Source organism: Melopsittacus undulatus, chromosome 11 (genome assembly GCF_012275295.1).
Source record: "Melopsittacus undulatus isolate bMelUnd1 chromosome 11, bMelUnd1.mat.Z, whole genome shotgun sequence".
Classification (NCBI taxonomy): domain Eukaryota; kingdom Metazoa; phylum Chordata; class Aves; order Psittaciformes; family Psittaculidae; genus Melopsittacus; species Melopsittacus undulatus.
The window spans coordinates 14,530,338-14,598,162 of record NC_047537.1 but is presented as its reverse complement, the minus strand read 5'-3'; the positions used below and the strand labels follow the sequence as shown (position 1 = coordinate 14,598,162).

Here is a 67,825-nt window from a genome sequence, read left to right as displayed (position 1 = left end):
TTTTGTGGCTAAATAGAGCCAAAAATACATCTCCCCCCCCCGCAACCCTTCCACTTCCCCCAGACACGAGACAGCGCTGAATGTCGAAAGCGACTCTTCCCTGCCACAAATGGACCAAATAAACCCAGCACGAGACTGCTGTTTAGGAGAAACAGATGTGCCTCTGATGCTGTCATCTACAGCAAGCTGCGTCTGCAGACTCATCTTTATGGAGGTATTTATAGAGATGGGGAAGCTGCCGAGGGGGTGCAGAGCCCAGCGCCAGGGGTCACCCCATGCCTGCAGGCTGCTTTATGGCTCTTGAAGGGCTTCACTGTGGGGCTGATGATTCCCCCCAGGGCTCAGCCTTCAAACCAGGCCGACTCCTCTTCTGCATCAGTGCTTAACCCAGTGCCAGGTCCTCCCTGAGCTGTGGAGGGGAGATAGGAGGTGTTGGCATGGGTTGTTTCACCAGGTGTGGGCCAAGGCTGGGATGTGGCAGGTGCAGGGGAGCTGCAGGAGGAGAAGGAGTCATGGTTAATTCTTTGTGGAAAGGATTCTTCCCTGTGAGGGTGCTGAGGCGCTGGCACAAGGTGCCCAGAGAAGCTGTGGCTGCCCCATCCCTGGCAGTGCTCAAGGCCAGGTTGGACACAGGGGCTTGGAGCAGCTGCTCCAGTGGAAGTTGTCCCTGCCTGTGGCAGGGGTTGGAGCTGGAGGAGCTTTGAGGTCCCTTCCAACCCAAACCAGGCTGGCATTGTAGGAGGATTCTATGATTAATTGTTTGCAGAGAGCAGGACCAACAAGATTTATGATCCTTGGAGGATCTTCAGAAGGGAAGGAAGAACAAGGTGAGTCCCTGAGCTGCCCATAGGCATTCAGCAGTTCCTTGTAGGCTGGAGGGGATGAGGAAAGACAGCCTCAGTTCCCCCCAAATCCCACACACGTGTCCCAGCCCAGGCCAGTGTCCCCTTGACTCCAAAGCTGTGAGTTGCCCTACCTGTGCTGGGAGCCACAGCTGGACAGACAGGAGCTGGCCCTTCCTCCCTGGAGTCACTGTGCAGGACACAAGGCCACATCAGTGCCACATCCCCATGTCACACACCCCATCCCCACCCTGGCTGGACCACCACCGGCTCTGCTGCCTTTTCTGTCCCTACGAGATGCTCCTGGCATCCAGGCAGCCACAGAGGAAGGGCTGGATGTACCCTCACTTGGTACCTGAGCTGCTACTGAAAGTGATGGAAGAATGGGCTTTTCCCTTCCAGTCTGAGTTCCAGGCTCTAATTCCTTCCCCCAGAGTGAGCCAGTTTTCCAGAGCCTTCACAGCCTCCCTGGTAGGCAGAGACCTATAAATCCTGGATGAAACAGGAATGAACCATCATTAAAATGCCTGAGGCGTCTGTGAACAGGGCAGAAAGGCAAAGATCAGGCTTTGTACCCCAGGCTAGCACAATTCCCCCAGAGCTGCCTCTATCCCAGGTAACTGCTACATCCCACCTGGCTTTGACTCCGGAGCAGTGTTATGTGGCGCGAGGGTCGGAGCCAGAGTCTCTCCTGGTCTCTTCTTCTCCCTCGGGATACCTGGGGACAGAGGAGATGGGTGAGCTGTGGGCAGCGGTGCCAATTGCAGCTCTTTCTCAGTGCAAGTGGTGACTTGCTGCAAGAAAAGGCAGCTTTGAATCGAAGAAGTAATGACAAAAACCTACTTTTCCCTATGTCCCCCTGGCTCTGCAAAGCAGCCTGGAGCTGCAGGGAGACCAAGAACCTCAGCTCAAACCCCACAAGGAATTGCTGCAGCACATTTTATCCTGGAATATGCTGATTTTATCCAACAATAATTCTTTTTTGTTGTTGTTGTTCTTTTTGCTGGGAAATAAATAAATCATGCAAGTGTTCCATCACCCTCTCTCCAACCAGCTGTCCCTTTATCACAGCCCAGCCTTCCCCTGGGCTTTGGAACTGGGTCAGTGAGCGACATCCAGCAGCAGTTGCTCCCCACTGAAATTCATAGAAAGCAGAGATGGCTCCTGGATGCTTTGGAGTGGCTCAGCTTTGCTCTGCAGCACCAAGCTCAGCCAGGCCTAGTGGGGTGGCTGGAGAAGAGGGCGATGCATCACTTCCCTGCATCCCTCTGCCACGTCAGCGCTCATGGCTTTGCATCTTTGCTACCAGGTAGGGACTGGATGTCTTTGAACCTCTATCCCCAGCCAAAACGAGCCATCAGGCTCAAAAGCCATCTTTGGGGAGCAGCCATATGTGTGTGTGCAGGGACACACGCAGAGCATAACTGCCCAGCACTTGCTGCGAAAGAGGGAGCAGCTTCACCCTGCGGTTCTTGCCCTTGCTCTGTTTTCAGTACTGTTCTCTGCCTGGTTACACCTGATGGTAAAAGGGAATTGTGCTGCCCTGGCTGGGGACCAGGTCTTGGGACAGAGCTCGTCTCATCCGAAGGAATGTGGCTGAAACAAGTCCGGGAACCTCCTTAGGCTGCCAAAGGAGCCCTGCAGGGACCAGAGAGGTGGTAAAAGCCATCCCCACCTTCAGATACCCAGCTGGCTTTCCCACTGCGGAAGCACAGCTCCTCTTCAGTGCTCGAATTCGGGGTCACTCTCAATAACTTGCTCAGAAATCAGAAGAAGAAGCCAGAGACACTCTGAGTCACTGGCATGTTGTTACCAAGGACACTAAGGTTCCTCATTTTGAAGAAGAGATTAATTACATGCTACAAATAGACATTTTCCCTGCACTGAAGAGCAGCAAGAGCCGGTTCTTTTCGCGCAGCTCATTATGTATCAGCAGGTAGTATTGTGACAGATGTAGGAATCCAGGCGTATTGTCACTTGGGTTTAATCATCAGAAAGCTTTCTTCCCCAGGTCAGCTCCTAGTGAGGATTTGTAATATTTACATCACACTTGGGGCTGGCTTCTGTATTGCTGGAGTCTGGATTCGCTCGTCAGTCTCTCATTATGCATGTGCCAGTATTAATTGCATTTAGAAATGAAATTCCAAAGGCAAAGTGAGAGCTATTTAGATCTCCATTCAGCTTGAAAGACAGCAGCTTTCTGTGTGACAGCTCTCGAGATGTTCTTGTGCTCGGCTTTCTCTTCAGCTGAAAAGCAGGTGTTGGAGCGGGTTGGTGCCGGAGCCACTGTATCAGCACTGCCTTTTGTGCATGCCCAGACATTTATATAACCGACAGGATAATGACTCCGCAGAAGTGGCACAGAATTGACCCTTCTGGTACTGGATTCAAGCACAGCAAGGTAAAGAGTGGATCTGCTCAGCTGCTATACGGATAGAAGGGGGAAAGTGATGCTAAGCCTGGAAAGAGGGATGTATTTCACTTGTCAGTGACTTTGGGGGTTATTTATCAGCTCAGCTGTGCCTGCAGCACTTTGGTGCTGTGTCTGTGGCCTTGCTGATGTATTTAAGTTGCACAGGAATTCAGCTGGCACTTGTCTGTGCATGCCTGCTGCGCACTGATTGCTCCAGCAGCACCGGAGATGCAGAGCCCTTCCTGGGCGGTGGAAATGAGGAGGCCACGTCCTGTGTCCCAAAGGGAATGAAGCTGGAAGGTTGAATCCTGAGGATGCCAAGCTACCGGCTCTGTTTTCTCCAGCCTGAGGTGCAGAGGGTCTGTAGAGTCTGTTCTTGCCTTGCAGCACAGTGTGCGGGGTGCGACGAAGGAGGATTGATCAGCACAGGCATCACACTCTCCCTTCTCTCCATGGCCCTGCCTCCCAGTCCTAGGAAAATAACCCATCTGAGGCCTAGGGATTCATGTCCAGCCTGCTTGTGAGGGGGCTGAGAAAGCAGCAGTAGAGGCAATTCCATGTTTCACTTCCCCAGAGCGCTTCCTTTGGTTTGCCATAGTCCAGCCCTGCCCCAGCAAGCCCCTGCCCCGATCCCTCTCCAAGAGCACTCCATGGAGAACACGTTCCCTCGCAGACCTGGCTCTCCCAGCAGTCTCCTTTGGGTGCTCAATGGCCCTGCATCCCCTGTGCTGGACCAACAGCAAGACCAAACACTGGGCTCTGGGTCAGCAGCATCTCTACCTCCCAAACCCACACACAGATCCAGGGCAGGCAGTGAGCTGCTCCTGCCGGGAAGGGCCTGGAGGGGAAGAGCATGAGAAAAGCAAACAGAGCAGACACCCATAACCAGCCCTGGCCCCTGGCCAGCACCTTCTCATTAAATAACACAGAAACCAAAGGATAAATCACTGCTTGCTGAGGAAACCCAAGCACCGAAGCCCAAGGAGTCCCCCTTGACCTTCCTGTCCCTTGATGGGAGGTTGGCCCAGGGTTGTGTTTCAGTTTGCTTTCCAGCTCTAGTGAGATGGGGATAGCAGACCCCATGGTCAGGTTAGGAGGAAACCTTCAAACCTCCCTTTCTGAAGGGTGTCAGTCAGCTCCAGGGGCCACAGACCCACAGCTGAGCCCTCCAGCCCTGTGAGTGTGGGCCAAGGACAGCCCTCACTGTCCCTGGCAGCCTCAAGGCATATAAATAGAAGATGAGACGTGAAGGAGGTCAAATGGGCAGAGGATTTCACATAATCTGATCTTGCCTGGGCTGTTCATTTGTGTCCTTTGCCCAGGACACACACTCTGCTTCACACACGGGGACGTCAGAGCCAGAAGGACGTTCCTGCACCGAGGCAGCTTTATCCCATGGAACATGTGGGCTCCTCCTGTCTTTTTCTTCACTGTGTGCTGCTTTTCAGGGATGTCTTTAACCCAGGGGTCATCCAGACCAGTGCACATGGTGAAAACCCTGGTCTTTGTTGCTGTATTGGGTCCTGGTGCCAACCCAGCTTGAGCCTCATCAAACTTCAGTTTGATCAAAACCAGGTTGGGGCTCTGGTGCCTGGGTCTGTTGGTGGTGTGGAGGATGCTTCCTGCCCTCCACCATGCCCATCTGAAGCCTCGGTCTGTTCTGCCTTGGTCCACTCTACCACCTCCCCCTGACCCTGGCCAGCAGCACTGGCTTTTCTGGCTTCTGCTACTTCTGTTTTCTGAAATCTGAAAGGCTGGAGACAAATCCTCTCCTGTTATAAAGCTGTCAGTGGAACTGCTCTGATTTATGCCAGAGCAGAGCACGGTAAAGAAATGAACATCTCAAATAGAGCACATAGAAAACCTCTTCATAGCTACTGGTGTTTAATGGTGAGGGCAATTAATCACCTGAAGAACTAATCTAGCAGCGTACGGCTTCTCTGTGCGCTGCTGCCTTTGCACCAGTGCCTGTCTGAGAGCTGCAGTGGGACTTGGAGGGAGCCTCCCCAGCCCATCCAGCTGTGAGTGTCCTCGTGCTCCCCACGTCCATGCCAGGAAACCCTCTTGCCCAGTCCAGGCCTGAGCTGCTGGTGCGGATACCGGCAAGCTCCATCCCTCTTCTGCATTGCTGTCTCACCAGGCACACAGTGATGATGCTGGTGATGGTGAAGGCAGTCGGGTGCGGGGTCTGACCGGGCTGTGGGACACTGGTTTAGATGTGGTGAAGTTGTGCTTCTGCATGAGTGGAGAAGGCCCAGGCAGCCCCAGTGTCTCTCCCAACCCCAGCTCTTTCGGCTCCGAGGTTTTGTGCTTTCCCAATGCTTGCTCCTAGCAGCAAGGACAGCGGTGACTGAGCCATAAACCGGCAGCCCTGACACCTCCCACACCTGCACACTTGGCTTGCAGTGACAGGGTGCTGAGCCAGCCCGAGAGATGTCCCTGCACCCTTGTCCCTAGCACCCTGAATGCAGCTCGTGCCTGCTCCTAAGGCTGGTTCTGCCACCACAGGGCTGCCAGCACCAGCGGCATCACTGCTGTTCCCCAGCCTGTGTGCAAGCCCTGCAGCTTCCCAAGGGATGGACCTGCAGGAAGCCAGCTCTGCCAGCCTCCCCATGCATCTCTGCTCGGAGGGAGCCTCAGCCTCTGCAGTGGGCTCATGTTTGCTCAGGCACTTGATGAGTCTTTAGTTCAGGCAGTGCTGCAGGTAGCACAGGGAGAGCCAGTGACACACAGGCCCTGAGATACTTTCCCTGCCTTGAGTCTTATTCCTCCCTCCCCTCACTCATTGTCTCACCTAGGTGCCAGTTCGACCTCCCCATGCTCACAGCTCCCGTCTCTGGTAAATGGATTTGCACATCTCCAGAAGAAACCTTGCTCCGAGGCTGGCACTGGAGCAGGCAGCCCCCATGGCAAGTGTGGAGCCAAGTGGGTGCTGAGCAGGAGTAAACCCCCTCCTGAAAGGCACCGGGAGCTGCAGGCAGCGGAAGGCGCAGCCACCGGCAGCGTGCCCATGGTACAGCAGGGATGCTCGGAGCAGGAGTCACCCTGCGCGCCTGGGGTGTCTTTGTCACTGCCGCGATGCGGGACTGCAGCAAGTCCCTTCCCATCTGCTGCCTGCCACTGCCTCGGAGCCAGGACGTGTGTGTGGGCACAGAGCACAGCGCAACAGGGCCACGGCTGCAGTGGGGTTGCTGCTGGCTCCTCTGAGAGCCAACGGGTCGCTGATGCTCTCAAGCATCCTCTGCACCCAGATGCTCATCCAACCCCTCCAGCATCCCAGGGAACTCCCCGGGGCTGTTCCACACCAGGTGAGGGTTTGGCTGCTGGGTGTCATTGGCAGCCTGGTGATGTCCCCACCCTGAGAGCACTGCTCAGTCTCCTTGGCAGCTCAGGCATGAGGACACACAGGCAGCCAGGCTGCTTGGCTGGATGGGCAGCAGGATGCTGGACCACTCCATTTGGGAAACACCTTGATTGGTGTGGGTGAAAGCATCCCAAGAGTTCAACCCAGGCCCTTCACATCAGAGAGACAGGGGAGCAATCCTGCATTTCCTCCTTGCTCGTGCTGATACAGCATGGAGGAGGTGACTCCTTTGTGCCCAGCACAAGGAAGTGGTGAATGCTCCAACCCTGGATAGGGTGGATGGGGCTTGGAGCAAGCTGCTCCAGTGGAAGGTGTCCCTGACCGTGGCAGGGGTTGGAGCTGGAGGAGCTTTAAGGTCCTTTCCAACCCAAACCATTCTGTGATTCTATGATTCTGTGTCCCCTGCTGTCACCCAGAGGATTGAAACTACAAGAAAACTAAATACCTCCAAAGACATCTCTTAGGCTGAATATCGAGATCCTCCACCCCAGGGCCTCCCCTCACCCACTTATCCCAGCCCCAGGGAGCCAAGGGGACAGGAAAGGGGTGGGAAGAGGATGGGAAAGGGACGGGAAGAGAATGGGAAGGAGATGACAGAGCACGTACGGTTCGACTCTGTTGGAGAAGCGGCGCCGCAGGATCATGACCAGCGTGCCGAGGAGCAGGGCTGTGGTGCACATGGCGCTGCCTCCATCCCCACGCTCCCACAGGCTGTCACCGTGGCCCCTGGCCCGGCACCCCCGAGGCTCTCCCTGGCACCCAGCTGAAGGCTCCCAGGGCTGGCTTTAAGAGGGATTAGGGCAGGATCCGATGGAATTAGGAGGTGACACACAAGGACGCTCTCCTCTGACCCGTGGGCGGGAGGGAGCCGAGTGGCTGCTCCGTGACCCCTTGAGCACTTAATAGGTTTTGGCACGTGGTGCTCCTGCCCCAGCTGGTCCCCAGGTGACTTGTGATGGACCAAGCCCATTCCCACCCCAACCACGCCACCCCTGCCCCAGGGCTGGGTGCTCCCCTCTGCTCCCCCCTTTCCCATGTGCCTCCCTTTCCCCTCTTTGACCCCATTCCTCCTTCTCCCTTTCCCTCCAGCTCCTGTGTTCCTCCTCCTGCCAGACCTGCCTCAACCCGCTCCCTGGCTCTGCTGATCTGACAGGCTCAGACCTGCCTGCAATTCCCCATGGACGCCTCTCAGGCAGCTGATCCAAGACCTTGTCTGCATCCTCCCCTCGTCCAGGCTGGGTTTGCATCCTCCTCCCCACTCTCCCATCACTCAGCAGCCCCTGTCACACATCTCCCTCCAGGACACAGTCTCCTTCAGGACCTCTGTGCCCATTGTGTTCCCAGGGAAGATTTTCCCTTCCCTACAAGCTCCTTAGATATCCCTGCCCACGGGCAGTGAAGTGTCTTCACACACCTTGTCCCAGGTCAGTCCTTTGTGATGCAAAATGCATCTGGAATGAAGTGACTTTGTGGGTTTAGATTGAAGAGAACTGGGAAAACAGCCACTGTAAGAGAGGGGGCGAGGGGAAGACACATGCCCATGAACACAGAGGGGTTTAATGGCACATGGAGGTCCTGACTTGGAGAAGAGGCCAGGAGCAGGCAGGAAGACCTGGGCAGTGGCTTCCCCGGCATCCATGGGTCAGATAGGGGCTGACATGGGACTAATGCTGGCTGCAGCAAGCTGGGCATTCCCATAACTCAGCTGCAAAACAGCTTCTTCCTGCAAAAGGATTTTGAAACGAGAACTGAATCCAGGCAACCTACATCAGTCCAGGTTCAGTGATCGGTTGGGTCCGAAAGAGAGAGCAAAGCCAAGCTTCCCAGAAAGCCTGGCTTTCCATCCCCATCCAGCCAGGGCCAGAGATGCCCCAGATCCAGCCATGTGGTCACGTCCTCTCCAAGTGCTCCAAACCCTAAAACCAAGGCACGAGCAGCACTTGAAATCTCAGTAAAGCCAAATCCCTCTAAGTAAACAGTCCCCATCCCTGAACGTGGGGGTCAGCCAGGGGCAGAGGGGATGGATCAGCCTGGCTGCTGGCTCCAATGGGATGGGAAGCCTTGGGGAGAGCAGTGCAAGAAGCAGCCCAAGTGTGTCCTGCGGCCAGCTGGAAGCGGGAGTGAGCGATCCCTTCCCGAGTGGAAGTCAGGCTGGAGGGCACCGGGAAGCACGGGGTGGCCGAGCCCTGTATCCTGGCTGGAGCACATGTGAGTGTGCTCTGAAGTCATTGAAGCCCCATAAACAGCGGCTGCTGCCAAGCTGGAGCCCCGGGGGCTGCAAGGACCTCCTGTTCCCTGGCAATAGTACCGTGGCTTTCGCAATCCCTGTGAGGACATCGCTGCTCACCGAGCCCCAGCCGTGCCGACACCAGCAAGGCTCTGTTTATAACCATATGGTCCTCCATGGCCAAACAGAGGACCATAACTTGGGCTGCTCCACCATAGGCACAGGGCCTGGGTGCTCCCTGGGTGTGCAAGGGGCCATCAATGCTGCTCAGTTGACATTGGGTGACCTCGGCAGCCCCGGCTCGCCCCGCATGGATGCGGATCGCTTCCAAACACTCTTGATTGACGCCGAGAGCTGCTCGGTTCAAAGGCAAGGTAATGTGAGCAGATTAGTTAATGCTTCTTGCCCTAGCCCCTGAGAGCAGGGCTGGAATGGCAAGGCAGCCTTAATGGGTTTTGAAGGCTTTTCTTTTTAAGATATGAATCAATGAAGCTGTACAGGGAGCATGGATAATGTGATTGGAATAAGAAACAGGGCTTGTCTTTGAACCGGAGCGAGGTCCCTGACGGTGTTTACTTCATGTCCTGGCACCAAATGCAAGATGACATGAATATATTAGCTTCCTGGCTTTCCTGAGCAACCCCTGCCATGCTCACACCAGCTTCAGGAAGGAAAAGAGCAGCAAAGAGAATCTGTTCGGAAGCGCTGACTCGTTTCCCAAGGACCCTGTCATCCTTGCTTACCACTGATGGGTCCGGCTGTGACAGGGGCCATGCTCCCAGGGGGTGGCTGGTTCCTGCCATGGGGAGAGCTCGGCATGGGGGGGACATGAAGGGGAAGGTGGTGACACCACCAGGGTCCAAGGAAGTGCAGCAGCCGGCTGGGGCCTTGCCATGGAGCTGGCACCTGAGCCTCTTGCTTCATCCCTCCTGGCTGCATCAGGAGGTCTTGGTTTCCTCAGATCCCAGTGTGGGACTGGGGGGGTTTGAGCAGTTCCCAGCCCAGGACCAGGTTGGTCTGGGTGGGAAGAGCTCTCCAGGGCTGCCTTGGCAGCTCCTTACCCTGCCGTGCCCTGCCTGCGAGCACCGGGCAGCACCCAGCCCTGCTCCCAGGGCCCCTCTGTTTCCTCCTGTTCGCCAGTATTGCCCAGTCCTCGGGATTCTTTGGCTGTGTGGGCTGGGAGGGCTGCTGCTGGGGAGGGAAGCAGGAAGCTGACACCAGGTTTGGGAAGGTCACGGGGAGGCTGCTCTGTCCCGGCTCACCCACCCCTGCCTGCTGCTGCCGAGGGTCCTGCCCGTGTGTCCCCATCTTGTGCTCCCTTCCCGGGCATCATCCCAGTGCTGCTGCTGTCCCAGTCCCCAGAGCATCTTCCCCATCCTGTTCCCATATGTGGGTGGTGAGCTCGAGGTCAAGGTGGCCCCAGGGCTTGAGGTCCCCTCTGAGAGCTGGATGCTCAGGGCAGGGTCCCACTGTGGGATTTGCTTTGTGCCACCTCGGTCTTTGCACATTGGTTGTACTTCAGCGCCAGAGCAGACGAACCCTATTTTCATGCAGGAAGGAGGGAAGGCTGGCTTGGTTTAAACACATTCCCCACCAGCTCCAGTCGGCAGCACGGCCTGAGGTCTGGTTTCAATCAGAGGAGGAATGTCTGCTCCAGCTTTGTCCCATTCTGCTTCCAGGGGCTGCTCATGGCTGGGACAGGACAGCAGCTCTCGCACTGTCCCTTCCCTGGCCCTGCTCTTCCCAGAGTGGAGGACATGGAGCCGGGGGATCCCAGTCTTTCAATACTACTGCTCTTTACAATGAGCGACCAAGCACGCCAGCAATGTTGACAACAGCTGTGTGGTTACCCTGGAATCCCACAGCATCCCGTGTGATGCCATCCCGGCACTGATGCCATCTCAGCTGGCTTGGGGGGGGGGGTCCTGTTGGCTGTACCCCCTTTTACCTCCTGGACCTGTCCTCCAGCCCATTCCTGCAGCAATGGCTCAGAGGCCGCAGGCACTGCCAGCACAGAGCTGGAGCATCAGGATTGCGCACAGGTCTCCTGGGATCAGAGAAGCCGGGGAAGGAAACCTGCAATAAGTGCAGAGCATTTATCCAGGCTTTAGGCTAAATCCTTCCCTCCCAGGTAGCAGACACTGCAAAGCCATTTCCTAAAGTCTTGTTATTCCTGTTCTGGCCAGGACTTTGCAGTTAGCAGCAGGGATGGATTAGGGGGAGGGAATCATTGCTGGGGCAATGCTGGGTGAGCTGGGTGGCAATCCAGGGCTTCCTTCCAGCAACGGTCAGGGTGACAATGATAATGCAGCAGCCTGGGGCGGCTCTGAGAGCAGGATGAAGGAGGAGCAGCCAAGGACATGAAATATCCCATGGTCACATCGGTCAAAGCAAAAGTGGCAGGTCCCTACCATCATCTTCCACCTCCCTGTCCAGCTCTGCTGGAGGAGGAGCAGAGTCAGAGCTGCTCTTCTGGATGCCTTGGCTTTACCACACTGGCCTCCTATTTCACTCAAAACACCAGGACTGCTCTGGATCTGGCCACGTTGGTGTCTTGAGGGTCTGGGGAAGGGTCCCAGCATCACACCAGCATCAAGGGCCTGCGGCAGCTCCTGCGGCTCCTTCCCAAAGCACTCCCAGAGGGAGCTCCTGGGGTCTCTTCCAGGAGCCACCCCAGCAAATGGTGTTGTGAGAAGGCCGCAGGGAGCTGACTGCAGGGGACACGTGAAGTCCCCATGTACAAGGGAAGGTGGGCTCAGACCCGAGGGTCTGGATGTGGGGTGTCCACCTGTGCCCTGGAGGCAGTGGAGGAGTCAAGGGGGGCTCTGCCATCATCCACATCCCACGCTCCGGGGAGCTGGAGGCTCGGGATTTTGTGCCTTCACCTCCCACTCGAGGATCGGGAGCCAAGTACATTTCTCATTGCACCCAGCGCAAGGGAGGAGGAGAGGCAATGTGGGAGGGCATGGCGGGAGCGGGAAAAGCCGTCGGCAGGCGGGAGCAGATCCCGCAGGAACACCGCACATCCCGAGGGCTCATCCTCACCCCTGTGGCTGTGCAAGCAGAGAACGCTTGAGCAGGAGCTTCGCCTCTTCCTATCATGCAGGAGCTAAGGGAGGAGCAGCTCAGGCTCCACAGTGTCCCGTGTTGTAGGGATAGGTCTGTGGGAAGGAGGTGGAAAGTAGAAGGGATGTGATGCTCCAGTGGAGAGGGGTGAGGGATCAGTGTGTTGAGCTGGGATCTGAGAGAGAAGCACTGATTTCTTCCATATGGGTTACCCAGGCTCAGCCTTCCCACTGACTCTGGGGACCACGTCCTCTGTCCCCACACCCTCTGGGACAGGGACCAAGGGCAGCTTGGGCTGGGCAGAGCGAGCAAATGCAATCCCAGCTATGATGGCTGCCACTTCCTTGGCACAGCTCCTTGCACCAAAGGGTCACCAGATTCTCCATGGGGCTGTACAGGGCCTGCCAGTGCAACTCCCAGGATTTCCCAGCAATGGTGTCAATGCAGCATCTTTCTCCTTCTGGAACAAATCGCCTCTGAGCCCTGGAGAGCCATAGTCATGGGAAACCATGGAAACGGGTGGCTGGCATATGACAGCATGTGCCTGCACCCTGGGCCCTGATTTATGTCCCATGTCTGTGGTAAGATGCTGAAGTTCAGGGCTGTTGGGGTTCGTTTGGGATTTTGGGGCAGTGGAGCATTGCTGCCACTTCACTCACATCCCCTGTTTGCGGTACATGGGGATGGGGATGGGCTCCTGCCATCACAGAGCCCGACGTGGAGTCCCCAAAGAGGGGACACCCGAGAGGGAGGCAGAACCTGGAAAAGGCTGAGGGATCTCTTGCTTTTCCAATGTTTCCTGATATTCTCAGATTTCTAAACAGGGACTCTTGGGCCAAGACCCTTCCACTGCCAGCGCTGAGGAGCAAGGCGAAGGTACCGGAATTGACTGAAACACCAAGTGCAGAAGCTTCAAAGAGTCCTTTTCGTTCCACAGCAAGTAATAACTTAACCGATGCTCCACCTGTGTTAGCCCCTGAGCCTTCAGATTTTCTATAGTTTGAGGATTTTCCCTTTTGGAAGCACCAGCACTGCACTGCAGTGTTGCTCTGGTTTTAAGCTGGGTCTAACTAAGCGCAGCTGCTCTTCCTCTGCATTTTAAGGGGAGGTGATAAGCTTGGCCATGCCACCCTGTGTCCAGAGCGTGGTGGCCACCTGAGGACATGGTAGCTAATGCTTGAGCTCAGGCTTACGGCCAATGGACAGAAGACAAAGCCAAACTTCAAGCTGGCCACTGCAAATCTGATGATCTGGAAGCTGGTGGTGCTGTCACTGAGGACCTGAATGATGCCCAACCTCCAGCCAGGCAGGGGTGGCTGCTGTGCTTTCACACCATGGGTTTGGCAGCTCCCAGGTGAGCTGAGCTTTGTATCCCTGAGCCGAGGACTCCCAGTCTGCCCCTGTATGAATCCAGTGGGATCCACAGTGAGGGACCTGTGGGCAGCGTCTCCTCCACCTCTCTCCAGATCTGCAGGAGCAGATGTGCTGACACTGCTGATCCGGCTGCTTTGGAGGAGAAACACAGCAGAAAGCAGTGACAGATCTGCAATGACAAAGCTCCAGCCCCAGATGGGCTCAAACCCCCAGCCCCTGCCTGCCCCTCAGCCGGTCTGTCCTTGTGATGCTGAGCGCACCCGGCCGCTTCCCTTGTGTCTGATCCCCCTCTGGGGGATTGTTGGTTATTACAGGTCCCTGTGGCGTTCCCGCTGTGCTGCGGGTGTTACATCCGGCTCGTCAGGGAGCTGGGAATGGCATTTGGGTAAAGAGCAGCCCCAAAAGGACGCACAGGAAAGCAGAGGGGAGCCTGGTGTGGAGGTATTCCCGCACTCCCCATCCCTGCCCAGGCACTCCAGAGCAAGAATCTGCTCCTTTCCCAAGTGCCTTAACTCTGGATCCCTTCACAGCTGGGTCCTGCCACGGGAAGGGGAGCAAATTCTTGTCAATGAATAGGACAGACCTTGATCTCTTTGGGGTGGCAGAGAGATGCTGGGTGAGGGGGGTGCTTTGGGGTCTCTTCGTGCAGCCCAAGAATCAGAGGCAAGTGAGGCTCTGTCCTTCAAAACACAGAACACGGGAGCACGGGGGGAGCTGAGCACAGGCAGCGCTTGGGATAACTTCAGCTCACACTTTGGGCTCTGAATTTCCTCAGAGCTGTTTACAAGGGCTGAATAAAAACCTCCCACCCACCCCCCCAGCACGGAGCTGATGTTGCCCAGAACATCCCCCTCATCCCTCCCTTTTGGGAAGGGAAAAAAAAACAGGGAAGGAGGGAGGAGTGGGAGAGAGGAGGAGAGAGGGAGAAAGTGAGCTCACGTTCACACGTTGGTAAAGAGGCTGGTCTTGCGATGCCTTTGAATATTTCACTTTTAGGCAGTTCCCCATCAGTCAGGCTCACGCATCCGAGCCGAGCTGAAGCCAACTCCAGCCATGGGCAGCACCAGGAGGGCTGAGATCTGATCGCACGCAGCAAACCCCGGGATCTTCGGCTCAATTCCACCTCCAAACCCGGCGGCAGCAGCCGCGCTCGCACACACACACACACGCATTTACACATCCCCGCGTCGGCAGAGCCGCTGAGCAAACACCTTGTCTCTCCTCCCCAGGATATACCCGCTCGCACACAGCCTCCTTGATCTCCTCCTGGCTTCCCGGAGGATCCTGCCGGCTGCTTTCCATGGAGAAAGTCCAGGGAGAAATGGAGATTGAGAGATGGGAAAGAAGTGAAGAGATTTCAGACGCAGAGAAAAAGGTGATTCAAGAGACATGGAGCAGAGTCTATGCAAACTGCGAGGACGTGGGGGTCTCCATACTCATCAGGTATTTAAAATCCAAGCAAACAAGGCAAAAAAGGGAAGCAGCAAATCCAACTGCAGCTCTTTATAGCTCAGGAAGAGGCAGAACAATATATAGAACCGGACTGGAATGAATGACAGCGAGTGGGGAGCTGGCTGGGTGTATTTGCTGCCTGGGAGCAGGGAGGGTTTCACAGCACTCCTCTGATTTCCACACCTTCGAGCCGGGTGGTGGCGGCGGGGGGAGCCTTGGTGGGGACTTTGGGGGAAGCTGCTGCCATCACAAAGGTCACCTTAGCCCGAGGATGGAGCTGGGGGGGTGTGGAGGAGCGGGGTGGGGAGGAGAGCGGTGCTGGGGTGTGCTGGGGGTCGGTGGCGGTGTCCCCCCCCCGTTAGCTGCGTGCGGATGGATGGCATCGGTTCGTAGCAGGCTGGCGGGTGAAATAATGCGAGTTGGGAGCCAAGATCAAACCCAAAGCAGGTGTGACTCCCAGGGCACCATCTGTGCCTCCGGCGGCAGCGTCGGTGGGAAGGAGAGCGCTGGAGTTGGCGGTGGAAGGGGGAATGTGGGGGGCACAGGTGGGAGAGGGGGGCACAGGACCCCCGGAGCTGGATGCTGAGCATCACCCGATGGTGTGGGGCTGGGGCAGCTCATGAAACCAAGCAGGGGAGATGCTCTGGAGGTGGGGAGCAGGGGCAGGTTCCCTGTGTTGTCTGGGGGTGCAACCCTTGTCCAGGTATCCCAGGAAAGGGCCGAGTGGGAATCCCATGGGTTGCTGCAGATACCGGGAGTTTGGGGAGTCAGTGGGTGCAGCACCCAGAGGCCATTTCCCTTATTTAAGTGGGGAGAGGAGGATGGTCAGGGTGAGGAGAGGGGCAGGCAGGATGCCCACACTGACCTGTTGGCAAACAGCAAAGATGCTCTGCAGAGACACAGAGCTCCCACCACCCATCCTGGGGACCAGCAAAGCAGGAATCCTGCCTGGACCTGGATCCAGGAGCCTGGGTTGTGTCCTTCCCATTCCGCTCCTGCAGCACAGGCTGAGGGCGCTGGGAGAACCCCTCGGATGGATGCGCTGTTTGTTAATCATCATCCAAAAGTTTTCCAGGAGGCTGAGAGCAAATGGGATCCCTGAGCCCACGGGATCTGCAGAGAGCAAGGGCTGCTTCCCTTGCAGGCTCACTGCCAGCACTGGGCAAGACCCTTCTGCAGAGAATCCAAAATGACATTGAGTCCCCTCTCTGCTTCTCCTCGGGCATTCCTTGTCTCAGAGACGATTGTCAGTGGTCCCCATGGCTCCTGATCCATGTATCCAACCGGACCTGTCAGGAGCTGCGACACCAAACCCACCTGGGCTGGGTTTGAAGCTCCAGTTGGCAGAGGCCTGGGGGACAATAAATTCCTCTATTCCCCATCATAGAGCCACAGACGGGCTTGGGTTGGAAGGGACCTTAAAGCTCCTCCAGCTTCAGCCTCTGCCACAGGCAGGGACACCTTCCACTGGAGCAGCTGCTCCAAGCCCCTGTGTCCAACCTGGCCTTGAACACTGCCAGGGATGGGGCAGCCACAGCTTCTCCATGAGCTTCAGTACGGGCCTGGCCAGCAGCTCCTGCCCAGCAGTCCGGTGGAGCCATGGCCCCATGGGGACCACGTGGCCAAGCTGTGGTCCCGACTCAAACTTTACCCATAGAAGTTTCTCCTCTGAGTTTTCCCCCCTGGGTGGGATGCAGCACTGTGCTGAGGGGTTCCCCCATTGCTGTGCCACCAGGACACGACTGAACTGGCTCCTAGGGTGAACCTCGGCTCCTTGGGAACCTTCCCATGCTTGTCCATGGTATGTGCCCTGGCACATCCCAGCTAAACCCACCACCCGCTCCCTCAGCCAGAGCTTCCCTGGGATGCTTCAAGTAAGGTCTGGACTTCCAGTGCACATCCCCAGGGATGGTGGTGGAGTGTGGGAGAGCTCCCATCCCCTCCAGCATCCCCAGCTGGAGCAGCACATCTGCCTGCATCCCTGTGCCGTGGCTCCCTCTGGCAGCAAACCCCATTCCCAAAGAGAGCCTCATGCTGCTGCCTGAGCCCCCTCCCCGGCAGCTCCGACAGCTCAACCTGCGCTCCCCTGGGAAGCCTGTGCCCGGATAAAGCCGCCGTGGCCGGGGCTGGGAGCACCATCGGCTGCGTTTCCCAGCTGGCATCAGCCGCCGGGAGAAGTGGGTCATGCGTGGAGGCCGCCGGGAGCCCAGGCGGTGCGGGAGGGATGCAGCCGCTTCCCAAGACATGATTCAGCAGCTCCAGAGGTCGGGGCTGGGGAGGGGGTGGTGGGAGGCTGCTGGTGCCGTGCGATGGATGTGATGGGTGTGATGGACGTGGAGGGTGTGAGGGATGCGATGGATGTGATGGGTGTGATGGATGTGATTTATGTGATGGGTGTGAGCTGACCCAGCACCCTTTTGGGTGCACCTTCACAAGGTGCCAGGGGCTCAGAGCCACCCCAGCAGTCTCCATGCTTTACAGGCACAGGGCTGGAGTTGCTCAACACCTTGCTGGGGAAACTGAGGCAGGAAGGGGTGTGCACATGGGTGGGCAAGGAGAGGGAAGGGGGTGCACAGTGGTGGGACCTGTTTGGTGCTACCCCCCTCTGCAGAGTGATAAAAGGAGGCAAATCCATTAGCACTCATTTCTGTTGTTGGGGTTGTGACTGGGGAGTTGCCTGTGCCTGGTGGCAGAGGGTCCCTCTGTGCTTTCCTGCTCCATCCCCTCCCCATCCATCCAGAGCTGCTGGGGGCAGGGAATGACTTTTTCTCATGTGGTTAAGGCAACACCTCTGAATTTAAAGGGTCACAATGAACCTGGGGCCTGATCCATTGCCTGAGGGTGGAGGCAGCAATGCCCACCCGAAGGCAGCAATGGGGAGGGCTGCAGTGCCCCTCTGCTCCTCCTCCAGCCCCAGCCCAGCAGCTTCTCCTCCATCCCAGCCTTTCCACGCTTTGCAGATGTGGAAACTGAGGCACAGATTTGGGCGTTGTGTTCTCAGCCCCCATGGCAGTGCCTGGAGCCACAGCAAACCCCTGCGGTCCTGCATCAGCACAGTGGGGTCCTGCTCTCACAGAGCCTTGGGGGCCCAGGGGATATAAACACCAGTCATGGGCACTGCTGGCTGAGCAGCCACCGGATCCTGGGAATCTGCTGCGTGCTTCCAACTGCCTCTAATTGACAATTTCCTCGGTGGGGGAGCTTCACGGTGGAGGAAGCACAGGCTCCTCTCAGTGCTCATCCTCCTCCGGGGCTATGGGGCCTCTGCAGGCTCCATCTCACAGCCACTGCCTTAACCCTTGTGGGGCTGGAGCAGGAGCTGGAGCTGCGCATCTGGACCTGCGTGCCTGGGCTGGGTGGCTCCCCACACACGTCCCCATGCCCCTGGCTCGTTGCTGTGCCTCAGTTTCACCGGTTGGAATATAGGGGTCAGTCCTTTTTATAGGACCCCTCAGAGCAGGGGAGCCCAGCGGTGTGAGAGGAGCTCTCAGCACCTCTGGCACCTGCATTAGTGCTCGTTGTGCAGCACAGGAGCCCTTCATCACTCCCCAAGCATCCCCCTTGATTTAACATGATTTATTGCATGGGTCAGCGGTGGCCTTGGCAGTGCTGGGGTCAGGGCTGGATTCGATGACCCTAAAGGTCTTTTCCAGCCTGGTTGGTTCTGTGCTTGCCAATACCCCATGCCCCCAGAGAGCATCCAGGCAGGGGGGGCATCAGCTCAGGATCCTCGCTGCATTCCAGACCCCACTAAACCCTGGCCTCCAGGACTGAAGCCGCAGCCTGTCCCATGTCCCATCACACACATCCTCTCCCACACCCACACACACGTACCACAGTCACAGATGTGGGACCACAAAACTCTATGGATCCCATCAGGGGATAAAGCAAAGGGATGGTCCTAAGCAAATCCACACCAAATATTAATGCCATGCCAAAGACAAGCAGTGCAAGCGGCCACTGCAGGCTGGGCCACCTCTGCAGGGCTTCTCCATCACTGTTTCCTCCAGCTCCGCTCCAGACCCTTCAGTTTCCAAGCTCCCCACATTGTTACCATCTCCTTCCCTCTGAGGAGGTGTACGAAGGGAAGTGGAAGGATTGCCAGGGCAGAATCAGGCCCTGGATTCCAACGGCCGCTCCGTCTGAGCTGATACACCTGGATCCAGTCAGCTTGCAGAGAGCTTTGCTATATAAAAGCACTCCTTGGATGCCAGACATTATTGTAAGGCTTAGGTGAAAATAGCAAAGAGCCTGAGCAATGAGTCTGGCAGTGCAGAAACTCCTGCTTTTCCCCAGCTGAACCTAAACCCATGGGTTGGATCCACCCAAAACTGGTATTTAAAGCAATGATTTGCAGCTAGCCCCAAGACCAAAGCGCTCTGGGGATGTGTCCATAGGGAAAGGCCTGTTTCTGGATGCCAGCGGGGCCATTGCAGAGCAGAGCAGCTCCGGGAGATGCCCCTGCTGCAGTGCCTCGCTGGGAAAAGGGCTCAGTGAAAGCCTCCTGTGTGGCAGTGTCCCTGTCCCAGGGCTTGTCACACACTTGGCATCACTGGGGCCAAGCTGCAGAGATGTTCCTCTGGAGACAAGGAGCGACCGAGGGCAGGGGGCTCTGTCCTGCTGAGCAGGACCCCATGAGGAGCCCTTTCCAAAGCAGCAGCAGCCCCTCCATAGGCAGTGAAGGGCTGAGGGGTTCAATGAGCTCTGTGCTGGAGCAGCTCCTTTCCCTTCTCTGACTGCAGGACCTGGAGTGAGCCCTTCCATGGCCAAGGGGCTGCGTGGGGATCCCTGTGGCACAGCCCGCACCCGGCACAGCCGCGGGGCTGCAGCGGCTCTTGGGGTGACCCCACAAGAGCTTTTCCCCTGCCCCAGGGCTGCTCCTGCATCTCTTGCAAAAGCTTAAAGGATCCCGCTCCACACCCCGAGAGCTGCAGGGACATCCCTGGGTGGGAGATGAGGTGGTGGACGTCAGGCTCCCAATTTCACTGGAATTCTGCTGCAAGGGTGATAGATCCCAGCACAGGGACCACGTCCTTGTGGAGCTGGGTTACTCCTTCTCCACCCAGCCAGGTGTTGACTTCCATCCCCAAACCCCTCCACTGTCCCTGGGGATAGGGAACATGGAGTGGGGCTCCAGCAAGCTCCATCCTTGTCATGCCTCAGAGGCAAGAGTCACCTCTTAGCATCCTTTCCTAATCCCCATTGTCTGGTGTGGAGGGGCTGATGTGATGTCCCTGCCTGCTGCTTGCACCCAGTGGGCAGGGATGCAGGCAGGCACAGTGGTTTGGCAGCAGAGAAGGACAAGGACACTGATGTGGAGAGGCTGAGGATGATGCTGTGGAGGAAGGCACTGAGTGAAGGACCATAAGAAACTGGAGGTGTGAGGGAAAGCCACTTAGGTGCTGTTAATTCATTTAGCTGGTGAAAGCTGTCCTTACCCCAGCCTAAAGGTTCATCAAAGCCTGGAGGCTTTGGGCTGAATCTACACACGTGATAGTGATGAGGACTTGGGGGTGTGAGCAGGACATGAACCCAGGGTCTCTTGCTCGTACCCAGATGTATTCAGCTGCATCTTTGCTGCTGGGACCTCTCCCACCCTCACTGATGTGCCCTGGCCCCTGGGGCTCTGCAGTGCCTGGGGTGTTAGAGATGTGCTGGAATCTGCTCCCAAGGCCTGCAGCAGGATGTGGGCTTTCCCTGAAGGAAGGCCATGGGAAGAGGAGAGCAGCACCTCTCCTCCTCAGCTGTACTGCTTGAATTTAGCATCACTGCGTGGACCAGGAACTTGGCCCTTTTGCCTCCAGCCCTCTCACTGTGGAGCTGCTGCCCATCACCACCTCCACCCTCATGAGCCCTCATGGAGAGGACACAAGCAGGCACCATCCTCTTCTTCCTCCACTCGGATTTGCCTTTCCCTGTCTTGCTGGGCAGTGTCAATGATGTGGCTGGAACCTTTCCCACCTTGAGCTGGGGGCTGTGGAGCACAGGCAGCACCCAGCACCCCTGGAACTGGGATGCTGGACTACAGGTGGCTGGGAGGAGCAGGGGGGAGTGAGTGACAGCCCTGGGCATAATAAATAGCAGCATCACACAGCACCTGCCTACCCATTGTCAGCTGCTTTGTAGGCACCCGAGCAGAGAGGAGTTGAAGGAGAGGTTGGAAAAGGGACACAGAGAGACTCCAGGCTGTGTCAGAGAGAGTTTCTCCCACATAAAGGGATGAGGTGAGAGAAAACATGAGCGCACGGGTAGGGAAATCTAGCAAAAACAAGTGTATGAGTGGTGGCTGAGGCTCAGCTGCAGCCTCCCAGCACCTTGGAGGGCTCTCTGGTACTTCCCCTGCAGTTTGCAAACAGGGTAAGTGAAGCATCAAGGGGTTAGGTGCTTGGGGGGGCCAAGGGAGCAGCACCCAGGTTTCATCCTTCCAGCCTGGGAAAGGAGGCAAAGGGCTTGAAGGTTTCCTCTGTGCTGGGTTTGGGAGAGGGAGGAAGATGAGGATGCAGAAGTGGTGCCTCTCCTGGTAGAAACCAGGTTCCCAGTGGGTTTGCACCTTAATTATTTCCTTTGGCTCTGCTGTTGTGTCCTTAAAGTTGTTAAAAGGGCAAAAGGGGGAGGAAAGGCAAAGCTGACATCCTGTCCATCGGCTCCAGATGCAGCTCACAGAGCACAAATGAGCGGGCGCGGAATGGAATGGAAGCGCTTAAAAAGAAACTTAATGAGATTGGTATGCAGGCATCTGCTTCCTATCAATCATCATCTGGTGTGATATGGAATGGGAAATGTCATCTGTTTAATGACTCTGATGAAGAAAAAGAGCCCCAAACACGCACACGCACATCATGACCCAACAAAATTCCAGAGCCTGGGATGTTTGAACTCTCAGAAATGTTCTGTAGATGGAAAAACCCCAACTGACACCTCTCCCAGCTCACTATTGTTTGCCTTGTTTTATTTCTTCCCCCCTTTTTCCTTTCCCTCTCCTTTCCTCTGGTTATATTTAACCTTTGTGTTAAATTAATCTTCTCTGTTTATTAACACGGAGCACTGAGCCAGCCTCCTTCCCTCTTGGTTCCACAGCTCAAGTATTTGCTCCAGGCCAGCTCTTCCTGCAGGAGTTTTCCTCTCTCCACCCCTGCAGAAGCAGAAGGTGCAGGTCTTCACTCAGGCACGGATTTGCTTTTCACCTCAAAGCAGAGATGCTTTGGGCTCCCCTGTTTCAGTTCCCCATCAGTGAAGGGGAGCATTGAGCACAGGAGCAGGAGGGCACTGGGTTTAGATCCCTCAGCTCTTTCAGGTCCCTTAGGAAAGCTGTGCTCAGCTCCCATGGGAACATCATCTCCAGGGTCTGTGAAGTGGGGAAAGTTTGGAAACCAAATCTTTAGATCCTTCACTGGCTTCACCCAGGTTGGGGGTTTTTGGTGGTTTAATCCTGATGGAGCTGGATGAAAGGAGCAGAGAGGTGGAGGTGATGCCAGAGGGGAGGCATGAAGCCTCAGCTCCTGCTCCCAAAGGGCATTGGTCCCTGTGGCTTCTTTTGGCCCTTCTCTTGGGGGGATGCTGCTGTGATCCCTGGGGATGCAGGGCTTGGATCCCTCTTGTTGTACCCCTTCTGCTGAAAGAACCAGGAATTTTTCCTCAGTTCATTCTCTGGCTCTTCACAATATCATGTCCCTGAGCTGAGATCAAACAGGGCTTTCCAGGGAGCTTCTGATGGTTTGGGATTTGGGATGCATTGGTTGCTGGCAGCCTCCATCCCCTGCTTGGGGTGGTCTGGGGGTGGCAGGTCCCCCTTCCAGCAGCACCCCCTGCTCCCAGTGCCCAGGGGATGCTGGCTGGAGCCGGAGGATAAGGGGGAAAAGATCCAGTATGAGAGATGGCAGAGCCTTAGCTCTGACCTTGGTGGGGTGTTGGATGTCTGTAGCAGGAGGATGCTGATGTCAAGGGCTGGCTGGAGCTGCAGGATCAGGGCTGCAGCAGAGGTGGGAGGGATGGGACAGGGGAGAAGGATGCTGGGGCTGGATGGAGAAAACGGTGCCATTAAACCAGGAACGTTTGTCCTTCCGTTGGGAACTGCTCAGGGCAGAAGCCATGAATCCTGGGAATGGCGCTACCTGCACGGCTGGGGCTGGGGGATCCATGTCCATCCCCAGCCACCCCCCGACAGCTCAGGTCTGAAGGAGACAGGCTGAGCATCCCTGGTGACAGGAGCCAGAGGCAGCCCGGCCTGCGGGGCATCTCTCCCAATAAGGACCAGATGTGACAGGAGGAGGTTTGGCGAGGGGGAGGCTGGGCAATAAGAGGAGTTTTGTCATGGGTGCCCTCCTGGTCTTAAACGCAACACCTTGTCTGCCTCTTCCACCTTCCTTCCTCCCGCACCCTCTTCGCTGCCTTCACACCTCCAAAACCTATTTTGGGCCATCTGATGAATCCCAGATGCCTCGGGGAAGCAGCAGGAGCCGTGGTGCACTCCAGGCGCTGCTTCCTTGGCAATGCCCCCAAGCTTTCACAAGCCAAGGGAGCGGGGGAAGGAAGGAAGGGAAAAGGAGGATAACGCAGTGGCAAATGAGGCTGGTCCTCAATAGTAAGATGATCTGTGGAATGGGGAAAAGAATCCTGCCTGGTCCTGGAGGGAGGTAGTGATGGTTGGGAATAGAGGTGGGATGGGTTCACATGATTTGGGATTATTCTTGGGGCAGGGGTTATGACTTGGGAAGGGGATGAGGGAGTCCATCTGCATGATGGGGACAGCCCTGGGAGATGTCTGCCACCTCCTGAGCATCCTTCCCTGGTTCAGGTGAAGAAGGAGGCAAGGAGACCCCTGTAGGGAGGGAGCTGGGTGAAAGGGGAAGCAAGGGCTGATGTGGTTCTCCCCTGTGCCAATGGGGTGGAAGTGGGTGGTTAATGTGAGACCAGCATCAGCCCTGGCTGCCCAGAGTGACCGGCTGCAGGGCTGGGCTGCTGCCATCGGTGGCCCCAGCCCTGTACCCTGTCACCTTCTGTCCCAGGGAGCTCAGCAGCAGGCACAGCTTCACCTGCTCCAGCTGCATTTCATTGGGGTTGGTGTAATCCTGCAGCAAAGGGGGTGCTCAGCCCCTCAGAGAGGCTGCTGGGTGCTGTGGGACATCAGCTCCTGGCATAGATGAGCAGTGACATGAGCTGCTGGTGGGGCTGACTTGTGAAAGGTGAGGGCATCCTCAGCATGGGGATCTGTTTTGGGTGGCAATGCAGGAATAAAGCACATGGGATGGGGGAATAGGGGCTGGGAGAGGGTGGCTGGGATAAAGAGAGGTGGTCACGTTCCTCTCCAGCTCTCAGAGGCAGGACATGGTGTTTTGATGTATGTGGGTATGAATATAGCATCTGTGCTTCTGAGTGGAGTCTCTGGGTACCAAGAGCTCAGTCTGATTTGTCGATGAACATCCAGCTGTGATGCTTTTGCAGCAGATAAGGAAGCCTGGGGAGAAAGGCATTAACCTGCTGGGTTTAGGCAGCTGGGTACCACAGCTCCGGAGGAATTCAGTGAGGAAAAGCAGCCCTGGCTGTGTTAGATGCAAGGGGGTGGTTTCCAGCATCACCACTCCATGCTCTGCTTTAACCTCTCTGCCTGCTCTCACCCTCCTGATGGAATTTGATGTCTGCTCTTTCTTGCAGGTTTTTTGTCAACTTCCCCTCGGCCAAGCAGTACTTCAGCCAGTTCAAGCACATGGAGGACCCCTTGGAGATGGAGAGGAGCTTGCAACTGCGGAAGCACGCTCGGCGGGTCATGGGTGCCATTAACACTGTGGTGGAGAACCTCAATGACTCCGAAAAGGTCTCCTCGGTTCTGGCCCTGGTGGGCAAGGCCCATGCCCTCAAGCACAAAGTGGAGCCCATCTACTTTAAGGTAAAAGATAGGAGCAAAACTGTATCTCTGGGATGCTTTAGGAATTAGGAAGAGGGCAGGAGAGAGGGAGCTGTGGTGCTGCCTGTCCCAGCCTGGTGGAGGTTGCCTGGTCCTGGGGGTTGCTCCCGATGTGGCTGAGGTGCCCCACTGTGATTCTGTCCCATGCAGATCATCATTCCTAAGTGCAGCCAAGCTGGAGCATCGATATCTCCTGCTCAGGGAAGCCTGTCTGCCTGTGTCCTGCCTGCAGCCCCTCCAGCATGGCTGTGGCTGTATGGTCCCTTCTGCTAGAAGTGCATGGTAGAAGGGACTAAATAACTGGAGGTGCCTGAATTGAGGGGATGCTGGAGCCTGCAGCAACACCCCATGGTGCTGGGTGTCCACCTGCCCCGGCAGGCTGGTGACCTGGGGTGTCAGCAGCAACCTCAGAGCATCGCTATTCCCAGAGCTCAGTCACAGGAGGGGTCGGAAAAGCCCAGACCCTCTGTTAGCTGCTCCCCACACGTTATTAACCCTTCTGGTGCCTTCCAGAAACTGACCGGTGTCATGCTGGAGGTCATCGCTGAGGAGTACGCCAATGACTTCACCCCGGAGGCGCACGGTGCCTGGACCAAGATGAAGGCTCTCATCTACACGCACGTGACGGCAGCGTACAAGGAGGTGGGCTGGGCGCAGTACCCCACTGCCACCCTGTGAGCGGCCCCCGCGCCGGGCGAGGGGCAGGGAGGGCTTCACTCACCCCAGGACTGCACTCTGGTCTCTGCTCAAGGTCTGTGCTCGGGCTGGGGAGCCCGCAAGGGCCGGCTCCGTTCGCTGCCAACTCACAATTGGGTCTCCAGGGGGGTTAAAACCAATCTCAGTAAACCAAAACAAACCCAGAACCACGACGGGTGAGGGGGGTCGGGGGAAGCGGTGGCAGGGGATGCTGGAAGGGGATGCAGAGCACAAAGGGAGAGCGTTTGGTTGTTGCCTCCATCTCACTGTCCTGGCCTGTCCATCGCCACCTCCCACATCCTGCCCCTCGCTTGCTTCACCTCAGAGCCCTTTGCCCAAGCAGCAGTGCTGTGCAGCCCCACTGCTGATGAACAGGATGACCCTGGTTTTCCATGCACAGCCCCCAGGGAAACCTGGATCCTTGCTTTTGCAGGTGTGATGCTTATGGGGAGCACCAGCTGGCACTGAAAACACTTTTCTTTACAATTTCCCTGCTCAGCTGGCAGGGTGACAAGGCTGATGGTTGCGGCCAGAGCCACTCCTGGTGTCCTATCACCTGCACCATGGGCTGGCAGCAGCCCTCTCTTCTCCATCCATAGTCCTTTTCCTTGCTTGGCTGCTGCAAACCCTCCCGGGGCTGAAGGGAGCAAGGGGGTGGGCAGGATGTGCTTCTCTATCATTAGAGAGTGAAGAAGGAAGAATCGCAGACCGGTTTGTGTTGGAAGGGACCTTAAAGCTCCTCCAGTTCCAACCCCTGCCACGGGCAGGGACACCTTCCACTGGAGCAGCTGCTCTAAGCCCCTGTGTCCAACCTGGCCTTGATGGGCTTGTGGGGCACACACTGTGCCATCGCCCTGGCAGCTGGTGTCTGTAGGTCTGTCCAGCAGCAGGGTGATGCAGGGATGAAGGGCTGGGGCAGCTCTGCCCCACACGGTGACAAGGGGGCTCAGGATGTGATCAGTGTGTCCTCTGAAGCAGACACAGCAGGAGGGGTTCCTGGGTGCTCTGTTAGATCTGTCAATAACTTGTTGCTCAGAGCATGATCCTGCCCTCCTGGTGAAACTGGGGTCCTTCAAATAAAGTGCCTGGTAGGAACCAGCCCTTGCAGGAGCCGTGTCCCTCCTCAGGGGCTCCAGTGCCTGCAAAGGCCTCTTGCCCCCCACAGAATCCAAGCCGTGGCTGCAGGGCTCATTCTGCTCCAGCACTGGCTGTGCCTGGAGCTCTGTGTGAGCTCTCTTGGTTTCTGCCTCAGTTTCCCCTTCAGTTACAAACAGGAGGAGGAGCAGCCCCAGTGCCTCTTGCACATGTGCTTGGATGCCTGGCAAAGGGTTGGGGAGGAGGCATCAGATGTGCTGGGAAGCTCTGGCATCCTCATCACCCAGCACTGCCCAAAAGGGCAATGCTCCCTATTGCAGTGGGAGGGGGGGTTCCCTTCTGAGATTGGCTCTGGCCTCACCACCACTGCCCTGATTTCTCCCAAAACAATGGACTCCTCTGCCCCTGGCATTGCTGGGGGGGGGATCCTGCTCCCAGAAAAGCTCTTGATGGGGTTTTCCACTTTGTTCCACTGGCTGTTCCTGCTCAGCATCCCTGTTGGGCCCCAGCCCTGCCCTTCTGTCACTCATGCCCAGATGCTGGCACAGCCCAGGACCACTGCTCAGGGCAGCAGCAGAGGTGTGCTTGGGGGGAAAACATCACCTCCTGTTCCTCTGGGCTCACTCAGATACAGCCAGGAGATGTGGCATCACCAGTGCCCCAGCTGGGCAAAGGGGGTTTGGGGCAGGCTCTAAACCTCTTGGCTGCAGTCCCCAAGGCCCTGGAACCAGGATTAGTCCCAAAACAGCCCCAGGACCCCACTAATGTCACAGTAACCCCTCTCTGGCCTTGCTGTTCTTTCCTCCTGATGTCCCACAATAAACCAGGTGGAGAGGAGCAATGGAGCATTGAGGGTTGGGTGAAATAATGGCTCAAGGCACCACTGTCCTCAGCAAGGTCCAGGGGTTTAGCAAAGAGACAGGCACAGGGTGCAAGTGATGCTGCTCTGCTGCTGTCATCTGGAGTCAGCACCCCCAAAACTGAGCCCAGCAGCCTGAACCAGCAACAGCGCCAGAACTGATGCCTCTGGCTCATGTGTGAGCATGGTTGGCAGAGGCATCCCTCAAAGAGCAGCTGCTGCTGGGGTCAGGATTAGGCCTGTGCAGATGGGAAAAGACCTGTTCGGTCACTGACCTTGCTCCAGTGCCTGGAGCAGGACTGCTGGGTTTGGTGGTTTTGGGGTGCATCACGAGGTGCATTGATCCCTGCCAACACCTCAGGTCCAGCAGTGCATGTTTTCGATCAGTTCATGCTCTGCGGATGCTGGGCCAGGAATGTTTCTGGACAGAGGTGTCTCCCCCTCAAGCTCCCATCTTGACCTTTGGGGTTAATATTCTCCAGGTGGGAATCTTGTTGTTGCAGCACAAACCCTTCCTCTCCCTTCCCACAGCCAAAACCGGGCTCGGTCACCATCGGCAGAGGTGACTTTGGGGTGGCTGGAAAGTTCCCATGTTCATGCCCCACCTACCCGAGTGCCTTGGCTTTGGGGGAGCAGCAGTGAGGTCCCCCCCTGCTCATCTTGGAATGGGGCTTGCTTTCTTCCTGTGTTTCCAACCTGTTCCTTTGCACCCTTAGCACAAACCACACCATGACCTGGTGCCGCCGCGTCCGCTGGGCTTGGGGTTGTGTTTTGCAGGCACATCTTTCACAAGTAAATCCAGATGTGTGCAGCTGCTGTCCCTCGAGGAGCCCCCCCCCCACCCCCAGCAGCCACACTGCAGCCAGGCAAATACACGCGAACAAAAACATGTTTATTTATATCAGCTCTGGAGGAAGTGGGATGGAGCAGGGAGGGCAGCCAGGGCAGAGCTCGGGAGGGAGGAGATGGAGATAGAGCAAACTCCCCCCTATTGCTGCCCATGCGGAGCAGGCGTTGCTTAAATCAGGGGAAACTCATCTGGGAGAGATGAAAATGAACAGAAAGAGGAAGAAACACCATTCCAGAGTGACAGGGCTGAGGAATGCTGTGCGGAGGAGCAGAAAGGGAGGCCAGGTCCTGGCTCCCTGATGCACACGCATGCACATGCCTGTAGAGCTGCTCCCTGTTACTGCCTGTCCTGTCACCCCTGCACCCACTGCAGTCGGCTGGGGACCCCCTAACCCCAGCTCCTATTCACTGATGCTCAGCACTTCACCTCTGGGTGTGCCTGGGCTCAGCTTTGCTGTCCTTGGTGGTGGCAGGATCTGGCCCCTGGCTCTGGTGCCTCTGCACCAGCATCAGCACTGGGCTGGGACCCAGGGCCTGGGTGGGAAAGTCTCTGTGGCCTCTGCAGCAGAGGAATGCTGGGGGGGTGGAATTTGGGATCTCTGGATCAGGGTCCCCCCCGAGCACCTCATCCTGGCTCTCTCTGGGGACACCACATCAACTAGCTTGTGTCCCCTCACCGTGTCTGGTCAGGGAGTTCAGTGCTGGAGGGAACAGGAAGCATTGAGTTAGGATGAGACATGGATCCCATCCACTATATGTGCCCCCTCCCTATGGCCAACACTCACGGCAGGTATAGCTCCATACATACCCAGCCAGCCAGAGGGACACCCCAGTGCCACCAGAGCCACTTGGACAAGGAACCCTTAAAGACCTTGTGGCACCACCCTCCATCCCCTCTGATGGTGAGACAAACCCCAGAGCCACAAGCTCTCACAGGGGAATCCTCCTGCATCTCTGCCAGTTTGCTCCAGTTTGCCCCAGTAATGGGGATCCCAGTGCCAGTGGAGAGGTGCCCAGCGACTTCAGTGGGGACCAGACTTTGTGTGGCTGGACTCTGGTGCCAGAGCTCAGCCTTCCCTGCCCCTTGCTGTAGGGAAGCTGCCCTGGTGCACTGCTGGGTAGAAGGGAAGCCCATGAGCTAACCTGGGACCGACTCACACACAGGGAGGGGTAAACCCACCCTCTTGGGCAGCTTCTAACTGCTTCCCATAGCTGAAGTTGTCTCTAACTGTTGGTATGTCTTAACCAGTCCCACCGTGACCCACAGCCGTGAGCCTGGCGTGGTCCCATGTAACTCCGTGTCTTTCCGTGACCGCTGCGGGTACTGTTCGTGTGCGTGTTCCTCGGCGCTTCCGTGCTGGTTTCGTGTACGATGGGTGTAACTTGTTCTTCTTTTTGTAGGTTTTTAGTATGTTTGTAACCCGACAGAATGGCGTTATTAAACTGAAACTTGTATCTTCAGTGGATGAACCAACCAACCTCCTCCAGCTCTGCTTGGCTTCTTTCTGGCGGGGTCAGGGGGGGATGCTGGGGGAGATGTAGGGGCTGCCACATGGCTCTGTGGTCACACTGTGGGATGCTGGGGAGGGGGCTTTGTGGCTGGAAAGCAGCAGCAGAGGGAGGAGATGTGCCCTGATGTGCCCTGACGTGCCCCTCACTGCTCTTCTGCACCAAGGGTGGTGGTAGAGGTGGCAAGAGGCATCTTGTTGATGGGCTCAGGTGAGAAGGGGAAGGTCTGCTCCTCCTCTGGGCTCTTTGCTTGGCTTCCAGGTACATTGTGCAAACCTCTGAGGTTCTCCCTGGATCGGGAGCTGTTCCCGTGCCTTTGCCAGCCCAGCCCCAAATGCAGGTATGGAGAATGGACTGCATGGGACTGGCCAGGAACTCTCCCTCACTGATGTCCTCAGGCTGGTTTGCAGCCTCCATGGGATGTGAATCCAGGCAGGCTCCGAGACAAAAGCTCCTGTGAACGTGAAACCTGCAGTGGTGACGGCCTCAGGCTGCAGCAACCACGACCACCAAGGACGTGAGAGAGTTCCCAGTCTTTAAAAACAGCTCCCTGAGCAGCAGGAGCCAAGTTTTCCATGGATCTGTCCCACGCGGCTCCCCCTCTTCCTCTCGCTGTGGCTGGGTCACGTTGCAGTGGGATGGGTCCCAGCACGGTTGGGTCATGTTGTGGTTTCCCTCCAAGGATCTTTCCAGCTCCCTCCTTTGTAAAACAGGCCCATGATGTACTTGAGACCTCTGTCAGATTTGCTTGATGCCGGCCAACCTTTACAAAGTTGTTGGCAGAGGACTTAGGGATGGACAGACAGACAGACGTGTGTTATGGTCCCATAAGCCCCATTTCTGTGGGATGGAAGGCTTGGAAAAGAAATCCAAGCAAGACTTTTTGTTGTGCTCTTCTCCACTGATGCCAAATGACATCAGTGCAAGGGAAGGGGAAGCTCATCCCACCAGGGTGGTGGAAACCACCAGCATCTGGCCGCAAGCAATTTGAGGTGGAGCAATCCCGGTTTAGGACCCTGGTCTGAGGCTGGGGAGGGCTCAGTGGGGTCTGAGAGGGAGAAGGGCAGAGGTCGATGCCTTGGGGAGCCTGATGCTGGCTTATCTCCTGTTGGGCTGAAGGCAATGACAGTGCCCTCCAGCCCTGCATGTGGTGGAATAGCTCTCACATGGGCAGACACTTGGGCTAGTCTGGAGTCCCCAAGCTATAGGGGAGCCTGTTTCTTCCCCTACAGTTTAGCCAAGCCCAACCTGCCATGGCCATGGAGAAGGGAAGCACAGGTTAACGTGGGGAGGGGGATATCTGCCTGCTTCCATCTGTTCTCTCCTTTTGTGTCTTTTTCTGGGGGAAGCCATTTGGTGCTGTTAATGCACTGAGTTCTCACAGTCTCCTCCACGTCCTGTGCACTCTTCCAGGTGGAAGCAAGCAGTCAGCAAATCCTACACACTGCTGTGCTCCCCATGGAAAACACTGCCTGGGAAACCAGGAGCAAAAGGAGTGGCCATCTGAGGACTGGGGAGGTTGCAGTGGTGACCTGGAGCTCTCAGACCTTTGCACGCTGGGCTGAGAATAGCCAGAACCAGTAGTGGCCGGAGGGTGCTGACATGGAGCTGGTTTTCCAATGGCTTTTGAAAAGGAGCTGGGAATTTCAGCATTACTTTGCAGGGAGGAAATATGGACACAGCCCTTTGCTTAGTACTGGTATTTACCCCCACTTCCATCACTTTGGGCTGGCTGTGGCACATCTCCAGCCTGTCTCCATAACCCATTGGCACAGTGACAGCCAAGGGAGAGCCGGGAGGTCACAGACAGAAATGCATCTGCAAAGGGGAGGTTAAAAAAGAGAATATGAAGTAACTGCACTGCACAAACCCCATTGAAACCCAGCCTGTGGGACATGGTGGTGAGGAGAAGTCCTCCCTTGTTGTGCTGGTTGGCACAGGGTGAGAAGCCTCTGGAGATGGAGCTTGCAGGCTCCCACCAGCTTGAAGGATGTTTCTTCTTCTTCTCCATTATCTGCACCAAGATAAGAGCCAGGAGCTCCAGGCTTTGCTGTATGAACCTCCCTATGGCCACCGTCACCAGCTCAGGGGGTTTGGTGGCTCCTTGCTCCTGGAGGGATAAAAAAAGGCAGGAAAAGTCATCCGAGTGTGGTGGGGCTGACACTGAGCAGGAGCCGGCCCTTCCTTCCGCGCCCGGCTCCTCTGCAGCCGATCTGGTTTATCTGAGCGGTGCTGAATGTAAACGCTGTCAGCGCCGGCCGGGAGGAATTCCTGGGAATTTGGCCGCCAAGAGCAGCAGTAACAGCGCTGGGCTGGGGGGAAGTGCAGAGCTCAGGCTAAAGATCCTCCTGGATAACTTACAGCCAGGCAAAGAGCAAAGAGAGGGCAGAGGGAGGATGAGGAGAGGACCAGGAGGAGGAGGATAGCTCCAAGGGCCAAGCTGGGACCAAGGGAGTGGGTATGATGGGGGAACCACACTTGTCCCATGCACAGGAGCTGGCCCCATGGTGCCTAAGAGCACTTTGCCCCCTGCCATGACCCAGGGTGGTGGGGACCGATCCCGATCACCCTCTGGTTTTGCAGGATGCGCCGGGTGCCAGTGGAGGAAGCAGCGCTGAAGGCACCGAGGTGCTCCCGGACACCTGAACCCACGGCATGCCCAAGAGAGGAGCCTCCTGTGCTCCCTGCTCCCAGCCTGGGGGCAGCTCCATCCGCCGGGATGAGCACCAGCTCTACTCTCTGTGGGCAAACCAGCACAAAGGCATCCCCATTGCTCTGCGCATTGAACCCCAAACCAAACGGCTTTGGTGCCGGGAGGATTCCCAGCCCCACGCAGCTGGGACATCCACTGCTCTTCAATACAAGCCCTGTTTATGGCCCAGGGTGTCTGCTTTAAGAGAAGGCTTTTGGAAGCCACCCTGCGGGTGCTGCTGTTTGTATGCGGGATCAGTTCAGAGGCTGATGCTCCAAACGGCTCATGAAATAAAATAGCCATCGGGCTCTACTGCAGTGTGGGTTTATATTGATATAGCAGCGTGAGGTGTTTGGGTTTATATTGATATAGCAGCGTGAGGTGTTTGGGGGATACTTCTCTGGCAATAGTGTGATTTCTTTAGATACTGACTTTTCTTGGAGCAGTCAAAATTGGCTGCACAAAAAGCCCTTCAGTAAACTGGTTTCCTTTCACCTTAGGAAAGCCCATGTCTTATCTGCCTGCCAAGAACTGTGCATTACTCAGGGCTCCTCTACCAGCAAATGATGATTATACCGTTAATTTAACCATGTATTTTATATATACCTACATATAATGTAGTCACATAAGACGTATTTTGAGGTCTTGGTGCTGCTCAGGAGATCATCATAGAATCACAGAATGGTTTGGGGTTGAAGGGACCCTAAAGCTCATCTAGTTCCACCCCCCTGCCAGACACTGGGCAAGAGGCTGGCAGAGAGGTCAGGGTGATGACAGAGAGGGGTACTTGTAGGGCTGGGTTGTCTACAGAGATGGAGTGCCTACAGATACTGGGGTGCCTATGGGGAACAGAGTGCTGGCAAGGATGCACCTGGGATGCTGGTGGTCCAGCCTTGCTCTCTACTGAGCATGCATCTTCCCTGGGGTCCTGCATGGAGGGATGCTGAATCCTCCCTGGCCCCAGCCCTTCCATGGGGCTGAAGAAGGGCTGTGGTGCAGTCAGTAAGAGGGTGCAGCTTGGCTCGGGGTCATCTCTCTGCAGGTGACTGCAGCCTCTGCTCAGCCAGGCATGGATCCATGAGCAGGGAACAGCACATCCTGCACTCCAAGCAGTGGCAGCTGTGAGGCACACAGGACCATAGGGATGCTGAGGGACAAACCGAGGTCTGGGGAGACCCTAGATCAGCTCCAGTGCCTAGAAAGGAGCTACAAGGAACCTGGAGAGGGGCTTGGGACAAGGGCCTGTAGGGACAGGCCAAGGGGAATGGCTTGAATCTGACAGAACAGGGGAGACTGAGATGAGCTCTTAGGCAGAAGCTCTTCCCTGGGAGGGTGCTGAGGCACTGGCACAGGGTGCCCAGAGGAGCTGTGGCTGCCCCATCCCTGGCAGTGTTCAAGGCCAGGTTGGACACAGGGGCTTGGAGCAGCTGCTCCAGTGGAAGGGGTCCCTGCCTGTGGCAGGGGTTGGAGCTGGAAGAGCTTTAAGATCCCTTCCAACCCAAACCCGTCTGGGACTCCATGGTTCAATGGAATGTATGGCTTCTCCTCTCAGCTCAGCTCCCCAGGGTCACCCAGCAAGCAGGAGGATTCAGTCTTTTGCAGAGCTGCTGTTCCAGCAATAAAGGTTTTCAGCTCCACAAACCACAACCACCCTGGACAGGAGACAGCCAGAGCCCAGCATCTCCCAGCCTGGCCTGTGCATACACCCAGGGTTAGGCTCAGCAGGAGGAGGCCCTGGGGAAGCTGGACAAATAGCAGTGGGTGAGGAGATTGCTTCCCAAAGGTCACTGCTTCCTCTACACTGCTGTGAGATCACCCACTTCAGTCCCATCCTCTCCACATCAGCATCCTCTGCTCCTGCTGACCCCAGTGCCAGGGGGTGAAGCAGCCTGCTTCATCAAGTCAGGCTATTCCCAGCCTTATTTTCCTACTGGGCAGTCACTGCTACTGGAATGAAAATCCCCAAGGCTCGACCATCATCCTATGGGATTTGCCAAAGGAAACAGGCATCCCTCTGTCTCCTGCCCTTTCCTGCTCCACTGAATCACCCCAGAGCCCTCCTGAACGTTTATTCTTTGGGAAAGCAACAAAAGAGAAGGAAACCCCAAAAGACAAACTCCCACCAGCCTGCCTTTGGCTGCATTTGATATTGGGTTATTCCTTAATGATTTCCCACCACAGGCTGGCCAAGGAGGGAGGAAACAGCATCTGAAAGTTCTAAAAGACAAATTTCCCACTAATATCCATATGGAATGGTCTGGGGTGGCTCTGCCAGGATGTGGGCTGACAGTGCCTCTGAGGAGCGGAGCTGGGTTCCCTGGCTGCCCAGGATGTGGACATGAGCAGGAGTGTCCCTGTGTTTGCCAAAGGTGATGGAGCACGGGGCAGCCGCAGAGCACGGCACAGGTGAGCCATGGGCGCTGCTCCGCATCTCCCATCGCTGTGATGCTGAGGACGCGGTGACAAGCCCCATGTGCCCCAGAGCCCGGTGGCCGCAGCGTGCCCCGTGTGCCCGGCGCGGCACCAGCGCGATGGGGCTGTGCTGGGCCGGAGGGGACGGGGACGGGCGCGCTGGGGGATGGCAGAGGCTGAGCATCCTCTGCTGGCTTCCAGCAGCGGTGCCGACCGCGGGCGCGGACTGGCCCCTGCCGTTCGCCCCGGGAACGGCAGCGCTGCAGGCTCCGGAGCCGGCGGCTCCCCGCTGGCTCTGCGGGGCACAGGGGGGGTGGTGGCAGCAGGGACAGCCCGGAGCGAGAGCAGGACATGGAGGTGTCCAACCGGTGGCGAGAGCTGGGGCAAGAGGGGTCCTCTCCATGAAGGGGTTTTCCCCTGGGTTGTGTCCCTGGAGACAAGGGGATGAGGGGATGGAGCTGGCAGAGTCCCAGGACACAAACCCATCTGCATGTGTGCGGGAGCAAATCAAGGCACCCTGAGGGATATCAGGCCCAGACTGGGAGCTCATGAAGAGGTAACAATGGGGAAAAAACCTTCTGGAGAACGTGGCCTGAGCGGTTTTAGGAAGTGATTGATGTGGTAGAAAGACACAGAAACCTCCGACTGCAGCCCCAGTATGGGACTGTGGGCTTTTTACAACACATCCACGTCCATGGATGGGACCTGCCCTGGCAGCCACCACCTCCCAGCCCTTGGTGGCAGCAAGCAGCAGGACCTTGCCTGGCTCCAAGCTGCTGGGACTGATCCCACCCTCGAACATTAACTGGCAGAACAGGAAGGGATGGCTCCTGATGAACTATCCTAGTCCCAGGCTTGGCACATTACACTGGGGCAGCCGGCAGGTCACCCAGCGGCACTGCTGCAGGGTGCACCATGCTCAGGATGGGCATCCCACAGCACTGTGCACCCCAGTGCTATGTCCCCTCTCTGCTTCCCTTTGGGGACATTTCTGGCCGGGCTGGGCTGCAGAGTGGTTTGCACCACAGAGGGAAGTGCTCTGCAGAGCATCTCCTGGCTCTGATGCAATGCCCTGACGCTGCTGCCTTGGGGGTGGTTTTGGCCAATTCTTTTGCTTCCTCATTGCCCAACGCTCCACAGGGTTTGCACAGGTGGCAGTCACTGCCCTCTCTTTCCCTTTGTGGGCTGGCACAGGGCTCTGCCTGGCTCCTCTGCAGATGGTCACATCCTGCAGGTCCCAGTCTTGGAGCGGGATGCAGGCAAAACCACAGCAGTGATGCTTTTTGTCAGCCCTTGTTTGTCCCAAAGACAGGCTTGACCTGTCCTCTCCCAGAGAAGTCAGTGCCTGGCATCTTGGCACAGGTCCCTGCTTGCTGCCTGCCCCAGCTTGTGGCTGGGGACACCTTCACCTCACTCATCCATCACCCCTGAGTCACAGGGAGCACCCACCCTGTGTCGGGGTGTCTGTCCCCAGCACCCATCAGTCTCTCCCCTTCTCCACCCGCTTCAAAGCAGAACTTCAAAGGAGCTGGGAGGAAACAAAAGCTTTCTCCACCCTTTTTTTTTCATACCAGGAACCAGGAGCAGATTTGCTGAGCAAGAACCCATGGAAGTGGAAAGTGGAGGCCACTGTGAGCTCAGCACCCTGCTAGACATTAGCAAATCCAAGCTGGACCTGCACTGCAGCACCCCCAGGGACAGTTTTAGTGCAGTGGGCCTTTTTGAAGCATCCGTGCTATGGTATGGTAAAAATAAAGGGAAAATACAGGTTTGAATGGCAAAGCAGAGATAACTCCTGGTCCTGGCTCGTCCCAGGTGTGAATTCAGCCTGAGACCTGCAGCGAGTCATGAAGCAAGGATTTATTTTATGGCAAAACCCAGAGCATATTTTCCTGTGTAAGCCTCAGCCATGCCAACCTCGAAAGGTCTCTTCCCAGCCCCTCAGATCCTGCCAGCACCTACTTTTCTCCGCAGGGATGGGAGGAAGCTGAGTGTGGGGCTGTTGGGAAGAAGAGTGATGCTGTGCTGAGGGCGCTAGAGCGGGGCAGCTTCCCCAGGGCTCTGCTCTGCCGGAGTGCTGCAGTGGCCGGTGCCAGCATCCCAGTCCTGTGATATCCTGTCACCTCACCTGCCCGGCGGGATGTGTCTGGACCTGCAGTGCACTTGGGAATGTGACAGCCCACACCATGCCCGGCACACTGCCAGCACCCCAGCGTGCCTGCTGCTGGGGAGCAGAGTCAGGGCCATGCCCTGGAGTCCCAGTAGTGACTGGTCCTAGGAGTGGTCAGTGCTAACAGTGACCAGTGCTAGTAGCAGCTGGTTCTAACGGTGCCCAGACCTGGTAGTGACTAGCCCTAATAGTGAATGGGCCTTATAGTGACTGGTTGTTATAGCAATTCAGTCCTAATAGTGGCTCATGCTAATACTGACTAGTGCTAGTAGTTGCTGGTCCTAAGGGTGACCAGTTCTAATAGTTGTCAGTCCTAACAGCGACCAGCCCTAATAGTGGTCAGTCCTAAAAGTGCTCGGTCCTAATAGTGACTGGTGCTCGTTTTAGCTGGTCCCAACAGCGACCAGTTCTCACAGAGCCTGGTCCTAATAATGACAAGCCCTGAAAGTGACCAGTCCTAATACTGTCTAGTCCTCATAGCGGTCTGTCCTAATAGTGACTGCTCCTAATAGGAGCTGGTTCCAATGCTGACCAGCCCTAATGGGGACCATTCCTGGTACTGCCCGGTCCTGATAGTGGCCAGTCCTACTGGTGATTGATCTGGTGCCCGGTGCCCAGCTCCCATCCCGGAGACCGGTGCCCGGTGCCCAGAGCGGGGCCCGAGGGAGCACCCACGTGTGACGCGATGGGCGGGGCCTATTCCCGAGGCCCCGCCCCTCCGGAGCTCCCGCCCCCCTGTGGCCCCGCCCGCCCCAGGTGGAGGCGGTGGCGAGCGGCGGCCGGTGCCGGTACCGGGACCAGGACTGGGGCGAGCGGACCGGGACCGGGGCCGCACCAGCACCGGGGTGAGCGGGGTCGGGGGTGGGGGCGGGCGGGGTCCCGGTGCCGCCGCTTCGCTTTGTGCCCGGCCGGTTTCGTTGCTGCTTTGTGCCCGGCCGCGTCCCGCCAGCTTCCTCCTCCGCCCGCTCCTCCCGCCCTGCGGCCGCCCGGCCCGGCCGGGCCCTGCCCGCGGCACCGACGGTGGGCGCCGGCCCCTCGGGACCCTGTGCCGGGGTCGGGCTGCGCGGACCCCGCTGTGTCCCTGCGGGGCGGGCGGCCGGGAGGGAGCGGGGGGACCCTCCTCTTCCTCATCTTTAGGGCGGGGGAAGCGGGTGCGTGGCCCCTCGGGGTGACCCAGCCGTGTGCCCCGGCGGTGGGGAAGCAGCGGGGGGGTCCCTGCCCGCTCCCCTGCCCAGGCTGGGGGGAAGCCCTAACCCACATCCCGGGCCCGGTGTTCCAGCGGGTTTGTTTCTGGTTTGCGGGTGTTCAGTGCCCTTGGGAAGCGGCAGCAGCCCCGAAGCTGCCCGCAGGTGCCCGGGTCCCTGCCCGCTCCCGCTCTGCCCCAGAGCACCGGCCCCTCCTCCCCTCCACCGAAGCCGGGGCTTTGTTGTTGGTGCTGGTTTGCGGTTGGGTTTAAAGGCTGTGGCGCGCTCACACGTGCTGCTGAAGTGGTGAGCGCTGCTGCCAGCCCTCTGCAAACAAACCAGCCCCTCCGGTCATCCTGCATCCGTACATGCATCCCGCAGGGAGCGGAGGGATGCTGCGTGTGGATGGTTTAGCCCGTTGGTTTGTTGTTGTTGGGTCTCGGTGGCTTTGGGGCTGAGGCTGAGCTTTACCGGTCCTGCCCTGCCGCCAGGCCAGCGGGACCAGGCAGAGGTTGTCCCTCTTGCCCGCAGCTGGGCTGTGGTACCCACAGCACCTGAGAGCCCACAGCTCTGCAGGGGAAGGGGACCCGGAGGCTGTGCTGTCGCCAATGGGTCCCTGCACAAGAGGAAGTACCTGCCCTCTTCCCCAGCGCGGCGTCATCCTTCCCGCCACGAGGCCGTGGGATGCTGGGACACTTTCCTGCCTCTGTGTGCCCCAGTCCCGGCCGGTGGCTCCCGGGGATTTCCAGGGTGAGCTCATCATTATTGTCCCCGTCCCGGACTTTCCTGCGCTGGAGCCTTCAGGAGCCACAGTCCCATGGATGTCCTGAGTGGGGAAATGCCACCGGCTCAGCTCACTCCACTGTGTCCTCTGAAGCAGCATCCATTGGCTCCTGACTGTTTCCCAAATGGGAAACAACCAGCTTGGAAATATCCCACCTCCAAAACAAGCTGGAGGGTTCAACCGTGGCCATGCCTGGGATAAACCAGAGCTGCCTCTGCCTGCTCTAACCCCAGGCATGGCTGGCTTCACAAGTGGATTCCCGGACTGCTGCCTCTGGGTCTGCTTTTCCAAGCCCCTTTGCAGTGAAGGGAGCAATCAATGCTTAACACCACTTGCTCATTTGGAGGGTGGCTTCTGCCTGCTCTGCTCCTGTTTGCTGGAAAGCAGGTGCCTGAAGCAAGCCCCCATGGCCTTCCCACTTCCTCTGGCACTAATGCAGCTGCATTGCAGCCTGTGAGCCCTGGGTGAGAAAGGGCAAACCACAGCGTGGGGAGTGGTGGTTGAAGCCGAAACAGGAGCCCCGGTACCAATCCTACAAGCCTGGTGTTGCTCTCGGTGCACGTGTGAGCCCCTCGATGCATGAGGGTGGCATTGCCGCAGCATGGATGCGGGCAGCAGGAGCAGCGGGTGCTGGGGAGCAGCTCGGAGGCTGGGATGCAGGCTGGCTGGGCCGGGTCTGGCTGGGGGCTGCACTCTTTGGGATGCCTTTGGAGTTCAGGCAGTGTTTGCATTGGGCTGGAAGTCAAGCACACAGCTGTATTCTGGGTCTGTGTTTTCTCATTTGGTGCTGCTCTCCTTTAACTCTTACAGTGAAGCTGAGGGATCCCCCAAATAAATCCTTATTTCATCCCTTTGGTTACAATCACAGAATCATAGGCTGGTTTGTGTCGAAGGGACCTTAAAATCATCCAGTTCCAGGGACACCTTCCACTAGGGCAGGTTGCTCCAAGCCGCATCCAGTGTGGCCTTGAGCACTGCCAGGGATGGGGCAGCCACAGCTTCTCTGGGCACCCTGTGCCAGCTCCTCAGCACCCTCACAGGGAAGAGCTTCTTCCAACTGGTTGTAAGTCTTAATCTGACAACAGCCCTCGGGATGAGCTTGGAGGCAAAGCAGTGCTTGTCACCAAAGAAAGTGTAGGGTGCATGATGGAGAATAGGCCAATGGGGGGTTATAATGGAGCGGTGATGATGGGAGCCCTGGTCTCTGCAAGGAGGGCTTGTCCTTCTCTCATTGTCCCTGTGTGGCAGCCCTGCTGGGAGCTGCCCAGGCCAGTGCAGGGCTCCTGAGAGATTCCCGTGTTTCCCATGAGCCCTGTAGGGATCTGAGTGCAGAGGAGCGAGCTTGGGCTTGGTGCTGGCCGGGGCTCTGCACCAAAGGAGTCAATTGGTAAGGGCTGCAAAGTGATAACTTAAATCCCTATGAGCCCACAAGTGATGGGATCACAAACTTTGCCCTCTTGCAGAGCTCTGGATCTAATGATCACTGGTCCCTGCTGTCCTGCCAGGCTGGGAGATGTCTGGTGCCATGATGAGCCCCCACCAGAGATGGGCATGGTCCCTTTTAATGACAAGGAACCAGGAGCTGTCATTGGGAGCATGTGGTGCTTTGGGTTGTGGCTGTTTCCCAGCCTCCAAGCTGTGCGTGTCCTTGCAAGTATGGATGGAACCCTTGGCAGTGATGCCCTTCTTTCCCTTAATCCCCATTTCTTTAAATACCGAAACAAAAAGCAGTTTGTGGTGGCTCTGCTCTTCATGAGCTATTAAGTGTGGGGAATGGACCCAAGGATGCCTTGGGTTGCCCCGGAACCAACCCTACTCTCTGCTTGGCCAGACTCCTGTGTCCCCCTTGTCCTTAGGGACCTGCAGCCCAAGGGCCACCATTGGCAGGGTGCTGATCACATTAGAGCAACCCCCAAATATCTGGTTTGGGAGCAGCCTGCAGTCCTGTGGAAACCAAGGATTTAAGAGGTTTTCCTTAAGAGGCTTCCCCCTTCTCTGGTAACTTAAATCTGGGGGAGTTGTATGGACTTTGCTAAAGTCCTTGGAAGCTGCTCCCAACTGGAGCCGCCGGGGCAGGGAAAGCAGGGAGTCCTCTTGTGTTGCAGTGCTCAGTTTCCCATTATGAAATGCACCAATGAGTCAGTGTGAAGGTCTCCTGTGAAACCTGCTCAAGCTCCTCTCGAGGTCACACTCAGCAGCCACGGGTGCAGGACCTGCTGCTGCAGCCATACCCTGAGAGCAGGGAGTGTGGGTGCAAACCGGCTCACTGGACACCACTGGTGCTGGCTCAGGAAGCAGTGTGGTACCCAGGGATGCTCCTTTCCATGCTGCCTTCGCTCCCTGTCCATCGTGCAGCAGATTGTGCTCGGGATGTGCCATGGTTATCCCTGTAATTTGCCATCCTGTAGGAACACTGGGCAGGGCTGGGAGTGACCTCTCATGATGTGGAAGCCCAAAGGCTGCACGCCGAGCTCATGGGGTGAATCCTTAGCGTGTCCTGCCCTTTCCTTGGCTCCTCTGTGGTGTAAGCAGGGAAGTCTTGTTGGGATCGGCACCATGCTGCTGCTGTAAGGCTTTTCCATGGGTGATGCCATAACCAGCTCATGCACGTGGTGGCTTACCCCAGTCCGACTGCTCCTAGGGAAGACATGGAGATGCTCCTTAAAAATCAGCATCTCCAGCCCCTGTGGTGGGCTCTGCGGCTTCCCTATGGGCACAGGGAATGGAGGCAGGAGGAGGATGAGAATGGTGTGAGGGAGACCCCATCAGCAGCTCTTGGCAGCTGAGAGGCTGCAAAGTGTGTTGCTGGCACCAGTCCATGGTGATGCTGTGATGAGGGCAGATCATCACACGGTTTCCATAGGCACTGGTGAGTGGAGGATCCCCCGTGCCTGGTTTGTGCTGTGTTGGATGGGAATGAGCCATTCCTGGTTGGGTTTTCCTCTGCAGGGTGTGGATTCGGGATCTTCTGGCCTTGTGGCAGTGAGGGTCAAACATGGCCCCTGCTCATCGGCTGCTTGGGAAGAGAGGGGTGGACAGGGAACAGCTTCCCTGGGTTGAACTGTGGGGCCGGGGGAGCACTGTGGCTTGATGGGGTGACCAAAGGGCACCCCCCAGGTGCCACCTTCACCCACAGCACAAAAGGATGCAGCAAGGTCCTTGTCCCCCCTCCTCAGGGAGCTGCTGGCCCCAGGGGCCATCAGAGAAGCTGCTGGCATCCCTTAGCATGGGCCTCTCACTCTGCACAGGCGAGCAGAATTGTGCAGCCTTGAACTGGCTGAGCTGAGATAAGGAGCCTGTTCCCAGAGATAGGGAGCTTGTTCTGAGGGGGCTCGTCCAGGGTTGTCCTGTGCCTGGGATGAGCCGAATTCATGTGTGGGTTTGAGCACCACCTCCCACTGCTGCATCCCATGTGGATGCTCATGGCTCACAGCGAGGGGACCCTCTGCCAGTTCCCATCCCAGCACCTCTCTGGGTGGCTCCATGCTCTCTGGAACAGGCAGTGGGGCGCTGGGGAAGTCTGGCCTGAGCCCTCACACTGGGAGCTGCTCTCAACATGGGTGCTTTTGAGAGCTAGAGGAAGAAACATGCCCTCCATCCCCATTGTCCCATCACACCAAGAACCGTGCATGGAAGGAGGAAGTGAGAATGAACTCAGCAACGACCTTTGGTATGGGGATTGCAGCAGGCTGCCCTCCCTTGCCTTGGATAAAGAACGACCTGGCACCCCTCAGCCCCTTCCTTCCAGCACTCAGAGCCAGGGCAGAAGCGCTCCCACCATCATGCCCGTGCACCCCCTGTGTAAGCCAGCCTGATGAGGAATTGTTGTAGCTCCGAGCAGTTACTTGGTTCTGAGATAAAACCAAGTTTAATCAGCCCTGGTAACCTGGGGAATCCGTGTGGTGCCTGGAGAAGAGCTTCCCTTGGGTCCAGAGAGTGCTGCAGCCCTGCATGTGCTGCCTGTTTGCAGTGGAGACTTTTGCCCTTTGCTCTCCCCGAAGCCGTTGGGGTGACTCAAATCCTCCACGTGCCTGGGCTCCAGCTCCGGAAATCCAAGAGCTTTCCCTAGGCTGCTCTTGGGCTGGGGGTCCTTTCCAGCAGCATCCATCACCCCGGGCAGTGCATCTCCACTGCAGGAAGCAGAGCAGGGCTGTGCAGTGCTGCCCATTTGGGGTGATGCTGCTGTGTGGGTACATGGAGCCCCACGGGGGTGGGTGAGCCAGATCCCTGGTGCTCCCTGCCCACCACAGCAGGTCAGGAAGCATTTGGGTGCTGGCATCGCTGTGATGGGAATGGGATTGCTGTGCTGGTAAATATTAATGAGGATGGGAAGCAGGCTGTGTCTGGGATGCGGGAAGTGCTCTGCAAGGCTCCTTCAACCCATTCCCAGATGTCGCAGTCAAATCCTTCCCTCTCCACGCTGCTACCAGTGGGATCACCCAGGAATGCTGGATACTGCAGGGTCACATAGGGAATCAAGCCCCTGCAGCAGTGAGGCTGTGTTGTGCAGTGGTGTGAGGGCTCTGCACTGCCCTGTTATCAACAGCGCCCGGCATAGCCCCCCCAGCTGCTCTATCTCCCCACTCGCTCCGCTTCCTTCCCGGGCGTGCTCCGAGCTCCCCCAAGCTGAACAAACCCGCTCTGGGTGCCCCGTGTCCTGCCCAGCACAGAAAATGGGAGAGGATTTCCTAATGGCAGCGCAGGTGAGGTGTGTGCTGCTGCCTGCACGCCCCTGGGGTCCTGCCACCCGTTGGGCAGCCATACCCCATCTTGCTACTCCAGTCCTGCTGGAGATGGGGTTAAAGATCCTGCTTTGGGTGTTGGTGCCAACCGCGTGGCTCAGGGATGTGGGAGGTGGGAGTGGGCAGCCTGAAATAGCACAGAATCCCAGCCTGGTTTGGATTGAAGGGACCTTAAAGCTCCTCCAGCTCCAACCCCTTCCACTGGAGCAGCTGCTCCAAGCCCCTGTGTCCAACCTGGCCTTGAACACTGCCAGGGATGGGGCAGCCACAGCTTCTCTGGGCACCCTGTGCCAGCGCCTCAGCACCCTCACAGGGAACAGCTTCTGCCTAAGAGCTCAGCTCAGTCTCCCCTCGGGCAGATTCAAGCCATTCCCCTTGGCCTGTCCCTACAGGCCCTTGTCCCAAGCCCCTCTCCAGGTTTCCTGCAGCCCCTTTAGGCACTGGAGCTGCTCTCAGGTCTCCCCTTCAGGAGCCTTCTCTTGTCCAGGCTGCCCCAGCCCAGCTCTCTCAGCCTGGCTCCAGCCGGTGGCACTGCTGGGCTCTGAGCTCCACTCAGTGGTGCTGGGCTGCAGCAGAGGAGCCCGGCAGGATGCCTGTGCCCCAGGGCACACTGCAGATGGAGGGGGCCATCTCCTGTATACCCTTAGGAGCAGATCCCATGGGGATGCTGGTACTTATGGCTGGGCTGACCGTGGCTGATGGCATCCCCGTGGCCATGGCTGTGCCAGGGGGAACTGCTCCGGTGTGAGCCCACAGGGGCTTGATGCTCAGAGCCATTGGACCGATGAACTCTCCCATGCATGGCTCTCAATAACCGGAAGCAGCTCTTAAGGATGCTCCAGCTTTGAGAGAGGTCTTTCACATGAATTATTCATGAAAGCCATTAGGCTCTAATGGTCTCTTGGGTGTGAGTGTCCGTGGTGGCTCTGGGGGTGTTTTGGAGGCTCCATGGCATTGCTGACCCCTTTCTTGCTCCCCTACGGAGATGAAGAGGGAAGAACAGGGGCTTGTGGTGCCTCCATTAAGGATGATGGGTGTGATGAGTGCTCCATGCCCTGCACCCTGGGGTGGCTCAGAGGCACTTTTCCCTCCCAGCTTAATTGCACCAGCCGGATGCACTTGTGTTTCAGGGCCATTAATGCTGCCTCCCCCCACACCAACGTGCTCAGGGAAAGGGATTCTGATCCTCCTCCGAGTGCCTGTGCATCCCAGCAGTGCTGCTCTGCAGGCTTGTCTCCAGTGTCTTGTACAGTGGCTGTGCTTGGTTGTCCCCAGGTCACCCCTTGGCCTTGCTGATGGTCCCTTTGTGTTGCTTGGAGCATCCCGGTGTGTCCCGTGCTGACGCCTTGTGCGAGCTGCATCACTTTTTCCATCGCTTTCTTCCTTGGGTGTGTTTCCTTGGGTCAGCGTCTGTCGTCATTCACCCCGGGGCTGGGAGCCAGCCCTGGTCACCTTCCATGTGTTTTGCCTGGTTGAGGACCAAAACCTTGTCCCAGTTGCTCACCAGGCTCTTTTGGGAAGGGATGGGGGCTTCACCCCCCTGCTGCTGTATCCCTCACTGCTGGATGTCAGGCGCTGGTGAGCTGCAGTGGACAAGGGAGCTGTGAGAGGGAAGGTGATGATGGAGGGGGAGCTCTAATGGACCAGCTCAGGTTACCCCCCCTCCATCCCCTGCCCATATATTAACCCCGCCGTGGGTGATGGCAGCATCCCACTGCATTTCTCTCTCCCTGGAGATCTTTTCCACCCTCAAGTGCATTGTGGACCCTTCTTCCAGCTCAAAGCACAGCCCCAAAAGCTCAGAACATGCTTTTGGGTGCTGAGACCCATGTCCACCCTCCAGCCCCCCCCCCATTGCAGTCACCCACCTTGTCCCCACAGCAGGGTGTTCACACAGCCAACCCCCCGTGCCAGCTCAGCACCTCACCTCCTGCCTCTCTTCCCTGTCCCCAGGGCAGAGCCACCCTGAGCTCCTTGGGGACCAGCAGCCCCAGTGGGGCAGTGGGGCAGAGCAGTGCTCCTGATGGGATGCTCCCCATCCCGGGGCTGGGGGTGATGGGGACAAGGGGGTGCTGAGCTGGTGGCAGGGTTGTTGTGGATGGAGGCACTGGCTGCCTGTTCTTATGCTGAGTGACAGTGGTGCCAGGGCCAAGCACATGGGGAGCTGGGAAAACACCTTCCCAGCACCATTCCCAAGGGATTTCCCTGCCTGGCACGGGGGTCAGGACCCGTGCTTGGGGGTGGCTGCTGTCCCAGACCCACGTGGCTGAGGGGATTTCAGCCCCTGGGGGCTGCCCCCCTCCTCCCCACTTTCTCCCAGTGCCAAATCCTGTGTTAATGCACAGAGCCATGGAAGCGGCTCCGGCTCTGCCGCGTGACCGGGATGGCAGGTGCCGACGGGATGTGCCAGATCCCTCGGGAAATGCGTCACCTCGGAGGAGGCCCCGCACTGCACCCGGCGCCGGTGGGGATGAACCCAGGGCTTAGACCTGCTTTGGCCAGGAAGCCAAGTGCTGCCTGGGGTGTGATGGGAGCGGATGGGGATGGGATTTTGGGGTAGGGATGTGAGAGCATCACGTCCTCTCACACCTCTGAACAGCACAGTTTGGCTCCAGTTTCTGTGCTCCTGGCTGTGCTGGCTCCCACCCTGAGAGCCATTCCCCAGCATGGATGAGGGTGTCCCAGGGCTTGCTCTGAGCCTAGCATGTTCCCATTCCCGGCTCTCCGGAGCAGCTGGCGCTTTGAGCTCATTCCCTGGGAGGCAAACAAACAGCGTCTCCAGCTCACCAGTGGGATGGAAAGTTTTGCTTGTGGGGCTGGCGTTCTCCCAGCTCAGAGCTATGGAACACCTCAGCCAGGCACCGGCATTCCCTGCAGCTGTTCCGCTTCCCAAGAGCCGGGCCTGGGAGGCAGTGGTGGGTGAAGGCTCCCACCCAGCCCCATGCAGCTCCCCTGACACAGAGCAAGGTGCATCACTGCAAGCGGTGGCTTCCCCTGCTCCTGCTGCCCTATGCCAGGGGCTGGTCCATGCTCCTGGTGTCTGGCTGCCGGCAGCTCCATCCCTAGAGCCCAGGGAGCACTGAGTTCCGCTCTCCCTCCACCCCACTGCTCCTGCAGCCCTCTCCCGTGTTCCCATGCGTGGGTTCTCATCACAGCCTCTCTCCCTACCAGGTGAGGCAGGAGGAGCTTGGCCCTGCTCCGGGGCTCCCGTGCGTGAAGGACAGAGGAGGAGGAGGAGGACGAGGAAGGCTGCCGTGGGTGTTTGCCATCGAGACGCGCTCCGTGGGATCCCCACCACTCTTATGAGGTAGTGAGACCCTGGTGTGGGGACCAGCTCTGGCTCTGAGCCCCCAGGGGGAAGGTGGGAGCTGGAGGCTCCCAGCTTTGGTGCTCAGTGGCAGCGAGGGGAGCTGCCGGCAGCACCCAAGGGTGCTGCTTCGGTGCCTCTGGGGAGGAGGTGAGGCAGGGAAGTCCCTCTCCCTGCAGCCCCTTTAGGCACTGGAGCTGCTCTCAGGTCTCCCCTTCAGGAGCCTTCTCTTGTCCAGGCTGCCCTAGCCCAGCTCTCTCAGCCTGGCTCCAGCCGGTGGCACTGCTGGGCTCTGAGCTCCACTCAGTGGTGCTGGGCTGCAGCAGAGGTGCCCAGCAGGATGCCTGTGCCCCCAGGGGTGTCACCCTCGGATGGAGAGGGCCATCTCCTGTATCCCCTTAGGAGCAGATCCAATGGGGATGCTAGTGCTTGTGGCACCATCCCTGTGCCATGGCTGTGCCTGGAGGGGGACAGGGGATGCTCCTTAGACCTGTGCAAGTCCCCTGGGTGCTGGCACGTGGCCGGGGGGACAGGAGGAGGCCAGGGTGGTCATGCTCCCTAATAGCACCTAATAGGATCTGGAACTCCCTCCTCGTGCTCACATGGAATTACCTTTCCTGTGAGGTCCTGCCAGGTGGAGCTGGGCTGCAGGGACCCTTGGGATGGGATTGCTTGAGGAATTAACCACCTCTGGGCCATTAAGCTTCTTCCTCTTGGCATGTGGTGCCCGGCAGGATTCAATCTCCCAGCCTGGCCTCTGTGTGCACGTGCAGAGGGAACAACCTGCATCTCCTCTCCCGTGGGGCACCCAACACATGGCAGGTCCTGGCTCTATGGCTGGCGGTGGCCTGGGCTGCCCCAGCCCCTCGCTGCAGCAGGAGCCATCCATGACAGGAGGCTGTGGGACAGGCTGGGATGTGCATTGGATGTTTTCAGGCTTTTGCTTTTACTCCCTTGCTGTGTCAAACCGGGGGGGGGCGGAGGCCCTGTGTGTGAGAGCTGCAGCCATGTGCCATGGAATTGCAGGGACACCCCATAGGTGCCATGTGCATGGTGTGGGATGTCAAACCCCGGTGTCCCACAGGCACGTGCTTGGTGTTGGGGTGCTCTAACCCATCACTCCTGACCTCCCTCACTCTGCTGCTGCCAGGTGAAGGGGTGCTGCTGGTGGTTCTGATGGAAGGCCCCCTGCTCACCCAGACCCAGAGAGGGGGTGTGGGGCCTGCGGACACAGCAGCTGGGCTGATGGTGGTGAGGCCTCAGCAGCACAGGGGCTGAGGCTGCTGGGATCCCACTGGTGAGGCCCCCCCCTTCTGCTGGGACCAACTGGAGATGCTTCTTCCCCTCTCATTGACTCCATGCACCCACAGCCTGACGACTGCTGCTGGCCTGAGATGTCAGCGGGGGACAAGAACGGGGGCAGCCGCTCCAGCAGCAGCCGCCTGCAGAGCAAGAAGCCCCCCAACCTCTCCATCATCATCCCCCCCCGGGAGGTGGAGGAGGATGGTACCCGCAAGGAGGTGAGAGATGGCTCCTGCATCCATCCCATGCTGGGCTCGGGGAGCTGCTGTCCCTAAGGGACCCCCTTATGTCATCCTGTCCCTAACTCCCTGCTCTGCCTTCCAGCCCTCCAAGGTCCCCATCTACAGAAAGAGCAAGAGCTTGCAGGAGCCCCGCTCGAAGGGATCCGATGGCTTGGAGCGCCGGCCCGGCTTCCGCCGGCAGACTTCCCTATCCCAGAGCATCCGAAAGTGAGGGCTGGGAAGGGTTCTGGCAGCAGCTGGGTCACCAGAGGGGTCCCTCGGTCCCTGTTAGGGTGCTGTGACCGTGGGTACCAGCTTGGGATGGGATGAGAATTGTGTCTCCAAAGGGAGCGTGTTTGAGGGTTTTGTGCAGCTCTGCTTTGACTCTCTGGTGTCTGCCTGGGGATAATCCTGCAGCAGTTGTTCAGTGTTCATCCACACTGTTCCTGTACAGTGGGGACATTTCTGAGCCCTGTTTATGTAGAACCTTCACAAGCTCCTTGAGCTGGATGTCTGCTGCAGACCAGGGCTGATGTGTTCTGGACATCACAGAATCCCTGCCTGGTTTGGGTTGGAATGGACCTTAAAGCTCCTCCAGCTCCAACCCCTGCCACGGGCATGGACACCTTCCACTGGAGCAGCTGCTCCAAGTCCCTGTGTCCAACCTGGCCTTGAACACTGCCAGGGATGGGGCAGCCACAGCTTCTCTGGGCACCCTGTGCCAGCGCCTCAGCACCCTCACAGGGAAGAGCTTCTGCCTAAGAGCTAACCTGAATCTGCCCTGTTTAAATTTAAACCCATTTCCTGCCAATCCGTAAAGAACCCATTACCTTGCCCATCCTGTCCTGTGCAGCATGCAGCCCTCGATGGAGTTGCCTCTCCAGAGAGACCCAAGGGCCAGTGACACCTCTGTAGCATCCGTTTATTGAGACCCTTAACCAGGTCAAAACCACCTTTCTGAGTCACCCCAACACACATCACCCACCCCAAAAGAGGATGCCGGGGGGGTACCCGTGGTGGGGGGACCGATGTGTGCAGTGTGCCCATGGTGTGAGCGCTGTGCCCATGGTGTGAGCAGTGTGCCCACAGTGTGAGTACTGTGCCCATGGTGTGAGCAGTGTACCCGTGGTGTGAGCAGTGTGCCCACAGTGTGAGTACTGTGCCCATGGGGTGAGCACTGTGCCCGTGGTGTGAGCACTGTGCCCGTAGTGTGAGCACTGTACTCACGGTGTGAGCAGTGTGCCCATGGTGTGAGCACTGTACCCACGGTGTGAGCACTGTACCCATGGTGTGAGCACTGTGCCCATGGTGTGAGCACTGTACCCACAGTGTGAGCACTGTACCCACGGTGTGAGCACTGTACCCACGGTGTGAGCACTGTGCCCATGGTGTGAGCAGTGTGCCCATGGTGTGAGCACTGTACCCATGGTGTGAGCAGTGTGCCCGTGGTGTGAGCACTGTACCCATGGTGTGAGCACTCTGCCCATGGTGTGCGCAGGGGCACGGCACAGTGGTTTGGTGTCAGCAGCGACTGGGAGGGGAAGCGGCAGCAGTGGCAACGCAAGAGCCTGCAGCACTGCAGCATGAGGTACGGCAAGCTGAAGCCTGCCTACCGCGACATGGAGCTGCCCAGCCAGGAGGTGCCCTCCTTCCAAGCCACCGAGTCACCCAAGCCCGCCAAGATGCCCAAGGTAGATGCTCGTGGTGCAGGGTCCTGCTCCCGGCCTCCCTGTCCCACCACTGACTCCTCTGCCCTCCTCCAGATCGTGGACCCGCTGGCCAGGGGCCGTCCCTTCCGCCACCCCGATGACACCGACCGGCCCCACACACCCCACCACGTCCTGCCCCCGCTCACCCCTGGTGTTGTCTCCTTGGCCTCCTTCAACAGCATCCGCTCGGGCTACAGCCGCCTCCCGCGCAGGAAGAGAGAGTCCGTGGCCCACATGAGCTTCAAGGCGGCCGCAGCCCTTCTCCGTGTGAGTCTCGGGGGTATCCTCCTCTTCCTGACCCCCAGCTCCATCCCATTGGGCTCTGCTCAGAAAGTGAAGCTCTGATGGGAACTGGACATCCCTGGAAAAACCAGCTTCTGGGTTTCACTACTGAGGAGCCAAGAAGCTTCTCCTGCAGCTCTGTAGCCCCTGGGCAAGCCTTGGGAGCAGTCTGTGGCACCAGGACCAGACAGGATTCAGAGTTCTCTTGTCATGCTGACTGACATGGTCATAGTCCAGCTCGGCTTTGAGGAGCTAAAGGCAGCTCCTGCTGCCTGCCCTTTCCACACTGGGGGATATGGAGGCCTGTTGGGGTTTAATCCTTGCCACTTGGTTTAGGGGAGGGGAGGTACAAGAAGCCCTCAGTGCTGCAAAAGCTGGGGGGCTTCTGGCTGCTTACCCCCATTTGCTTCCTCTGCCAAAGGGACGCTCTGTCCTGGAGCCGCTGGCTCCCAAGCAGAGGAACAAGAGGAGCTTCATGTACCCCAGCTTCATGGACGAGGACATGGTGGATGCTGCTGATACCCTGGACTCATCCTTCTTCAGTAAGGCGAGTGCTGTTCCCTGCTGGAGCAGGGAGGGTCCTGGTGCCCTGCACAGGGGCTGGGTATGGATTGGGGCTCTAATGGGCACCCCCATGTGCTTCACCCAGCACTGGGAACAGGGGCCTTGGTGCCCTCTGTGCCTGGCACTGCAGAGCCCAGGTCTTGGGGGAGGCAGGGAGTGATGCCACCAGTGTGGGCATGATTCAGGCCTTGTGATGTGCAGTCAGTGGGATGTCAGTGGAGATCACCCCCTTCCCAGGCTCTGGAGCCAGCCTGGCCTGGCGATGGGCATGTTTGGTCCCGAGGAGGTTTCTCACACATGCAAGAACAAATCTTCATCCTGCTTCCAGATGGACATGCACGACGAGACGTACTCCATGCCTGATGATGTCTTTGAGTCGCCACCTCTATCAGCCACCTATTTGCGGATGCACCCAGTAGGGGAGGATGCCAGGGTGTCCCCTGAGGTGGAGCAGCTCACCCCGTGAGTACCAGCTCCCAAGTGCCCTGCCCTGGGCAGCCTGTTCCAATGCCTGAGCACCCTCTGGGGCAGGAATTGTTCCTCAGCTCCATCTAAACCTGCCCTGGTGCAGCTTGAGGCCGTTTCCTCTTGTCCCATCCCTTGTTCCTTGGGAGCAGAGCCCAGCCCCTCCTGGCTCCATCCTCCTGTCAGGCACTTGTAGGGAGCCATCAGGTCCCCCCTGAGCCTTCTCTTCTCCATCTGAACCCCCCCGCTCCCTCAGCCATTTCCCATCTCTCCTGTGCTCCAGGCCTGCACCAGCTCCATTGCCCTTCTCTGGCCCCGCTCCAGCCCCTCAAGGTCTCTCGGAGCTGAGCACAGGATTCGAGGTGCAGCCTCCCCAGTGCCCAGCACAGGGGCACAATCCCTGCCCTGGCCCTGCTGCCGCACTGGTGCTGATGCAGCCCACGATGCTGGTTTCTCCCTGGCTGCCTGGGCACAAGCTGCTCCCGTTCAGCTCCATCAATCAGCACCCGCAGCTCCTTCCCCAGGAGCAGTTTCCAGCCGCTCTCCCCAAGCCTGGAGCATTGCAGGGGTTGTTGTGGCCCAGGTGCAGGACCCACACTTTGCCTCTTGACCCTCACCCCTTTGGCTCCAGCCTGTGCTGGTCTCTCCTCTCTCTGCAGGCGGGAGGGTGCCCGGCTCCCATCAGCCGGTGCCGGTGCTGGTGCTGGGCCAGCTCCACGGCGAGGCCGGCGCATCGCTTCCAAAGTGAAGCACTTCGCCTTTGACCGCAAGAAGCGCTACTACGGGCTGGGGGTGGTGGGCAAGTGGCTCAACCGCACGTACCGGCGCAGCCTGAGCAGCATCGTGCAGTCACAGCTGGAGATCACCGACAGCCACCGGTGAGGGGGCACCCGTGGGACGAGGATCAGGGCTTGGGGCACTGCAGCATCCCTTTGCCCACCACAGAATCCCAGCCTGGTTTGTGCTGGAAGGGACCTTAAAGCTCCTCCAGCTCCAACCCCTGCCACGGGCAGGGACCCCTTCCACTGGAGCAGCTACTCCAAGCCCTTGTGTCCAACCTGGCCTTGAACACTGCCAGGGATGGGGCAGCCACAGCTTCTCTGGGCACCCTGTGCCAGCACCTCAGCACCCTCACAGGGAACAGCTTCTGCCTTACATCCAACCTCCCTTGAGCTGCTCTCCAGTTTTGGCTTCTTTCCTCCACAGGCCCTATTTCACCTACTGGATCACCTTTGTCCACATCCTCATCACCTTGCTGGTCATTGGCACCTATGGCATCGCTCCCATCGGCTTCACCCAGCACGTGACGACAGAGTTAGTAAGTTTAAGAGCTTCTGCCCGGGGTGGTCACCTCCCAGCTCTGCAGTGATTTGTGGCTGCTGAGGAAAGCAAGGCTGGTGCCCAAGGGTGCCTTTAACACCCCAGCAGGTGTTAAAGAGGTGATCCTCCCCCTGGGGTTCATCATCAGCTGGCTGCAGTGCTCCCCGGCTACCCAGGCTGGAGAGCAGAGCAGGGATCCATCTTCCCGGGGGGACCATGCCCACCAGTGTCCCCACGCTGTCCTGCTGGGGCTGGGAGCATCTTGGGTTGCTGCTGGCTCCTGTTGCTTGAGGGGCTCCATTAAACAGCTGGGGCAGGGGTGCACGCGTGCTCCAGCAGTGCTGCTCTCCTTCCCACATTGCTGTGGGACCCAGCAGCCCTTCCCTTGGGACAAAGGGGCTGCTCAGTCCCCCATGAGCAAAGGAGCGAGTGCTGATCCTGGCCTGGCTCTGCAGGTGCTGAGGAACAAGGGTGTCTATGAGAGCGTCAAGTACATCCAGCAGGAAAACTTCTGGATCGGTCCCAGCTCGGTAAGGACTGTGCTGGACCACTGCCCCTCACCCCCCACCCGAGGCTCTGCCCCCCACCAGCCACTGCTCCCCCTGCCCTGAGCCCTGGGGTGCTCCTCTCAGATGGTGAGGGATGAGGGTGCTCAATCCCTCATCCCAGCCCTTGGTACCCCCATCCCTCTGGACCTGCCCCTTGCTTCCCAGAGCTGCAGCATCATGGTGGGATGCTCAGAAGGAACCCAATCTGCCTTCCCCCCCCCCCCCGGGTAATGGCAACTCAAGGGCTATGGCCTGTGGGGACACCCTGCCCCTGCCGGGCGCTTCCCAGGGCAGCTGGAGGGTGAAGGGGGGTACAAGGGGACCCACAGGGCATCCCCTGCACTGGCATCTCCCTCCCAGATCGACCTGATCCACCTGGGAGCCAAGTTCTCCCCCTGCATCCGGAAGGACCAGCAGGTGGAGCGGCTCATCCAGCGCGAGCGGGATCGGGAGCGTGGCTCGGGATGCTGTGTCCAGAACGACAACTCGGGCTGCATCCAGACCCTGCCGCAGGACTGCTCGGTGCGTGCATCGGGAAGCGCTGGGGATCCCTGCAGCAAAGGGGGAAGCCATCTCCACCCTGCACAGCACCAGGGCAGGATGAGTGTGGGATCAGAGCGGGGCATTCACTGCCGCATCCTCAGTCTCTCCATCCATCCTCCCCACAGGAGACGCTGGCAACGTTCATCAAGTGGCCGGGCACCAATGCACCAGCCTTGGGCTCAGGGGAGAAGAGGACGTCAGGGGCTGTATGTCACCAGGACCCCAGGTAGGGGTGACAAACAGCTGGGGAGAGGTGGCACGGTCACCCAGCTGTGCATGGGGCACCATGGAGGTGCTGTGTTTGCAGGTTGGGTACCTTGAATCCTCTTGTGCAAGGGGCTGGGAGGTCTGACACACCATGACAATAAGGAGGGAATCAGTGGGGAAAGTGAGGTGGGGCCTGTCCAAAATGCAGTGAGCAGTGGGAGATGCCATTGTCTTGTGCTGGTCCCTGCTTGCCCTGCTCTGCTGGGGTGGGTGATGCTGCAAGGGGGTATCGATGGGGTCTGGGGAGGTTCACCCATGGAAGGTGCTGCTGTGGGGTGCTGTAGGACATCGATGTGCAGGATCCCCCCCAAGCCATGGGAAGGGGCAGGTCCCAGAGCTGTCTGTGCCTAAAGGGGGGTTACCAGTCTGTAGGGAGGGATGTGCTGGGGGGATCCATCCTGACCCCCACCTCTCTCCTCCCACCAGAACATGTGAGGAGCCAGCATCCAACCCACCCCACGTGTGGCCAGATGACATCACCAAGTGGCCGGTAAGAGCCTGGTGGCACCATGAGCTGGGCAGCACTGTGGTGGCAGCTCCATGGAAGGCTGGGCTGGCCGTGGGCTGTCGGGAGAGCCTGGGGCTGGACCCCATCCATGGCTCCTGCTTCCAGATCTGCACCTACGAGACCAAAACCAACCACAGCGGCTTCACCCACATGGACTGCCAGATCAAGGGCCGGCCCTGCTGCATTGGCACCAAGGGCAGGTGGGTCACAGCATCCCACAGGTCCCACCACTGCTGCCTCTTGTCCCATTGGAGATGGAGGAAGAGGGAGGTTATGGATCCTCACTGGGGTGGGAAGTGCGGTGGCTGCTGGGAACAGAGGGGGATGCTATGGGAATGGGAGCGATCCCAGCTCCAAGTGATCCCACTCCTGCCTCTGCCCAGCTGTGAGATTACGACGCGGGAATACTGTGAGTTCATGCACGGCTACTTCCATGAGGAGGCAACGCTCTGCTCACAGGTGAGGGGCAGGGAGACATGGTGGGACATGGGAGCAGGTGAGTCACACGTTGCCATGCTGACGCCGAAGGGATTTAAAGTATCCTATGGAATGGGATGTGGGTAGAATGCATTTGAGCCGGGGGGATGCAAAGTGCAGGGGCTTTCCCAGCCATAAGCTGGATTCTGGTCACTGCGTGCCTGACTTGGGGTGTGGGTAGGAGGGAACACAGTGCCTGAGCCAGCGTCACCTGGGCAGCACCGGGGTCCTTGGAAAGGGCACATTCCAGGCAGGAAAATGTCCCTTCAGGATCTCCTGCAGCACCAGGGATGCTTGGTTGCTCCCTTCCCAGCACCTGCGCAATGTGGGAGCCCACAGCAGCCAGGCTCCCCCCACAATGGATGCATGTCTTCCCTGTGACCATCCTGTGCTCGCTGCGGTGCTGTGCTGGGGCTGAGCCCCCATCACCCCCTGATCCCTCCTGCCTCTGCAGGTGCACTGCCTGGATGAGGTCTGTGGCCTCCTGCCCTTCCTCAACCCGGAGGTGCCCGATCAGTTCTACCGCCTGTGGCTGTCCCTGTTCCTGCACGCTGGGTGAGTGCAGCCCCTGTGCCCTGGGGAGCGCAGTATCCATTGGGAGGAAACGTAGAAGGGCTGCAGGAAACCTGGAGAGGGGCTTGGGACAAGGGCCTGCAGGGACAGGCCAAGGGGAATGGCTTGAACCTGTCCGAGGGGAGACTGAGATGAGCTCTTAGGCAGAAGCTCTTCCCTGTGAGGGTGCTGAGGTGCTGGCACAGGGTGCCCAGAGAAGCTGTGGCTGCCCCATCCCTGGCAGTGTTCAAGGCCAGGTTGGACATAGGGGCTTGGAGCAGCTGCTCCAGTGGAAGGGGTCCCTGCCTGTGGCAGGGGTTGGAGCTGGAGGAGCTTTAAGGTCCCTTCTGACACAAACCAGTCTGGGGTTCTGTGTCTGTGATCCCCAAGGGCTTGCGAGAGGAGAGAACAGCCCAGACTACAACAGTGTTCACGGTGCTGTGTCAGCTGCCTCATGGCCCGGGGCAGTGGGTGGGAGGGATGGGCAGGGGTAATGGCAGGACTGGGGGTCTCTAACTCAGAGTCTCTCCCCCAGCATCATCCACTGCCTGGTGTCAGTGACTTTCCAGATGACGGTGCTGAGGGACCTGGAGAAGCTGGCAGGCTGGCACCGCATCTCCATCATCTTCATCCTCAGCGGCATCACTGGCAACCTGGCCAGTGCCATCTTCCTGCCATACAGAGCAGAGGTGAGGCTGGGAATGGGGCGCTTGTCCCACATTACCCCAAACCAGCCAGCTCAGCAGGGCACCCGTCCCCAGACTGTCCTGGCAGAGGTTTGTGGAGGGGGCTGCAAAGCAGAGCTCTCATCCCCTGACAGGTTTTGCTGTGCCATGGAGGGGGGGTCTCTGCCCCACATGTGCGGTTCACACGTGTGGGTCACGCGTTGCCATGTGTCAGTGTGTGTGCAGGGTCCCCAGGCAGGCAGATGGCTAATCTGCTGGCACCAAACCCTGCCAGCTTTAAATGAGATCACACCGAGCACCCTAATCCCCCGGGGTGCACTGGGACAGGGCCAGGGAGGGGGTGATGCTGCCGGCTGCTGAGTCATGGAAACTACCAGCATCTTCCCTCCTATTCCTCCTCTGCTCCCTCCCCTGAGCTGGTGTAAATGCAGCCCCAGGAGGGATGCAGGAGTCAAATGTGTTTTGCAAGGGGAAAAGATGATCTTCCAGTGTCTGAAGGGGGCTACAGGGATGCTGGAGAGGACTCTTCATCAGGGACTGTAGCAACAGGACAAGGGGTGATGGGTTCAAACTGAAACAGGAGATTTAGGTTACCTCTCAGGCAAAAGCTGTTCCCTGTGAGGGTGCTGAGGCGCTGGCACAGGGTGCCCAGAGAAGCTGTGGCTGCCCCATCCCTGGCAGTGTTCAAGGCCAGGTTGGACACAGGGGTTGGAGCAGCTGCTCCAGTGGAAGGGGTCCCTGCTCGTGGCAGGGGTTGGAGCTGGAGGAGCTTTAAGGTCCCTTCAACACAAACTAGGCTGGGGTTCTATGGTCCCTGTGGACACAGGGATGTGTCTGGGGTGATGTGGCAGGGCCAGTCCTGACTTCCCCATCCCTGCAGGTGGGCCCTGCTGGCTCCCAGTTTGGCTTGCTGGCCTGCCTCTTTGTGGAGCTCTTCCAGAGCTGGCAAGTGCTGGAGAAACCCTGGAAAGCCTTCCTCAACCTCTTCGGCATCGTCCTCTTCCTCTTTGTCTGTGGTCTCTTGCCCTGGATCGACAACATCGCTCACCTCTTCGGCTTCCTCAGCGGCCTCCTCCTCTCCTTCGCCTTCCTGCCCTACATCACCTTCGGCACGGTGGACAAGTACCGCAAGCGAGCCATGATCATCGTCTCCTTGCTGGTGTTCGTGGGGCTCTTCGCCTCGCTGGTGGTGTGGCTCTACGTGTACCCGGTGAACTGGCGCTGGGTGGAATACCTGACCTGCCTGCCCTTCACCAGCAAGTTCTGCGAGAAGTACGAGCTGGAGCAGGTCCTGCACTGACCGCTGGTAGGGATGGTGCTGGGAGAGGCACCACTGGTGATGCTGCCCATGGAGGGGTCCCCACCAGCCCCTGGAGATGCTCCAGGATGGGGCTGACCCTGAGCAGGGCTCATCCTTGGACTCACCCCTCTTAAACACTGGGTGTGCAGTGGGGAGTGGGGCTGGAGCCAGCCCTGCACCCCTTTGGGGCTGAAAAGCCCATAGCTGGTTTGGGGACCGACCCCAACTGTTGCTTGTGTGTGGAAGGGCTCAAGGGAAGTGGGATTTTGGTGCACACAGGGCTCCCAGCCTTGGGGGGGGGGGGATGTTGCTGGGGTGCTCTGCCTGTGCCCCTGCCTGTGTCACTGCCTGTGTCCCTGCCTGTCCCGGTCCCATCCCACCTCAGTGCCCCGGGTGCTGCAGCTCATACTGTGAACACGACCCCCTTTTTGCAGCTCTTTATGCCCAGGGGTTCCCCACTTTGGTCTGCCCAGGGTCTGTGCTGTGGCTCTGAGGTGTTCAGAGCTGGGCTTTGAAGGTGTTTGTCAGTCCTGCTCTCTATGTCCTGTTCCCCTGAGGCAATGGAAGGAGATGTGTGCTTCCTCAAGGGCTGGATGGAGAGGCAGGACTTGGGGCAGGGGCGTTTCTGTTCCCCTCATTTCAGTGAAATTCCCATTTTGGAAGCAGAGGGGCTGCATGTGCTGTGTTCATAGAGCCATGCCAGGAGGTAGGCATGGAGGAAAACACCCTGCGTGCCTGTGTGGCTGCTCCTGAAGCCCAGAGACCCCTCAGGAAGCTGTCTGTGCTCCCCTCTTCTGCTGCTGCCTCCAGTCCCTGTTGTTACCCCTTTCCTCCTTCACAGCACAGAGACCCAGGAGCCATCATACCTCGAACGGTGCAGACAGAAGTGCAGGATGGGGCAGTCTCCATCCTCCTCCCCTGCCTGCCCCAGCCCTGGCTGATGCTCCCCAGCATCCCCCCATCCCTGCCGCTGGCCGCAGTGTGAAGGCAGGTCCTTCCTGGGGCCACTGACCCCTCTGGGCTGGTTTGGAGCCAGGCTGTCTCTCCCTGGTGTGTGTTGCTTTGGTGCTGGTGGGTCTCAGCACTGTTCAATGGGGGAAGGTGGGAAAGCCCCAGCTGGGGTGTCCTGGGATGAGTATTCAAGGGCTGGGAGCTCGGCTCCCTCTGTCCACAGCTGCTCCCGGGATGAGCCTGGGAGCAATGTGGCACTTCCTCCCTGCATCCTTCCCTGCATCCTTCTCTCCTCCATGGGCCAGTTTTCACTCCCACCCCTCCCATTGCTGCTCCAGCCAAAGATGAACACTTCACCTCATTTGTCTCTTTTTGATACTTTTTTAAAAGCTGTGGGTTTTTTCCCTTCCTTAATAAATTTCTACCTGTATTTAATGAGCCACAAAGGCCTCTTCTCCCTTCTCGGGCACGGGGATGTGGTGCTTTTGGCTGTTGTGGTGGTTTTGGTGGTGGTTGGTGTGGCAGGGAGAGAGGATGAGCCTGGGGCTGATGCCCTGGGGTGCAGGGCTGGGATCTCCCCATCTCTCAGGGGCCAGGGAAGCCAAATACCTGCAGTAAAAGGACCCGTGGATTCCCTTCTCCTTGCCCAAGGACAGAGCCCCCTCTCTGTGTCCCCTTCATTAAAAGACCCAGGGCTGGATTTGCCCCATCTCCCTCATAGCCAAGATGCCCCAAGGGCTGTTGGCTGTGACTGTTGTGGCAAGGTGTCAGAGCAGGACACAAACACACACAGGCTACGTAGGAAACCATCACCATGCCTTTATTTGCTGCTTGACAGCAGCTTGAGGTGTTTGCAGAAGGTTTGTCCTGGACCAGATGTGGGTCTGGGGGGCACTGGTTTGAAGTGGCCCCCAAAGGAGGCTCCACAATGTGAGGCTGGGGATGTGCTCCGAGGGCTCTGGATGGATGTTTGCAGGCAGGGGAGCATCCGCAAGGCGCCCTGCTTGGGCTGGGAGCTGCTCAAGGGTGGGCTTGGCCGTGGTGGGGCTGGGGAGGGTGCAGGGCTGGGGCAGGTGTATGTGTGGGCTTTACTGGGTGTCTCTGCAAACTGTGGCTCTGAGCACCCTTAAATCAGCAGACACCCCCAATCTTTCCATGTCCGGGGGGCCCTCAGCCCTGCAGCCCACCCCGGCTTGTCCGCACAGCCACGGCTACAGCAGAGCCCACGGGGTCAGCGCTGGGATGGGGCCAATCCGTCCGTGGCTGGAAGGCAGAGGGGTGGCTGTAGCCGGGGCGGATGCAGAGCGGCCGCTGCCTCCAGTGCCCATGGGCAGGGCTGGAGCTGCGGGCGCTCAGCAGCCGCTGTTCCTGCGCATGAAGGCATGTCCCCGCACCGCCTGCTCCATCTCCACGAAGGCCAAGTCCCCAACCGTCACCGCGCAGGGTCCCAGCGCCCGGAACCCGCACTTCTGGTAGAAGGGCACGAGGAAGCGCTGGCACATGAGCAGGGCGCGGCGGGCGGCGGGCAGGCCCCGCAGGTACTGCAGGTACCGCCACATGAGGATGGAGCCCTTGCCCTGCTGCCGGCAGCCCCGGTGCACGGCCAGCACGTGGATGTGCACGGCCGAGCCCTGCGGCCGGTGCAGGCTCAGCGCTGCCTGCAGGGGGAGCGCGGGTCAGGGCCGGTCCTGCGCGGGTCCCGGCTCCCAGCCCCGCGGGATCGGAGAACGGGGTTGGGGAAGCCCTTTAAGCTCATTGAGTCCAACCCAGCCCTGCCAAGGCCACCCCTGACCCCTGGCACTGAGGGTGTGTGAACACTTGCAGGGCCGGTGCCTGCAGCCCTGCCCTGGGCAGCCTGTTCCAATGCCTGAGCACCCTCTGGGGCAGGAATTGTTCCTCAGCTCCATCTAAACCTGCCCTGGTGCAGCTTGAGGCCGTTTCCTCTTGTCCCATGCCTTGTTCCTTGGGAGCAGAGCCCAGCCCCTCCTGGCTCCATCCTCCTGACAGGCACTTGTAGGGAGCCATCAGGTCCACCTGAGCCTTCTCCAGACTAAACAACCCCAAATTCAAGGTCCACATCCTCCCCATAAGGACAAGGATCCCAGTGCCATCCCCCTTCAGTTCTCCCATCAGCTCCCCCATCATCCTTGGAGGCTTTTTAATCATTAAATGAATGCTGAGGGGAATTAATTGGCATATTTTTCACAGCATCAGTAAAATTAATTACTGAGGAAGTTAATTTCCCCCAGCATAGCCTGGGGAAAAGACTTCCTGGGTAGCCCCGGGGAGCTTCTGGTCCCCAGTGTGCAAGCCAAGGTAACAGGGTCTGGTTCTTACCTGGCTGAGCCTCGCCTGATCCCAGAGGGAGCCGATGATGAAGGCCACGAGCCGCCCCTCCTCAAACCAGCCGAGGGACAGCTCCGGACACAGGTTCAGGAAGTGCCGGATCTCATCCAGGTGGAGGGGACAGTCCCCAGAGACAGAGATGAAGGCTGGAGGGGGATAGCAGTGAGTGGAGGGGGCAATCAGAGGCACCCAGACCCTTTGGGACACCCCCCAGCACTGGTGTAGGTGAGGAAAGCAGGATATGATGGGGAGAGATCCCGCATCCTGCTTCCTACATGGTCTGAAGGAGCTTTGAGGGGCCTGGGTGGCTTCAGGGAGCAGCTCTGCTCATCCAAAAGCAGCCCCCCCCCCACGGCCCAGGGACTGGCTTCAAGCTCTTGCTGCTGATTCCAAGGCTACTGCAGTGGGTGCTGAGACGAACCCTCCCTCCCAGCATCTCCCTTCGGAGAGGATGGAGAAATGGGCCAGGTGAGTCTGGGAGAGGGGAGCTGGGGATGCTGGGATGGAGGGGAGGGGGAAGGTTGCTAGGGAACATCTCCCAGTGTGACTGGAGGCAGAGCGTGGTGCCCTTCCTCCCACTTCCCCTCTCCTGCTGCCCACGGGCTCCCATGGCTGCTCTGGGAGATCTGGTCCAGGATCACCCCAGGCTGCTCAGCCCCGGACATCACCTCCCACCATCCGGTGAGCTGAGGGCCATGGCTCTGCGCCTCCTTAACCACAGCCCCTCCGCACCTCAGTAGGGAGCCCGTGGGGCCTGGCCACGAGTGACAGCCGCTGAGTCCCTCTCTCGTCACCCACGAGGTCACACAGGGAAGGTTTGCCCCTCGGATGTGCCCTCAAAGAGCACAAAGGGAAGGGAAGGGAAGGGCAGGACCCCCCAGCAGCCCCTCACCTTCCCTCTCGATCTCAAACACGCTGACGGCATCCTCGGGGCTGAGGCATCGGAACTCGCTGGCAGGCAGCGTGTGGCGGCGCTGGCCCCCAGGAGAGCTGCGGGGGGACCTCACATGGACGGGCTTCAGGAAAGGCACCGCGCTGAGCACCGACATCCTGCTCCTGCTCCTGCTGCTGCTCCTGCTCCAGGTCCTGATGCTGCTCCTGCTCCTGCTCCTGCTTCAGGTCCTGCTCCTGCTCCAGGTCCTGCTCCTGCTCCTGCTCCAGGTCCTGCTCCTGCTCCTGCTCCCGCCTGGTTTCCCACTGCTCCACTGCTTGGGCAGCCTCGAGCAAATGGGCTCCCTGCTTTGTTTCTCAGCTCTCTGCAAATGCAACTCCACTGGTCCTGATGGCACCGTCCTTGATTTCAGCTGAACTCTCCTGGCTGCTGGCAATACCTGTTGACCACACAGGGGTAGGCTGCTTGGCACCTTTCTCCTATACATATGAGGAGATATATCTATAGAATCATAGATACATATAGGATGCTGGAGATGAACTCTTCATTAGGGACTGTAGCGACAGGACAAGGGGTGATGGGTTCAAACTTCAACAGGGGAAGTTCAGGTTAGATCTAAGGCAGTTCTTCCCTGTGCGGGTGCTGAGGCGCTGGCACAGGGTGCCCAGAGAAGCTGTGGCTGCCCCATCCCTGGCAGTGTTCAAGGCCAGGTTGGACACAGGGGCTTGGAGCAGCTGCTCCAGTGGAAGGTGTCCCTGCCTGTGGCAGGTGTTGGAGCTGGAGGAGCTTTGAGGTCCCTTCCAACCCAAACCATTCCCTGGTTCTATGCTATATGCAAGCAAACACCCACTCACAGTGACCCCATTGCCACCACTGTGAGCTGGGGCCAGTGCCTACGGGGTTTCAGGGGGCTGGCACAGAATCCCAGAATCCCAAGGGTTGGAAGGGACCTTGAAAGATCATCTAGTCCAACCCCCCTGCAAGAGCAGGGTAACCTAGAGTACATCACACAGGAACTTGTCTAGGCAAGCCTTGAATATCTCCAACGTAGGAGACTCCACAACCCCCCTGGGCAACCTGTTCCAGTGCTCTGTCACTCTTACAGTAAAGAAGTTCTTCCTGATGTTAACGTGGAACCTCCTATGCTCCAGTTTACACCCATTGCCCCTTGTCCTATCACTGGATATCACTGAAAAAAAGCCTAGCTCCATCATCCTGACACCCACCCTTTACATATCTGTAAACACTGATGAGGTCACCCCTCAGTCTCCTCCAAGCTAAAGAGACCCAACTCCCTCAGCCTCTCCTCATAAGGGAGATGTTCCACTCCTTTAATCATCTTTGTGGCTCTGCGCTGGACTCTTTCAAGCAATTCCCTGTCCTTCTTGAACTGAGGGCCCAGAACTGGACACAATACTCCAGATGCAGCCTCACCAAGGCAGAGTAGAAGGGAGGAGAACCTCCCTTGCCCTACTAACCACACCCTTTCTAATGCAACCTAGGATGCCATTTGCCTCCTTGGCCACAAGGGCACATTGCTGGCTCATGGTCATCCTCCCATCCACCAGGACCCCCAGGTTCCTTTCCCCTTCACTCCTTTCCAGCAGGTCAACCCCAACTTGTACTGGTACATGGGGTTGTTCTTCCCCAGATGCAAGACTCTACACTTGCTCTTGTTGAATTTCATCAAGTTTCTCCCTGCCCAGCTCTCCAGCCTGTCCAGGTCTTGCTGAATGGCAACACAGCCTTCTGGTGTGTCAGCCACTCCTCCCAGTTCAGTGTCATCAGCAAACTTGCTGAGGGTACACTTGGTTACCTCATCCAGGTCGTTGATGATAATGTTAAACAGCACTGGTCCCAGCACCGACCCCTGAGGGACTCCACTAGTCACAGACCTCCAGCTAGATTCTGTGCCATTGACCACAGCTCTCTGCCTTCTTCCTTTCAACCAGTTCTTGATCCACCTCACTACCTGATCATCAAGCTCACACTTCCTTAGCTTATCTATGAGGATGCTGTGGGAGACAGTATCAAATGTTTTACTGAAATCAAGAAAAACCACATCTACCACTCTACCATCATCCCTCCACCTAATTACTTCCTCATAGAAGGCTGTAAGGTTGGTCAAACATGACTTCCCCTTCATAAAACCATGTTGGCTGTTCTTAATGACCCCCTCATCCTTGATATGCCTAGAGATGGAGTCAAGAGTAAGTTGTTCTGTCACCTTTCCAGGGACGGAGGTAAGGCTGACCGGTCTATAATTACCCGGGTCCTCCTTCTTGCCTTTCTTATAGACTGGTGTGACATTTGCCATCCTCCAATCCTCAGGCACCTCTCCCGTTTCCCACGACTTACCAAAGATGATGGAGAGTGGCCTAGCAATGACCTCCGCCAGCTCCCTCAGCACCCGTGGGTTTATTCCATCCGGACCCATCGATTTATAGATGTCCAGATTGCGTGCCTGATCCCTAACCCAATCCTCATCTACCAAAGCAAACTCCTCCTTTGTCCTGACTCCTTCTGGGGCTACAGGAATCTGGGGCCCCTGGGGAGAGTCTGCAGGAGTAAAGACAGAGGCAAAGAAAGCATTCAGCACCTCGGCCTTCTTTGTATCCTCTGTCTCCAGGGCACCCACCTCATTCAGCTGTGGGCCTATATTGCCTCTTGTGTTAGTTTTATCTGCTATGCATTTGAAGAAGCCCTTTCTATTGTCCTTAACCCGACTAGCAAGATTAAGTTCCAAGGAGGCCTTAGCTGTCCTAATTGCTCCCTACATCCTCTAACAACTGTTCTATATTCCTCCCAGGTGGCCAGCCCCTCCTTCCATAATCCATAGATTCTCTTTTTCCACATGAGTTTGCCCAGCAGCTCCTTGTTTAACCACATTGGTCTCCTAGCTCCCTTACTTGATTTCCTACCCATTGGGATGCTCTGATCCTGAGCTTGGAAGAAGTGGTCCTTGAGTGCTGACCAACTATCTTGAGCCCCTTTACCACCTAGTACCCTTTCCCATGAGACTTCCCTTAGCAGTTGACTGAAGAGGCCAAAGTTGGCCCTTCGGAAATCCAGAACTGTGGCCTTGCTAGGTATTCTATTCCTCCCACACAGGAGCCTAAACTCCACCATCTCATGGTCACTGCAGCCAAGGCTGCCATTGACCATCACCACGTCAACCAGACCCTCCTTGTTGGTGAGTACTAAATCTAGCAGCGCTCCTCTCCTAGTTGGTTTGTCCACCATTTACATTAAGAAGTTATCATCAGTGCACTGGAGGAACCTCCTAGACTGTGAGTGATTGACTGTGTGAGTCTTCCAGCAAATATCGGGGTAGTTAAAATCCCCCATGAGGACCAAGGCATGTAGTTGTGAGGCTGCTTTCAGTTGCCTGTAGAAAGCCTCATCCACTCCTTCATCCTGATTAGGAGGTCTATAGTAGACCCCCACAGCTGCATCACCCGTACCAGTCTGTTCCTTAATTCGTACCCAGACATTCCACTTGCTCTTCATCTGCCTCCGGACAGAACTCAATACACTGTGGTCGCTCTCTCACATAAAGAGCAACTCCACCACCTCACTTTGCTGACCTATCTTTCCTAAAAAGCCATCCATGACCACATTCCAGTCATGTGAGCTGTCCCACCATGTCTCTGTAACTGCCACCAGATCATAACCTTTAGACCGCACACAGACTTCTAACTCCTCCTGTTTATTCCCCATGCTGCATGTATTGGTGTACAGGCATTTCAGGGAGTGAGCAGGGCATGCTGATGGGAGGCAGGAGGCCTTCTGGTCTTCATTAATACTAGGACTGGTGTCCTCCTTGGGTGAGATGCCCCAGGCATTGTCACTGCCCAGGGAGCTTTGGGTGGCGTGATCCCACCAGACACAGCCCATCCCAGGACATGCTGCCTGTGATGCAGAACCCCATTATCCCTCAGTTCCCTGGGAGGGTCACCAGTGCCCGAGCTCATCCATCAGCACGATGCTGCACAGTCTGGCCCAATCCCTCCAAGCCTGGAGCTTCAATCTGCCTCTGGTTTCATGTGTGAACAATCCAAGTTAATAAATCCAAAGAGAACCATAAACTGAGCAGATAACTTTACTAGACACATGCATTCCACAGGCAGAAACAGTGGGAATTGATCCTGGAGGCAGCTATCCCTGCTCAGCCCAGTATTCCAGCTTTCTGCAGCAAAGCCACTGTGAAGCCAGGTCACTTTTGATGATTGTCTGAGAGGTGCCAGCTTTCCCTGCTAATTATAGGCTTGCCTCCAGCTAATAGGATTTATGGAAGCAAAAACATTACCAGCACACACATTGCATGGGGCAAAATAAGCTGGGAATTTTCCACCCTGAAATGCCTAGGGCTGGGTGCTTGGAATGCTGGTTTATCCAGCCCAAGGTGAAAGGGACGTGCTGTGATGTATTGTTAATTAATTGCTGGGTTGGCAGTGGATGTGTAAGCTAAGAGATCGTATTCTCCCTGATGGGAGAATGGGTTTATTTGGTAGGGGAATTACTGAGCAACCCCAATGCTTGTTCTGGTCACCAAGGACTGAAATGATGCTGGGAGTGGGTGGTTCATGCTCTGGGAAGCATGTAGGAAGGAGGTAAAGGGGTGGCTGAGGTGGAGGGGACAGCAGGGTGCTGGGGTGCAGTGTTTGTAGCTTATATCAACTGTTCTGGAGCTCCTCATCCTGCTAATTGGATTAGGGGTTCATCCACCTGGATAAATCCTAGAGGAGGCAGGTAGAAAATGCAGCGGTGGTTTGATCCTGGGTGGTGCTGAGTGCCTGAGGATGGCAGGGCAGAGCCAGCTCAGTACGGCCTTAGGCAGACTCATGTGCCAGCTGCTGTGGGAATTCTGGAGCAGGATAGTTTAGGTTGGAAGGGATCATTAAAAGTCACCTGGTCCTACCCCCCCCATCATGGACACCTTCTGCTAGACCAGGTTCCTCAGGGATGTCTGCTCACTGACAGCCACTGTTGAACAGTTCAGTATCCAAGAGCAAGTCTTCATCCCAGATCACATAAAGCCTGGAAGGAACTGAATAGTGGAAATTCTCTACCAGGACATCCAGAGCTGGGGATTCAAGACCTCTTGTGCAAGAGGCTGCTCTGTTCCCATTAGTGATACCCGGGAAAGGGGGCTCAGATCCCTCCAGCTGCTTCTAGAAACTTCCTGAAACCCCAAACAACAACAGCTCAGAGCCAAAACCACTGATGGGGAAAGGCTGCTCCTTGGCTTCTCTTCCCTGTATTTTCCATCCCTCTGGCACTTTATTCCTGGCAGCCCAGGTTACACCACTGCAGGGCTGATCTATTTGTGTCTGTGTTCTGGAAATGAGCTCCTTGCTTTGCTTCTCAGCTCTCTGCAGGTGCAAAGTTCTGGGGTGGGCTGGGGGCATAGACAGAGAGCACAGGAACCATCCATCATTCCAACCCATCCCTGGAGCTGACCCAAGCCCTGCCATACGAGTACCAGCACTGCTGTTACACCCGGGGAGCATCTGACCTGCAGAGGTGAAGGAACCTCACCCCAGCTCACAGAGTGAGTGAGAACCAGAGTGAGGAGAAGCATCCTCAATCCCTCGCTTGAGACATCTCTCTTCCAATGCTCCAGCACAGCCTCCTGCATCTTGTTCAAGTCACTTACACCCCAGGCTGCATTTTGTGCTGCAACTCCTTCCAGCCCTGCCTGAGATGAGCCCCATACATCCCTGTGTACACAGCAGATACCAAAAGCTTTCTCTGTAAATTTCCCCCCCCCTCCCCATACACTCATGTTTGTCACTGGAGATCAAAGCATCTGCATGGTCCAGAGAGGACCTCACATGCAAATAAAGAGGCAGGTCTGCACTATTCCCCTAACAGCATCTTGCTGTTATTATGTGATACATCTGCCTGGCTTTGGAGCTTGGCTGCTTAAATGAGTTGGTATCAAGGAGTTA

The 67,825-nt window shown here is 57.7% G+C and overlaps 3 protein-coding genes and 1 long non-coding RNA gene across 5 annotated transcripts in view; 2 read left to right on the top strand and 2 right to left on the bottom strand.

Moving 5' to 3' along the window:
* Nucleotides 1-1,338, bottom strand: part of LOC115945711 (uncharacterized) — a 1,383-nt gene extending 45 nt beyond the window's left edge. Inside the window, exons 1-3 of the long non-coding RNA XR_004079980.2 lie at nt 1,198-1,338; nt 977-1,032; nt 1-492 (exon numbers count right to left, since the gene is read on the bottom strand). The exon at nt 1-492 is cut by the window's left edge and continues 45 nt beyond it. This is a non-coding gene — a long non-coding RNA (uncharacterized lncRNA). The remainder of the gene's footprint in view (nt 493-976; nt 1,033-1,197) is intronic.
* Nucleotides 1,339-14,214: 12,876 nt separating this feature from the next.
* On the top strand, nt 14,215-32,651 carry CYGB (cytoglobin). 2 transcript variants are annotated; one of them, XM_031044830.2, is made up of 4 exons: nt 14,215-14,729; nt 24,390-24,621; nt 25,153-25,281; nt 32,231-32,651. In XM_031044830.2, exons 1-4 carry the CDS (start codon nt 14,587-14,589, stop codon nt 32,291-32,293), a joined length of 567 nt encoding a protein of 188 aa, XP_030900690.2. In that variant the 5' UTR covers nt 14,215-14,586; the 3' UTR covers nt 32,294-32,651. The 2 variants fall into 2 exon arrangements, with proteins under 2 accessions (XP_030900690.2, XP_005144325.1); XM_005144268.3 differs by lacking the exon at nt 32,231-32,651 and having other exon boundaries at nt 25,153-28,713.
* A 5,018-nt stretch (nt 32,652-37,669) lies between these two features.
* Nucleotides 37,670-59,079, top strand: RHBDF2 (rhomboid 5 homolog 2). Its single transcript, XM_031044869.2, has 19 exons — nt 37,670-37,766; nt 46,803-46,938; nt 48,309-48,458; nt 48,565-48,689; nt 49,960-50,152; nt 50,225-50,437; nt 50,874-50,999; nt 51,345-51,478; nt 52,141-52,359; nt 52,688-52,799; nt 53,257-53,331; nt 53,710-53,871; nt 54,018-54,118; nt 54,586-54,649; nt 54,773-54,867; nt 55,051-55,126; nt 55,599-55,699; nt 56,232-56,385; nt 57,263-59,079. The coding sequence occupies exons 3-19, from the start codon at nt 48,333-48,335 to the stop codon at nt 57,680-57,682; spliced, it is 2,496 nt and encodes an 831-aa protein (XP_030900729.2). The 5' UTR covers nt 37,670-37,766; nt 46,803-46,938; nt 48,309-48,332; the 3' UTR covers nt 57,683-59,079.
* A 906-nt stretch (nt 59,080-59,985) lies between these two features.
* AANAT (aralkylamine N-acetyltransferase) lies at nt 59,986-62,054 on the bottom strand. Its single transcript, XM_034067824.1, has 3 exons — nt 61,872-62,054; nt 60,971-61,125; nt 59,986-60,291 (listed from the first exon to the last, which is right to left on the bottom strand). The coding sequence occupies exons 1-3, from the start codon at nt 62,026-62,028 to the stop codon at nt 59,986-59,988; spliced, it is 618 nt and encodes a 205-aa protein (XP_033923715.1). The 5' UTR covers nt 62,029-62,054.
* Between the last annotated feature and the right edge of the window lie 5,771 nt (nt 62,055-67,825).

Coding starts and splice junctions, on each gene's coding strand:
- CYGB (XM_031044830.2), top strand. CDS start 14,587: ATGGAGAAAGTCCAGGGAGAAATGGAGATTGAGAGATGGGAAAGAAGT. Junction 24,622..25,152: donor TGGAGCCCATCTACTTTAAG/GTAAAAGATAGG, acceptor GGTGCCTTCCAG/AAACTGACCGGTGTCATGCT. Junction 25,282..32,230: donor TGACGGCAGCGTACAAGGAG/GTGGGCTGGGCG, acceptor CTGGTTTTGCAG/GATGCGCCGGGTGCCAGTGG.
- RHBDF2 (XM_031044869.2), top strand. CDS start 48,333: ATGTCAGCGGGGGACAAGAACGGGGGCAGCCGCTCCAGCAGCAGCCGC. Junction 48,690..49,959: donor CTATCCCAGAGCATCCGAAA/GTGAGGGCTGGG, acceptor TGGTGTGCGCAG/GGGCACGGCACAGTGGTTTG. Junction 52,800..53,256: donor AGCACGTGACGACAGAGTTA/GTAAGTTTAAGA, acceptor CTGGCTCTGCAG/GTGCTGAGGAACAAGGGTGT.
- AANAT (XM_034067824.1), bottom strand. CDS start 62,028: ATGTCGGTGCTCAGCGCGGTGCCTTTCCTGAAGCCCGTCCATGTGAGG. Junction 61,126..61,871: donor GTTTGAGATCGAGAGGGAAG/GTGAGGGGCTGC, acceptor ATCCCCCTCCAG/CCTTCATCTCTGTCTCTGGG. Junction 60,292..60,970: donor ATCAGGCGAGGCTCAGCCAG/GTAAGAACCAGA, acceptor CTCCCCCTGCAG/GCAGCGCTGAGCCTGCACCG.